Raw genomic sequence first — 62,616 nt, 5'->3', positions numbered from 1 at the left:
GAATGTGCACCCCCAAATTCATATGCTGAAATCCTAATTTCTAATGTGATGGGTTGGGAGATAAGGCCTTTGGGAGGCTTTTGGTGATTAGGTCATGAGGGTAGAGCTATCATTGGTGGGATGAGTGCCCTTATAAAAATGGTCACAGAGAGCTCTGTTGCCCCTTCTGCAATGTGAGGACACAGAAGACTGCCACATTTGTACCTCCCTTACCAGACACCAGATCTGCTGGTGCCTTGATCTTGGATTTCCCAGCCTCCAGAACTATGAGAAATAAATTTCTGTTTTTTATAAGCAACACAGTCAGTGATATAGCAGCTTGAAAGGACTAAGACATTTTCCAAGCACTTTTTCTCAAGAAGAATATGCTTCTGGCCTGTGGGGTGGCTCATGCCTGTAATCCTAGCACTCTCGGGGCGAGGTAGGTGGATTGCCTAAGCTCAGGATTTCAAGACCAGTCTGAGCAAGAGCAAGACCCTGTCTCTAAAAATAGCCGGGTGTTATGGCCTGCGCCTGTAGTCCCAGCTGTTTGGGAGGCCGTGGCAAGAGAATTGCTTGAGCCCAAGAGTTTGAGGGTGCTGTGAGCTGAGACACTATGGCACTCTACTGGGGCAAGAAAGCAAGACTCTGTCTCAAAAAAAAAAAAAAGGATATGCTTCACTAAAACAAAAAAGGAAACTCAGAAGGAGAAAAACACAGATAAAGGAAACAGGAGCCCAGTCCAGAGGACATGGCAAGGGAATATTAGGGAGGAAGGTAAAAAGTGCCCCAGGGTGGTACCATGCTGCAACAGTGCCACCTGGGAGGTAGACTGTCATCCCTAAGACCTCACTTCCATCCAGACATTTTTTTTTAACTGAGGACAGGATGCCCAGGAGAGCTTAGCCCAGGTTCTCAGCAGGACTTGGCTCATCCTGACCACACACTGATGAGGGTCTTTCCCCTCCTGCTCTCTGGAACATGCACATCACTCACAAAAGTGTTTCTAGCTTTCCCTCTGAGAGCTGGAGGGTGGTCATGGCGAGCTTAGGAAGAAGGTACTGGGCAGCCCCTGCCCTCTGACCATATTTCTGCTCCATGTCCAGTGCCTGGCCTGCCACTCAGCCCTGTGTTTTCTGAGACTCGTGACCATTCTCACAGTCTTCCCCAGAAGGGGCCTTACCAACACCCGGAGAAGCAGAAATTAGACTACAACCTAGAGACTGACTGCTCACCTCCTCCCAAAGCCTCTGTCCAGTGGGAGAGTGCCTCTCCTTACGGCTAGTGTATGCTTGCTGCTTTCAAAACTAGGCAGGCTGTTGTTGGGGACAGAGACAAGGAACAAACAGCACAAAGGTCGGGATGGTTATTGCCTCTCTGGTGTAAGGATAAAGACACACTTCCTGGGTCTTGTCCAGGTAAAAAGGGTTCGGCTGATTTGTAAAGAGTCGCCTAATTTCAGAAGTTGCACTGGCCATGGTTTGGTCAGTAAGACAGAAACCAGTCTAGGCCATTTCCAGGACTCACCCCCTCATTAGTTTCTGTGGAGGCCTGGAGGGTGGGGGTCAGGGAAAGCTTGTGGGACTCCTGGCTCCTGCTAGCTCTCCAAAGTTGGGATTTTGGAGGAGCTATAGTAAACTGTTTGTGGCCACCACTGCTGGGAGTATTGAGCTGGACAAGTTTTGGGGAACACCCAAAGGCATAGCAAAACCCCTCTGTTAAACCCCTGCAGGTTCCCATCTGTTTCTGCCCCTCAACTATGTTCCAAATTGCCCTCGAGTTTATGTCCCTGGTAGAATTTAACCTGGAAATGTAGTTTCCAGGTTTCTGAACTCTGTGATACAGGGAAGAGCATAGAAAAGAATGGGAAGGTTGCTGAGTGGCCCACAGGTAATTCAAAACTGAGGCTTAATTCGTTGTCAAGAAGACATCATTCAAGCTGTGTGCAATAGCGCTTATGTAGGGAGCCTAAACTCCAACCTCACAAACCTTCAGAACTCTGTCTCTGGCTTTCTATCTTCCTGCCTAATTTTATTAATAAAATCAGTGACTATAACAGGCTCATTGGGGGGGTGGGAGGGATACAAATTTGGAAGTGTCACTTTATGCAGCCTCCTGGCTTTGGGCAACCATCTGGAGCAGCATGAAGTGGCCCAACCCCCTTCTGGTTCCATGGACCCTCATCCAAGTCTCAAATCTGCCCTTTGTGTATGCTATAGAATAGTTCTTGGTTTTGTAGTAGAAGCCTGAGAGTCACAGGTGTGGAAAATGCCAGTGGTTACTAACAAACAGTTCTGCTCCTCTAAACACTGCTGACCTCCGGCCCAGAGCTCAAAAACCCAAAGTACACAAAAAGAATAAGGTTAACATAATCAAAACACATGAGAAAAAAATTGTATGTTGTTTATTGTCTTAAAATTGCATAGGACTTTGATTGTGCATGCTTTTAAACAGAGAATAAGGTAGCCCACTTGACACTACTCTCTTGCATGGGATATTTCAAGCCATTTTACTATGGGCAGGGAGCAGGAACAAAACACAACCTGGGCTTAGAAAGAACCATGATCAGATTAAACAGAAGTTGGGGGGTTGGAGGGATCTGGGCTATAGAGAGAAGAAAATGCTGAAGGAAGTTGAGATTTCAATTGGACTTATAGGCAGCCTAGGCAGATGGCTGGAGTGGCTTCCTAAAGTCAGGAGATGTGATTCAGGAGCAGCCTGGAAAGGAAAGGAAAGAAGAAAGGAGTCCAGAGGGTCAATCAATGCCTTGTGCTCAAATCTGAGATGAATGCCACCCGCCAGGAGCAAACCCAGAGACAGCATACTGTGGGTGGCTGGGATGCACAGTATGGGCCAGAAAGCCACATAGAAAAATAACTTAAAAACTATACAGTTGTCATTATAAATAATTTGTCTTTTAAAGCTAACTAATATTGGTTAAAAAAAGGTTCACAGTTACTCTGAAGAGAGCTGTATCTCTATTGCACAGTAGTGGAAAAGTCTGCTCTGATCCCTGTGTGTAAACAATGATTCTCTTCTCCTCTGGCGACTGCAGGACACAGAGAAACAGTATTTGCTGTAAGCAAAAGCACTTGGGTACAAGGCACGTCGAAGCTGTCAAGCTCTACTGTGAACACGCAGAACACGTCGCATCCCTGCTGTCAGGACAGGTCTGGAATCAGACTGAAGGTGGTGATGGTCTTGTCCTGGTCTTCTCATTCCACGGTGACAGACTTGGCTAGATTTCTGGGGAAGTCAACCTAAAAGGAAAGAAAGAGGTTGTTCAGGACCCCACAAAACTCAGAAACCTGCTCTATCTAAAAGACTACCATCAGAGGGCTTGAAAACAAGGAGACGGACGTCCAGGTCACCTCCAACCATAAGCTACCCACAGAACTGTGGAGTTCTTATTCCAGAAGCTTCATTTAACTGTATAATGTTTAATTCATTCAATAAACAATTATTGTGTATCTGATGTGTATCATGCTATGTTAACACTATTGGAAGAATACGATCCATGCTTTTAATAACAGCTCAATTTGTAGTACTAAAAATCCGCTTTTCTTGCAGGATACATATGAATCCCATGTAACTTGTTAATTTAGGGTGAGGAGTAGGAAGGAAATGTGATTGGGAATGGCTTAGAAAGTGGGCTTCAACCTTATCTGCATTGTCTTAATACATTTATATGTTTAAAAAGATGAAACAAATATGACAAAATGCTAAGAAATGTCAATTCTGGACGAATTCAGGTGCTTGTCATATTATTCTATCTACTGTTATATATTTTTAAAAGCTTTCTAGCCTGGCACAGTTGCTCATGCCTATAATCCTAGCTCTTTGGGAGGCCAAGGCGGGAGGATCATTTGAGCTCAGGCATTTGAGACCAGCCTGAGCAAGAGCAAGACCCCATCTGTACTAAAAATTGAGAAAATTAGCTGGAAGTAGTGGTGCACACCTATGGTCCTAGCTCCTCAGGAGGCTGAAGCAGGAGGATTGCTTGAACCCAGGAGTATGGGGTTGCATTGAGCTATAACAACACCACTGCACTCTACCCAGAGTGACAGAGTGAGACTTTGTCTCAAAAAATAAATACATAAATATAAATAAATACATAAATATAAATAAATAAAAATAAAAGCTTCTCAAAATAAAATTTTAATAAGACTTCTATTTCTTTGCACAATGAATTGTGTATTCTTAAGACACTTGCTGGTGAGATCACAAATTGGTTCTTCTCTGGAATATAATTTGGCAATGTATGTTAGGAATCCAAAAGGTTAACTCATTTGCTAGACTAAGGGCAAATTTTTTTTTTAACTTTTTTATTTTTTTTAAGGGGAATTTTATTTATTTATTTATTTATTTTTTTGCCGTTTTTGGCTGGGGCCGGGTTTGAACCCACCACCTCTGGCATATGGGGCCAGCGCCCTACTCCTTTGAGCCACAGGTGCCGCCCAAGGGCAAATCTTAAATGTGGGACAAAGTTGTATGTACAAAGATGTTCAGTGTTATTTTATTTGTGAAGGCAAAAACATTAGGAAAGTTTAAATAACAGAAGACTAATTGTTAAGGAAATCATGTCATATGACTGTGATGGAATATCACATAATGTTAGATGTTCCTATAACAAAAATCACAAAAATGGAAGAAATACTTGTACTATAATAAAGGGAAGATGCAAAATTTTAATACTGAGAATGTTAAGTATTCCTAGCACTCTGGGAGGCTCAGGCAGGTGGACTGCCTGAGCTCAGGAGTTTGAGACCAGCCTGAGCAAGAGTGAGACCCCGTCTCTACTAAAAATAGAAAAAAAAAAAATAGCTGAGCATTGTAGTCCCAGCTGCCAGGGAGGCTGAGGCAAGAGAATTGCTTTGCGCATGAGTTTGAGGTTACTGTGAGCTATGACACGAGGGCACTCTACTAAGGGTGACAAAATGAGACTCTGTCTCAAACAACAAAAAAAAAGTTTAAAAAAATACATGGCACAGGAAAAGAAATCTAGAATAAAACATTAAATTTGTCAATTGTCTCTGGCTGATGAGGTTATGGTTTGATGTCTTCCTTTACATATTTTGCAGTTTTCCAGCTTGTTTTCAGGTTTCAGGGGATATAATAAGCTACTTTAAAAAGAAGATTTCTTTAAGTGAAATTATTTCTCCTATCATTGTTTATTCCAAATAAGTATTCCAAATAAGAACACCTGTGGGGTTATATCTGTCCTCTTTGCCAGATCAGGTGCCATTCTTAGACTCACATCATATCCTCGGAGAACAGCCAGGTGGAAGGAAAGAAGCTGTAGAGGGATCACACTCAGGATGCCCTGGAGGCAGTCCACGGTGTGGGGCAGCTCGATTGTTTTATATGCAAACTTGGAACTCTCCGTGTCATCCTTGGAGCACAGTATAATCGGGCGACCCTAAAGCAGAGAAACATGACCACAAAGTAGATACTCTCAGAAAGTAGCAATCTCACACACGCAGAGCATTTGGTCAACATCACTTCTATGATAACAGTAATCTTTTGCTGGAATTATGGGTGGGTGAAGTGATTAGTACAGGACACGAGTGTTTGGTGGTTTGGGGCGTGTTTCTTCCTCTGGTAAGGGGACTGCCATCCTGCTGCGTCATTCAGCACCATTTGCTGGGTGGCTTCAGCGTGCCTTCTGAAGGGCAGGGTAGACCCGCTCCTGAATGTAATGGGGCTCATTGTCATCTAGTACAGATGAATTTCAGAGAAATGCCACAAAGGCAACAAGGTAATGTGACTGGAGAAGCCCTCTCAAGAAAGCAGATGTTTGGATTGAGACCTGAATAGTGACAGACCAACTCTGCAGATTTCTAGGAAGAACTTTCCAGGCAGAGGGAACAGCCACTGCAAAGGAGTTGGGTGTGAGTGGGAAATAGGAAAGTGGGAGTCCCTGGGACTCAGTGAAGTGGGAGGGAGGGGTCAGGCTTAGGGGTTACTATAGTTGGATGGGAAGCTGCAGGAGGGGTTTTAAGTGAAGAGACTATGCAATTGTGTTCATGCCATCTCTCTGGCCTCCGTGCCAAGCCAAGTATGGCAGCAGCTGGATGGAGCCCCTTGTTGGATTTTACCTCCCTGTAACCTCCTGAACTCTCAGGATGGATCTGATGGTCCTCTGCCCTCTTCCCTCAGGGTAGTGGTCTTTTGTATAAAACTTTGTCTGGACTTTGTCACCAATTCCTGGGAGGGAGCCTAACTTTTAGGTTTTTCCAGGTGATAGAAGTGAGTGTCTTTTGTTATTCAGGGAAGGCTGTTGGACTTCAACTTACTTTATGCTAATCAGGTGACTGCATGATGGCCCATAGATGGCTTTAGGATTGGGGCTGACCAGAAAGACCAACCACATGATTAGATGGGTAGGGCTCTAAGCTAGCCTGACCTCCTTGGCCTCCCAACCTCCCAGGACAGAAATGGGGCTGGAGACTGAGTTTAGTCACATGACCAGTGATCTAATCAATCATGCCACTTAATAAGACCCTAATAAAAACTCTGGGCACCAGAGCCAGCAGCTCAGGTGAGCTCTCGGCTGACACACACGAATGTGCTGTGAGAGTGCCACCTTCTGAGGACACTGAAGCTTCACATCTGGGATCCACACACTATGGGGATCTTCTCTGTATGGGGATCTTCTCTGCAGTTGGCCATGATTTGCATCTTTTGTGATAAAACTGTAGTAGCAAGTATGTCACTTTCCTGAGTTCTGTGAGTCATTCTAGAGAATTGCTGAACCTGAGGGGAAAGCAGGAACTCTGAAATTTGTAGCTAACTGGTCGGGGGTGGACAGCGCAGCCCTGAGCTTGCAGCTGATGTCTGAGGTAAGGACTAAGCTGTAAGCCTGTGGGATCTAACCTGACTCTACACCAGAGCTGGGGCAGTGCTGCTCTGCTCTCCAGTGGGAGTACCTCCTCTGCCTCCAGACGGGAGCCAGGGCGGCTCAGGGCAGTCTAGGTCACTGTGGCCCACTGCTGCAGGCTGACCACTTCCTTCCCAAAGGTGTGCACTACTCACAAGGAGGTCCAGGGGAGAGTGTGTTTGCAGCCGGTGCTGGTAGATATGGTGAGGTGGGCAGTGTGGAGAATGGGAGCGGGGTGGCTCTAGCCCTCACCTGGCGGGCGGTGACCTGCTGTAGTGCGTTCTGGCATTTGGCAAAGCAAGGGTCCTTCATGATGACCATGATGACTGGCATCTGCTTGTCGATTAGTGCCAGGGGCCCGTGCTTCAGCTCCCCAGCCAGGATGCCTTCTGAGTGCATATAGGTGATCTCTTTAATTTTCTGGGGAAACAGGAGATGGGATGAGAGGCACACTGGGCACACAGGGGACTGGAGCTGATCAGCCAGAGGGGAGGAAGGGCAGCCGGGGAAGTGTGACTCTGGAAGGCAGAAAGTGGAGGGTCACACGGTAGATAAATGCGTGCCACGGAGTGGTCGGCAGCACTGAGAGCATCGGGCAAGGGACAGGGGAGCAGTCTGTCTGCCACCTAGAGTATGTACAAAGCTTGGCATGCAACCCCTGTGTCCCCAGACCAGTCCCAGCCAATGCAGCTCCATCACCCTTCGGTTCCATGCACAGCCACCCCTTTGGATGGAGAGGTCGCGATCGCAGTCACCTAGCTCACCCTCTTTCCCTCTGTAACCAGCCACGGGCCTGTGCAGTTAGCATCACCATGCCATTGTATTTCACTTGGACATACCCTTAGTCAGTTAAGCATTCCCCTAATTTCAGATCATTAACAACTCCTAAAGGATCATTCACACTGACCTATGGAGCAAAACCACACGTGCTGGGCTATTATTGGAATTTTTCCCTATGTTTAGGTAGATCCATTTCTATTCAGTTACTGTTTAATCAACATCACTGAAATGGTGAGAGTGTCAAAAAAAACATCTCATGACTCCCTTAAGGCTACTTATTTGGGTCAAGGAAATGCTGTATGGAGGCCAACTCCACTCTGCAGGCTGCAGACCACTGGAGCAGCGGCCTCTATGTGATCATAGAGTGGCACTAACTTGTGCCAGCAGCAGCCTGAATGCTTCTCTCCTTCCCTGCGGACTCATTTGGAGGCACAGTTGACTATGTGTCTTTCACCAGCACACTCAGCCACTGTACCTGAGACCCCCACCCAGGCGGCAGAGCTATCTGGGCACTGACAATGCACCCCCAGGCCTTGCTTCTACTGTGTCCCCCGAGGAGCAGCGTGCCAGCTCTGGCTTCTGTTGGCAGGAGTCAGAATCTCCATGGGCTGGATATGGGAGCTGGAGCTCACTGAGGTCAGGTTTGAGCCCTAGACCAAGATAGCCTGAAATAAGCTCTTTGTGGTTCTCCTGAACCACTTGCAGCTGGCATCATATTTCAAGTGGGGTTGGTAGGGAAAGAATGGCCACTTCCTCTTACAGGGAGAGGATGGAGCCAAGCTGGGCAATGGATGATGCCAGGGTCTGCTGTCCAGGGCTACATGGCCTGGAACACTATCTCCCAGCTCCCTGGGTGGAGCATTCTGATCCATAAACTTCGAGCTGACAATGACCCTGAATGGTGTGTGCCCACGCTCTTGGCAGTCCTGTGGCCCTGCCACCTTGCCCCTGCTCCATTAGCTTTCTCTTAGCTGGTCTGGCGGGGGCAAACAGCCCATCACTAATTTTTTTAGAAAGGCAGGGCCTTTGAAGCTCCTTCTGGAGGATCTCAAACTTCTCTGAGGAGCAACAAGGAAACTCTGCAGAGGCTTCCACCCTACAGTTTTGGCCTGGCAAAACCTCCCCACACTTGTGGTAGTGGACAGACACAAAGGCTGCTTTTAGTTATCTTGGTTGACATACTTCACCTCCTGAAGGCTTAGTTTTCTCCTGGGTGAAATGTGTGCAGTAATTGCTAGCCTCTCAGGAGATGCTTGTGACAGGGGTGTGAACTGTTCCAAACAGAGCCTGGCACTGGCTGGACACCTGGGGCTTGCCCAAGGATTCTCTGCCTCTTTCTCCCCAGTAGATTGGGAGCCTTAGGGACAGCCACCTGCCTTACCCATCTCTGTGTCTTGAGAGCTAGACACCTAGTCAAGAACTGATGCTTAGTACACACTTACAGAGGTGGCCAACGAGCCCTCCTTCCCACTGTGCCCGCCTTCATGTTGCTTGGGGAGGGAGACCCGGAGGAGGGGGCTCACCAGGGCTCCTTCCAGGCATGTGGCGTAGTTGTAGCCCCGACCCATCACCAGGAGTGACCTCTGTGTGTAGAGCTCCAGGGCTAGGTCATGAATCTTCTCATCCAGAGACAGCACCTCTTTTATCAGTTCTAAGCCACACAGAGCAGAGGGAGAAAGCCAATCATTTGATTTTAAAACAACATTCATGAAGAAAAACTATGGTGATTCACAGATGTGTGAATACTTTTTCGAGCACCACTGAGGTAGTGAGGGAAGTATTATCTTTAGCTCCATTTTGTAGGTCAGGCATCTGAGGCTTGGAGGGGGAAATCACCAGCTGGCAAGACAAAGCACTGACAATCCAAGTTCACGCCCCCTTCTCTGCCAATGCTGCGTTTGAAGACAAAGCCAGCATGAGGGGGCCCAGAGGTCCTTGAACTTTTTAGTCTTAGACTCCTCTACATTCTTAAAAATTTTTGTGGGTCTCTAAGAACCTTTGTTTTGGGGGGTTATATAATATCAATATTTATCAGACTAGGAAATAGCACGTCAAAATTTAAAAATATTAATTCATTTCAAAATAACAATAATATACACATTACATTACTATATATTTTAAAAGAAATTAGTGAGAAGAGTGGCATTGTTTTACAGTTTTGCAAATCTTTTTAATGTCTAACTTTTTAATGAAAGACCATTGACTGTCATATCTGTTTCTGCATTCAATCTGTTATGGTATGTTCTTTTGGTTGGAGTGCAGGGATAAAATCCAGCCTCATAGAGATTTGCAGTTGGAAAAGGAAGGAGTATTTAAGTAACTTTTCCAAATAATTATGAATATTGTTCTTTGACACTACCATACACCTAATTGGAGAAACAGTAATTTCTTAAGAAGGCAGTTGCAAATGTGAAATCTGAAATCATATCGGTAAAATTTTTCTAGTTTCTTACATTAAAATTTACTAGTCTATTTTGTACTTTTTTTTTTTTTTTGAGCTAGAATCTCACTTTGCCACCCTTGGTAGAGTGCTATGGCCTCATAGCTCACAGCAACCTCAAACTCTTAGGCTCAAGTGATTCTCTCGCCTTAGCCTCCCTAGTAGCTGGGACTACAGGCGCCCAGCTATTTTTAGAGATGGGGTCTCACTCTGGCTCAGGTTGGTCTCAAACGTAAGAGTTTAGGGCAATCCACCCTCCTTTGCCTCCCAGAGTGCTAGGATTACAGGTGTGAGCCACTGTGCCCGGCCTTATCTTGTACTTTTAAATGGATCATTTAATTTGTAACATTATGCATTGGCCACAAAGTTAAGGAAATAACTGTACACATTCCATTATAAAATTTTTTTTATATCACATTTGCTAAGTCACCAGGATCTCATCAGAAAAGTCTCTGAATGCTGAGAAGTAATCAAACTCATGGCGGCAGATAGGAGTTTTCTAAAATTCTAAGTTTTGCTTGAAAGCTCAAAGTTTATCATTGCAACAAATACTGTAGGTTGTTTTCATTGATGTATAGAGATAACTGTTTTGAGAAAATATCTGCCAAATATCTAAATGAGCTTGCTACTCAAACAATCACAAGGGTGCTTTTCTTTGAAACAACCATGATTCTTTAGCACAAGCAGAAGTATTTCCCATTTGATCATGAAGAACGCTAAAAAGGATGGCAGTTTATAGACTAACATTTTTTACCACCTCATCAAGGATGTTCTTCAGTGAAACTGGGTGTATGGTGGTGAAGAACACACTGATCACTAGGTCTTCAAGTGTGTAAAGCCACCACTGGCAAAAAAAAGTCTGATTTATTGTAAATAAGGTACTATCTATGTAAATAATTTTGACTGGAAGGGCTGGTAGACCCCAGATCTTGCAGACCACATCTTGAAAACTGCTGGCTTAGACATCAGAATAGAATCCTATTTTGCATAGTTGTGATCTGGCTTAAAGAAAGAATGCTTTTCCTGTCAATAAACTTTTAGCATATTGTCTGGGCCAGATTTCAGACTCTAGGCTCTGGTATTGATCAAAGGGGAGACAAGCCAGTAAATAGGTGAATGGGTCATTTCAGATCATGAGGTATGCTACAAAGAAAAGAAATGAGGCTCGGCGTCTGTAGCCCAGGGGCGAGGGCGCCGGCCGTGTACACTGGAGCTAGAAGGTTCGAATCCAGCCTGGGCCTGCCAAATAATAATGACAACTACAACCAAAAAATAGCTGGGCATTGTGGCAGGCACCTGTAGTCCCAGCTACTTGGGAGGCTGAGGCAAGAGAATCACTTGAACCCAAGAGTTTGAGGTTGCTGTGAGCTGTGACGCCACGGCACTCTACCTAGAGCGACAGCTTAAGACTCTGTCTCAAAATAAAAAAAAAAAAAAGAAATGAGTTAATGTTTAAGAAAGTGCTAGAGCACGGGGTTAGGAACTCCATTAGTTAGGGCGACATCTGAGCTGAGGCTTGGGCGATAAGAAGTTGGTACCAAGAGCTGCAGGAAGGAAAGCACTTGACACTACTGAGGGTTTGAAGGTCAAAGTGGCAGCCAGCCCAGGGAGGAGGAGGAGCAGGAAGCAGGAGAGGTGGAAGGCTCAGTGTGCAGGGCTCCAGGACCTAGCGAGGGGTGTGGATTTTAATCTTGGCCCAGTGGGAGTTGTTAGGATTCAGTGGTGGCTAGAAAGTTTTAGGAGGAGGGAAAATTAACAGCATCACATACAGGAGAAAGTCCAGGAAGAGAATGGCCTGAAACAGTTTACTGGATTTGAAAATACGGGAAGTTGAGCAGTGGGACATACCAGGTAAAGATCTCAGGCCACGGATGATCTCTTGCCTCCTGTTTTGTAGTGAAATTCGATCTTCAGACATCAGCAAACCAAACATCACCAGAGAGATGAACTGACTGGTGTAAGCCTGTGGACAAAGGAGGCGGCAAGGGCTTGAAATCGAGCATCTCAAAGACGCTCAAGGAGCTAACGGACGACATGGAAAAGGCAGGAAGATGATGAAGAAACAAAATGAAATGATAAATGAAGAGACAGAAATCACCCAAAGAAAAGAAAGACGGCATTGCTGGTGGAGCAGAGCAGGACTACAAGCTCCGTCCTCACCAGAGGGCACCTGGGCCTAGGGTCCACCTGCCCAGGATCTCCCCAAAGGAGACCACATGGTTCCTTCTACCTTGGTGCTGGCCACGCCGATCTCGGGCCCTGCATTGATGTGGACACCGCAGTCAGTCTCTCGGGAGATGGAGCTGCCCACAGTGTTGGTGACTCCCACAGTCAGGGCGCCGCGGTCCTTGCAGTAGCGCAGTGCCAAGAGTGTGTCTGCAGTCTCACCTGCCACACAGGGGTCCTTTCAGCACACTCTGCCAGCCTACGCTGCTCACACCCCCATCTCCACCCCTTTATCCCAACTCTGACATCAGTGCCGAGAGCATAGACGGGGTCGGCGGGAAGGGGGTGTTCAGAAAGGAAAATGCACACTCAAATAATTTTACTTTGTGATTCTTAGATTGGAGATTTTATTACTATTTATGTGACAAGCACTTTTTCATCCACTGTTTCATTTAAATCTCATGACGACTCTAGGGGGGACCATTGTCCCCATTATCCTCTAGAGCAGTGTTTTTAAACCCGTTTTTATCTCAAGGCACACTTGAACCTATAGTTATAAATAGACATTTCGAGGCACACTTAATTTATGTTGATTACAAAAAAGTTAAAAAAAAAGGAAAAGAATATACTTATTGTGCTTTGAACTTCTTTTTTGGGGGGGCACAGAGTCTTACTTTGTCACCCTCGGTAGAGTGCCATGGCGTCACAGCTCACAGCAACCTCCAGCTCTTGGGCTTAGGTGATTCTCTTGCCTCAGCCTCCTGAGTAGCTGGGACTACAGGCGCCCGCCACAACGCCCGGCTATTTTTTTGTTGGTTTGGCCGGGGCTGGGTTCGAACCTGCCACCCTCGGTAATGGGTCCAGTGCCCTACTCACTGAGCCACAGGCACCACCCCTGTGCTTTGAACTTCCTTTGAAAATAATTTAATGATCTTTAAAAAATTATGTGGCACACCAGGTGCAAATCATTAGAAGGTGGGGGCTCAGAGACAGAGGAAAATCAATGGTTCCATCAAAAACATGTGGGTAACAGGTGGGCCTGGCTCCCAGTGCCCCTTCCACAATTCTAAGAGTCCTTATTCAGCAAGTACTGAGATGTAACTGATTTTAAAAGCAGGAATACGCCCAAATGGTGTTTCTCAAATGAAAGGAAGCACTTCTTGCAAATTGTTTCTGGAATAAAGCTAAAGAGATTTATGCATAAACCAGCACAAATTCCATATGTCTGTAGGTTGTAAAGAACTCTAATTAAATTAAATATGAGCCAGACCATAAAATCAAAACCATTTGAATTCATGCGAGTCACTGGAGGCTGTTCTGTCTGCAAGCCCACTGCTCTCAGCTGTGTCTGCCCTAGCATTTCTGCAGGGCAGGCTGGTGCCACTGTGTGCTGCCGCATGGCTCAGTCCTCCTCTCCTTTTTCTCCTCAAATTGCTTAGTTTATGGTATTGAAGTGTCATGTGACGCTGCCTCAGCACCAGCACTGGTGGGGAAGGGGGAGAGGAAAGAGCCTCTGTCTTCAGCAGCCTCACCTCCCAGGTTTTAGTAGTTTTTTTTTTCTTTTTCATCTTTTTTTTTTTAATTTCATTATAGGGCTGAACACTTCTCTACCTATAGAGACTCAGGAGCCGCCACTGCATTATTTTCACATTAAATCCTCCTCTGTTCTTTTGTTAATGGCTTCCACTAATTTATAAAAAGTTTTTAAGCTCTAATGGGATCAAAAACCTAAAGGCAAATGTGGCAGCTCCTGGTGACAAGGGAGTCAGCCCAATGATGAGTATATCTGTGTTGGTTTTTCTTAGCTTGTTATCAAAATGGAAATGGTATTAAAAACTCAACACGGAAAGCAGTATTAAAAGTTCCAGTAGGGATTAGAGCATTACCGTCAATTTTTTAGTCGTGGTAATGACATTGTGGTTATGATTTTCTTTCTATCATTTTAACTATACGCCCTTCTGTATTTACGGATGAAACAACTTGACGTCTGGGTTTGGCTTCAGAATAACTCAGCCGAGGGAAAAGGTTGGTGTGGGTCCTGCTGGCAATTGTTGACCATGTTGATAATTGCTGAGGCTGGACAGTTCATTACCCCAATATCTCTACTTTTATAAAGGTTTGGAATACTCCATAATCAAACATTTCAAAAATCCTCCCAGAGTTCAAGAAGACTTCAAACATATGGCCATGGATCGCCTCCCTGAAGCAAGTGTCCAAGTCCAGCCTTAGGATGGCACCCAATGGGCTTTGCTCATCTCAGGACAGTCCTTAGGGCCTAAACCAAAGCAGGGTCTCCCACACTCCCCCTGCTGGGCAGCATGGACACTGCACACTGAGTCCTCCATAGGATTTTCAACCTAGCAAAATTTTGAAGAATATTTTTTCTCTAGGGAAATTAAGTCCAGAAAACATCTACAAGCATCTTGGTGAGTAGTACTAGAAATCTTTAACTTGGGCTTGCAAGAGGAGGGAGAAGCCACAGGGCAGGGGGAACCAATGGACCTGGATTCCTGCTGATTCCAGCTCTATTAACTCCCTGGCTATGTGGCATTGGATGTGTCTTGCCCTCACTGAACAACAGGTAAGTGAAGGCTCCAAAGGCTAAGTGACCTGACCCCTGAGAGAGCATGGAGCACAGGGGAGGCGAACAGAGGACTCAAGTGCATGAAGGAGGGAGGGAGATATCTGGTATGTCACAGAGAGCAGAGGGCCCAGAGCTGACCTAACACACATCTGGCCACACTGCCTGTATCCCTTACCTGATTGGCTTATGAAAAAGCAAACGTCATCCCTGAACACAGGTGTGTTCCTGTCCAGAAAATCGCTAGCAAGTTCAACCATCACAGGGAGCTCGGTCAGTTCCTCCAACACTTGCCGTGTCTGAAGCCAACAAGAATGGGGACTAAAGTCAGTCAAGGGCTCTATGGGGATGTAGGACAGCTGGGATTCCAGGGACAGTCTATGACATGGCACCTTGCTGTTGCTGTCCAGGTGGTGAGGGGACTTCGGTCCCTCACACCTTGTAGAAGAAAGGGCCCTGCTCTGCTTCCCATGCTGGCTCATGGAAGTGGGTGTGAGGGTGTTTGAAATTCAGAAGGCCAAATGCATGATAAAATCTAAGACCAGCAAGTTGTCCCAGATGACTTATTTCCCTGCACTATCAGGGGTCCAGCCTGTTGCACTTACAGCCACGGCAGCGTGGTAGCTGGTCCCACAGCCAATCACGATGAGCCTCCGGCATCGTCGAATCTCTTTCAAGTGGTCCTTCAAGCCACCCAAGAGTACTGCGGGCACACAGCAGGGCGTTAATGCCGACTCTGAACAGCGGAGACAGAGGCTCCCCACCAAGTATAGGAATTACCTGTGTTGGTCTCAAAATTCACCCGACCTCTCATGGTATTGAAAACTGATTCTGGCTGTTCAAAGATCTCCTTCTGCATAAATGCACTGAAGTTACCTGGTCAAATAAACATCAATGAGACTGGTCAGTTTCAATTTGATTTACATTTCCACTGCTTAACTTTTAATCAGGAGGGAAAGTGGTTATGGGACAGTGGTAGCAACACCTGTGAAGCCTGCTGCAGGGGTGCACTGCTGGACGTTCAGAAGACAAGTCAGAGAGAGGCAGGTTGGTATGAGGACTGTTTCTAATTAGTACATTAGACTCGGAAGCCTGAGGAAGGGAGGGATTTGTCCCATGCAAGTAAATAAACAAAAGGTGTCACTGGTTCTGCAGCAACATCCCCTTAGCAAGGCCAGAAGAAAGTAAAATGCTACACTTCCAAAAGGCCACCCACCTAGGAAAGTACAAAGTGAGCAAGCCCTAAGAAACATTGTCTTTTTTTCAATAAATAACCTCCTGGCTTCTGTAATAAAAACCCAAACCCAAACCAAATCTTTCTAGCCACACACGTATTTCTGGGCTCTGATTTGGATAGGATTGGATGGTAACAAAAGGGTGATCTGGCCGTAGGGTGTTCAAGCTTCTGAGGGAGGTGTTGCATCTGAGGCTTTGGAGGCAACAGCTGACTTGGTGAGCAGTGATCTCTAGGATACAAGCACTTGTGATTCCAAATATTGCCAGTGTTCCCTGTCTGATGCCCATGACCTAGGACTTGTACAAAGAACAAATAAAGCAAGTGAGGAGGTGGCCATGGCAGATACAGGATTAGAGGATGCTCTGATGGGGTGATGTCTCAGGGGAGCTTGAGATGATCAAAAGGAGCCAGTCCTATGAGAAGAACAGTGAATGTGAGGAACCCAGTGTGGGTGAGCAGCCAGCAACCGAGACAGCCAGACCAGGGCCTGTGGGGCATAGCAGGCAAAGGGCTGAGTGTGGTGGGGCCAGGCTTTAGCTCAGATGGGGGTGAGGACTTGTGAACAGTGGTAGAGGGTTTGGATTTTGTTCTACGAATGGCAGGAAGTCATTAGGCAGTGGGAGGATCACAGGATCTGAGTCATGTTCTCAAAAGTTTGCTCACGTTGCCCTGTGGAGTAGTCCTTGTAGGGGGATAGAAAAGGGTGCAGAGATGGACCTCCTGCCCAAAGGTGAAATGACACCTGGGGGTGGGAATGTGTCCCAGACTACAGGAATGCAGTTGATTTGCTGGGGTCAGCTCAAGCAGACAAGAGTCCCCCTTGGAGGCACCAGGCTAGGCTCTCCACATCCCCTCAGCTATGCGAGTCACAGGCCAGGTGCAGCTCTGCCCTGGTAGCTACAGAGGAGAGTGGCCCCACGGAGGGCAGGGCAGAGTGTCCAGAGCTCCACCACAGGCATACAACCTCTCAGAGGACACCTGCCTTTCATGATCTGCTGCAATTCCATCTGCAAGGTCTGGATGGCTCTAGATGGGTCATCACTAGCAGAGCGTTTGATCCGGTGAATGGAGAGCTTCCCATCAGCCACTGCAGCAATGTCATCGTCCTCCAGGAAGATGACGCGGTTAGTGTGCTCTATGATAGCACTGGAGCAGGGAGAACACAGGCGTCACTGTGGGCCTTCTGACCTTAACAGTCATGATGCAGCAGGCGCTAGCTGTTTCCCTAGCATGGGGTCCACATCAGTGGTGTTTTGATGGGGACAGAGATATTGATTTCCAGGTGAATCATTTTCCCTTCTTCACTCCTCCGACCCCCGCCAAAATTATTTTGAAGCCAGTCCCTGACACTGTACCATTTCTTATGTAAACACTTTGGCTTATATCTCTAAAAGATAATGATAGTTTTTTAACCTACTAAATGCCATTATCATATCTAAAATGAATAGTTCTTCCTTCATATCATCAAACGTCCAGGGCAAATTTCCCCAGTAATCCTGTAGATGGCTTTTTATAACTGGTGACTTCAAATCAGGATCTAAGCAATGTCCCTTTGGAAGATGCTTGGGAACCAACACATTGTTCTGAATCATAAAGAGAAAGAATGTAGCATTTGTCTCGCCTTTCCAAACAACCTGTCTTTCAGGATAACCACATAGCTTACAAAGCCAAGTTTCTCTTTATAGAAGTAATGTAGCTAGTAATGACAAAGTGATAGAATTAGAATAAATCAATTTATGAACTCTAATTATTAACAACTCTCAACAACCATCAATGGCTGTTGAAATCAAGAGGTGAAAAGCCAAGAGAAACTTTTTATTGGATGGATAAGGCTGGTGACATAAAGGCTGGTGACATATGAACTCCACCAAAAAAGAGACAATGAGACTTTATGTCTATCCTGATGGAAGGACACACTATCACCTATGTTAGTCTTGCAAAAACAGTGAAATCTGAATAAGATCAAATTTCTAGACACCTATAAACTCCAGGTAACAAATACAGTAGACAGAGCCACCTGGTAAACCTTACCTTGGGATGCGTTCAGCAAAATCCAGACAGTGGGGCACTCAGGACAAAAGACCCAGTTCCTTAATGTGCACACCACACACACACACACACACACACACACACACACACACACACACACACACACACACACACACACACACACACACACCCAGAGGCCTTAAAAGTAACCTGAGTATGTCCACCAATGAAACCTAGGGTCATTGTGTTTATTTTTATAACTTTCTCTATACAGAAAGGGATAATGATTTTTTCCCTTGAGACCACAGTACAAAGTGCCTTTTAAAAATAACTTTAAGTTAGAAAAGTGGGTAAGTGACAAAGAAAGTTAGGTAGTTATTAGCACAGATGAAATAGAAATCTTGCAGGTGAGACTTAAAGGACCACGGGGGGAGGGAGGTTCGGGGGGGACAATGGCTCTTCTTGTCTCCAAGAGGTAAACACATTGGAGCCCTGCCCTCCCAACAATGCTTCTTGATATGTGTGTGTTTATATTTATGTGTGCATGTATGTATGTATATATAAGTATTATTTTAGTTTACAAAATCGATAGTAATGAATAGTAATCTAGTCATTAGGGCCACTGGCAAGAGTTAGACCCCAGGTGGATGCTGTTCCTGTCTCTTATTGGCCCTGTGCCCTCAGGCAACACAAATGACCCTTCTGAGTCCCTAACTCAGGCTCCTCCTCTGTGAACGGAGAGAGGGGCTGTCACTTCACCAGGGGTTTGCTGTGATTGTTAACCAGGTGCAGCTCTCAGCACAGGGCCCCATGTAGGTGCATGGCAGGCCACAGTGGTCCCAGATCTCTACAGTGGTCTGAGATCTGGGAGGTCACCTGGTCATTCTTGTTCAGTATGTACCGGCTTTCTTATCTGTACACTGTACCTGACAGAATCACTTTTTTAAGTTCCAAACTCCTAAACAAACAAAAGAATCTTGAGGATTTTTATTACAGCATTGACTGACTAATGTAGGGGAGAATCAACATTTGAAAAGTAATTTTTAATTATTAAATTAATTTAAAATTTAAGTCCATTAATTTTTGAGAACATCTACTCGGGAGGGTGAAATTGGACGGTCCCTTGAGCACAGGAGTTTGAGGCCAGCGTGGGCAACATTGTGAGACTCTGTCTCTATAAAATAAAGGAAAGAAAAGAAAAGAAATAATAGTAAGCTTTCCTACTGAGGAATGTGCAATCTCCCCCTTCATCCAAATCATGGTTTACATGGTAAACATTCGTAGTTTTCTCCAAACAGGTTCTAGACCTTTTTTTTATCCGACAGAGTCTTACTTTATCACCCTCGGTAGAGTGCTGTGGCATCACAGCTCACAGCAACTTCCAGCTCCTGGGCTTAGCCGATTCTCTTGCTTCAGCCTTCCGAGTAGCTGGGATTACAGGTGCCTGCCACAATGTCCAGCTATTTTTTGTTGCAGTTTGGCCGGGACTGGGTTCAAACCGGCCATCCTCGGTATATGGGGTCAGTGCCCTACTCACGGAGCCACAGGCGCCACCCTCTATATGATTTTTATTGAGATTTATTCTAAGGAAATTAATTAAACATTTCTTTCCAGCTGTGGTGAGTCATATTGCTTTTTTTAATTACCAAATGTTTGCTGAGAGCCTCTGGAGCCCGGTCGTGTGAGGAGTACAAGAGGGAATAAGGCAGATATCAGCTTAGGGGCAGTGACCAGAATAGGGATTTCCATGCCTTTTTTCTCAGCTGCTCATATTATTAGGTCTAATAGCCTTTCAGCTGGACTTAAAAGGCATATAACAGCATTGACTATAAATAATTATTTCATCTCCTTTCAGGCATTCATGCTTTTTTAGAAAAGAAATATTTATCATATTTCATTGAAAATAGGTACTATTGGTTGTAAGATTGCAATTGTTTGCAACACTTCAAAGAAATAAAAATGTCAGCAAATTATAACAGCAAGATGCCAAATTCTATAAAATACTGTGTCTAAGAATCACTGAGATCATCTTCACATCCCACTGAACTGGTGTTGTAAGGATTACAGTTTGGGAAATGCTGCCCTTATCTGTGGCTGTGGCCTTAAACAGACCCTGCATGCCTGTCACTCCCATTTCCCAGGACACCTGGCCTGGAGTACTCCCTGCTGCACAGCAAGGTCCTACTGGCCTACTAGAGGCTGGGTAGGAAAGAGAAAACTCATCTAGAATGGAAAGAAATAGTAAAGATCTGGATGAAAAAGGTAGTGATGGTGTTCATAGTGGTTGTCAATTTCAAATGGCAGGAAAGTGTTTTTCTCTCTCTCAAATATATGTGTGTGTGTATACTATACATGTGTACGAGCATAAAATTTTTGTGGTACAATGGATATGAAGCAGAGTTTCTCAAATTTCAAAATTATTATTTTGTGGATTGATAAGAACATGGACTTTAGAATCAATGGAACAAACCCTGTAAATCTTGGCTCTGTCTTTGACAAATGGTCAGAGCCCAGGCAAAGGTGGTGGGGCGTGGGAAGAACTGAGGTCCAGAGACACATGCCCCATTTGAAGGGGGGCAGCCTTTGAGCAGACAGACACCTGGGGCTTGCAGTAACACAGTAGATTTTCCAGAGAAGCTAGAAATACAGATTTTTACATAAAATCTTCCAATTTTAAAATGTTGGCAAATAATTCGATTATTTTTTGCAGGTTCAAACATCACACCTGTCAGTGGATCTGCCTACCACAGCCCTGTAGGTGCTCCCTAGACAAGGACTCCGGGACGAGGGCCACCAGGGGATGAAACCTGCTTTGGCCCCACACCTTGTTAAGCTATGAGAAAACAGCTCACATGGGGGATAAGTGAGGAATGGAGCTGTTTAGGGAGATACCCTTTGATTATGTAAAGCCAGGAAGGAAAGGTAAGAACATTTAGTTACCTTGCATCAGAAGCAAAAAAGAATTCTACCGCCTTGTCACCTACTGCGTGCAGGCAGGTAGAGCTGTCCAGCCTCTTCATCCTTGTCTTACAGATGTTCTTGACATTCTCGAGAGTGCCTAGCAAAGGAAGGAATGGATGGCAAACCCATTAGACTATTTTGTTTGCACGTCATGCAGCAAGGAACCGATTTTCTCTCTGAATGTGTGTGGGAGAAATTTGCAATTTTTAGCTTTGGCTGCATCAGCTGAATCACGTAAAAGATCCCCAAATAGCACAGTCCCACTGCAAGAGCATTTATACAGCTACCGCGCGAGAGCACTGCAAACAAAACAAACCAAGGAAGCTCTCAAATCCAGGCACACTGCCAATACACGACAGAGCTGAACCTCACGCCATTCTTTCCTCTTTTGTATCTGTTTGAAAATATCTCTCATAAAAAGTTCTTTTAAAAAAATGGAGCCAAGTATCAGCTGAGCTGCTTTTAGACCTGGAGCTGTGTGCCGGCTGGGCCTTGGCCAGGGTGGGACATCCTTGCCTCAGAGGGAAGCTGGCTGCCTCAGAGGGAAGCTGGCTGCCCCATGGCACCACCACCAAGTCCCGAGACATGGGGCAGCAGCTGCACGCTGTCCAGGTCCTCTGGAGAGACTTACACGTCCTATACAAGACTGGGATCTGTTCCGTGGACAACTTGTATTTGCTTCGCACTCCAATGAGCAGAGGGCTGCCTCTCCTGGAGAGAAGAAAGCATCAAGTTACTTATCACCTTAAACAGCCAGGGGCTGGATGTCCTAGCATCTGAGAAGGCATCCCCAAATCTAGCCCTTTCCCCGGGGCAGAGAATTGTGTTTAGGCTCCACAGGATGGATCTCTTGACCATAGGAAGATGCTCTCAGGGTCCAGAACAGAGACCCACAGGCCAGCTCACTGACTTATTATTCCCCACCTACCCAGTGAGCCTGGTGACCTGTCTTACACCCCACCCCCGCCAAGACCAGGGACATTTCCAGTTCAATGAATCTTCACACGGGACTAACCTGCACAGTTAGATCACCAAGGCTGAGCAACAGCATGCAGGGCAACCTAGCCTTCCTTAGCTGTGCACCCCTAGAACAGGAGGGCTCCATGCCCGGATCTGCACAAAGACTCCCTTTTTGTTTTCTGCTGTCTCCCAGCCCCCCTGCTCTCCAGCCTTAGCAGGCATTAAACTGACTGACTTTTGTGTACACACACTCTGTGGGCTACTTAAGACAATTTCCAGGGTAGTTTTGTCTCTGCCTGAGTGACACCTTGTGGACAAAGTTTAGAATCTTTGACCTGTGCTAGGTGGTCCTTCATCATGAAACAGATGATGATTTTCACAAGGCAGACTCATGGGGAATTCCTGCGGCTGGCCAGGGGAGGGCCCTAACCCAGGCCTCCTCTCCCAGAGCTGCTGGCTCAACCACCATACCCTGGCTCTCCCGTATCCCCCAAGGGGATCCTCAGGAAAGTGCTTTATGGTATTTCTTCTTGATTCACAATTTCTAGTGGGTAATGTGTTTAAGGTATTACTCCATGATTTTAAAGACATCTTGCCTCCAAAATCTAATTCTTTGCTCATTCTTATAAATTATGCACGCAAATCAAATCTACAATGGGTGTGCATAGAAATAAGCACCTCATTCTCATAATTCACACACTCTAAGCCCCCCATTCTAGTCAGAACCCAGGCAGGTAAAATTCCAGTAGTTACCACAGGATGCCTCAGCCACCTCCCCACACACACCCAGCAGGTGGCAAAGAGGCAATTTAAGAGAGCTGTTTCAGTACAGTGGTTAATTAGAATACAGTGGTTACCTGGTTACCTCAACTAGCTTCTTGTTAACTTAGATCAGTGAACTAGTGAACTACTGTTAGTCAGCCTGAATCCTGCCCACATATAACCATTAGTTGTTAACTCAGTACAGTTACGAATATTTCTTCAACAACAACAGACTCTGTTTGCCAGTAGTGGTGAATCCTACTTTTGACTTCTCAAAGTGGGGGGCAAAAATCTGTGGCTTTGAAGGAGGTGCTATGAGCACACTGATTATTTTGGTCAATCTTTTATTATGTCTTAAGCAAATCTAAGGCATAGTTCTAGGCCTAGCAGGTAGCAGGGGTCCTCAAACTGCGGCCCGCAGGCCACATGAGGTGGTGTGATTGTATTTGTTCCTGTTTTTTTTTATTTCAAAATAAGATATGTGCAGTGTGCATAGGAATTTGTTCACAGTTTGTTTTTTTTTTAAACTATAGTCCGGCCCTCCAACAGTCTGAGGGACAGTGAATTGGCCCCCTGTTTAAAAAGTTTGAGGATGCCTGAATTAAAGCTTAACTAGTCTTTATAAATGATGGTGAGAAACCGTGTGTTTATCTAATTTTCTTGGCAAATGGCTCCCCCAAATTGTATTGCTGTAGGTGGAGCTCTGTGGTTTCTCCAGAATGAAACATAATACTCCAGGGCATCCCAAAGATTGTCCTGGAGGTTACAGAGCCATAAAACTTTATTGCTTCAGGGGTGGCACCTGTGGCTCAAAGGGGTAGGGTACCGGCACCATATGCTAGAGGTGGCGGGTTCAAACCCAGTCCTGGCCAAAAACTGCAAAAAATAAAAATAAAAAAACTTTATTGCTTCTTCACAGTGCCCTCTTCTGAATAATACACGGAACATTATGATAATATCATATTTTAAAAGGGGCTTCTAAATTTGATGAGAACCAACTGGTATTTTATAATTCTATGATTGGAAAGAATTTAATTCCAAATGGTAAGTTAGTTCCAGTACCAGAAAAAAGTAAATGCCTGTCATGTGTTGCCCAGATACTGTGACCATCTGCCAAGGACAGACTCACCCGTCATGGCCCAGTCTCTCGGGGCCCTGGGTACATCCTCCATGGCTCCCGGGAGCTTCAGAATGGAGCCTACAGCCCACAGGGTGGTCTGCCCACTTCTCTACTCTCACCAGCTTGTGAGGCTTCTGGAGCAGCGTCCACACCCCCTTGCTCAGTGATGTCCCCTATTCCTGGCACACAGCTGATGGCAATAAACACACACTGAGCGTGGAAGAGCCTCAAGTTCCACAGTGCCCCTCCACCCTGCCACCACCTGGCCAGCAGGGATCCTGGGGGCAACTACATTCGCCCTGGGCCCCTTGCCTTTGCTCATGCTGGTCCCTCTGCGGGGAGGGCCTTTCCAGCTGCCTGCCTTCTCCAGGCTGACACCTGTTTCCCCTCCTGCCTCCAGTGCATTGTAGTCCATCACAGAGCATCACCATCCTTTGCCCTTCTCTGACTTCTTGTACAATTGTCCAGCCTTTCAGGGAAGGGACCAGGTTGAATGTCACTAGGTGCCCAAGGCCTGGGCACACAGTAAGTGTTCAATAAATATCAGTTGCATGGACAGATGGATAATCAATGCATCTGAATATAAAATAAAAGATGGCTTAATCCATTTCCGCAAATCCACACAGCTCTGGGAGCAATGCGTGGGCTGAACCAGGCTCTCTGGGCTAATTGCTGCAACACTCCTGCTGTGAAGGTTATAGAGTTTGAGATCTCAGCCTCCAAGGCCTCTTTGGCACTGGATCCAAATCCATGTCCACTCTGGTTCCTACTTGTGTACTCATAATTTTGCATGCCTTTTCTTAAGGAAGGTCTTCCCCAAATTTTACTGGTTTTAACTCCCTTAAAACTTGGATTTGCCTCCCTACACAGCTTTATTTTTAATTTGAATTTGCTGTCAATTTCTAACATGCTGGACTTTCCAAATAAAAATCTAACTTTCTGGTTTCTGTTTTTAAAAACTCAGAAGTTCTAGCACCACTGGCCACAGAGATGGTGGGGCATAGTCACTGGGGTTAAACCATAGCTGCCCTTTACACATAGCCAGCACTTTCCTATGTGCTGGAGACCCTGTTCCTCCTCCATACCTGAAGCTAAGCAATTTTATTTTATTCATTTCTTTCTTATCAGAAGTATCAATGCATTTTGCCTTACCGTGTGGCAACAGCTTCTCCTGGATAATGGATGCTCTTGAAAACCAACGCAAATGCACCTTCCTGAAAATACACAAATGAATAATAAGAGCCAATTTGATCCAACTAGCCCAGCCTCTGTAGCCTGGCTGCTATCCCAGCCAGGTCTCCCTAGACCCCTCTTCCCTGCGAGCAATCCTGGGGTCCTTGGGGAGCTGAATGCAGGAACAGTTAGTGCAGGGTGATGGCAGGAGGGAAAAGGAAACTTGACATATGCTGAAGTACCAGGACCCAGAATTTATTAATTTCCTGGTGAGCAACATAAACCACACCTGCCCAGGCCCACAGGAAGCTCATCAGGGGCGCTAATCTTCAGGATGAGTGGGCAGACGGGTGCACTGAAGAAGCCCAGGAAGTGAGGGCTGCCTGGGGCCCTCCCTGCTCTGGGCCTCGTGCTGAGGGCTGCACACACACACACACACACAGCTCCATCCCTTAACTGGGTGATCCTATTTTAGTTTTCTTTGTGCTGGTTGTCCTCCTCTGCATTCTGCCTTGGGCGCCTTCTGGGAAGATGATACGCTAAAGCCCTGAACTGAGGCCTGGCACTCAGAGAAACCAAGAGAAGCGTGAGCTGCTCTTACTGTTCCTGTTGCTGTCATTTCTGTGGATACTGTCACTTGCCCTCTGTGCCTCAGCTTGCTGGTTGTGCAAAGCCAGAACTAGAATATAACTTTCCCAACTCAAGACTCCAAATGTTTTTGGTACTTAAATTCTCTTTATTTATTTATTTATTTACTGATTTATTTATTTTCGGATTAAAATTTGGTACTTAAATTCTATTCATTTATTTATTTTCAGATTAATATTCGGTTACATGGCTTACATTTCTAAGGTAAAGTTCAAGTTGTAGTTGAGCTCTTCACCCTCGGGCTGTGCTGAATACCCTGGCATTGTGTACATTAGGTGAGATCCCACCACTCACCCTCCCTCCTCGCCCAGTCCCTCTGTACTTAAATACTTGATGCAAAATTCTCCCCTCCAACCTGACCATCCTTACTAATTCACCACAACCCTAGTAGATCTTAGTTAGGTACAACCAGCTGTAAATCCAAATTTCTATTGAACTCTCCTAAGTGTTGGAGCCCTGGGCAGCCCCAGGCACTGTGTGGCCAGTGTGTCAGGTCTAGGTTGCCAGCTTGGTGGCAGAGCCAAAGGGACTAAGTAGGCATCTCCAGGCCCCAAAGCCCCTTGGGGCTTTAGGCATATCTAGAGGCTTTTGTTAATTTAGGACAAGTCCTAAGTTTAAAAGTGGAGGCGGTATTTCCAAAATTTCAAAATAAAAAATGGAAAAGGAAATACCATGGTGAAATACCAAACCGACTTACCGCACATTACCCAGTTGCATTAAGTATGGGATAGGATCGTATGTATACACATGTCCCCTAAATCGTGGACTCCCAAGAAAGGCAGTAACAGAACAAAGGGTTTTGACGGTAGACTTACTTTTTGAAAAAGACTCTGAAAACATTCATCCAAGGATGATACATTTTAAACCACAGCATGGTGCCCACAGCAGCCTATAACCAGGATATTCTGGATTCTCCAGCTGCCATGGCCACAGAGGAGCTATAGGTCAGCACTATTCAGAGGAGGGGCTCTGAAAGGTCTGGGCCACTCTCTGCTTCCCCCATCCCACCCAGGACCGTGGACTCCAACTCCTCCTCCAAGAATGGGCTCCCCTTGGACTATCTCCTCGATGAGTTCCCTTCTCATCCCTTAGGTTCCTTGTGCCCTGTCTTCTGGGATGTCACAAATCTCTAACACAATCCTCCCTCAGAACCACAACCCTCTCTTGTACCCCCCCACCAAGTTCACATGCACATCATGAGAAGTCACAGACTGTAAGGCCAGTCACAATTTCAGAGGTGTTAAAATAGAGCAAGGCACTTTCTATTTGATGTTTATTATAAGGATGTGACATCTTTAGGCCAGATGCTGTAGATGAGCCATCTTTTATCCTCAGGACTTTGTGCAAATTTGCCTAATAAGTGCTTATAAAAGAAATAAAGGAATGATTTAGACAGATGGGATTTGTAACTCACCAACTGTTGAATGACTCTCTCGACCAGTGTTGAAAATGTAATGTCCTCAGTTTCTCTGTTGTCGAACACATATTTAATCAGCTTGGCAATGGTCTCTGTGTCTGTTTCTGACTCAAACTCATAGCCTTTGCTTTCCTGGAATGTGCGGTTGGACACAGTGTCAGAGAGTGGTCATTGTGCAACGCCTGCCCAGCTAACTCCCTCTCCTCCCAGATGACCTGCCCTTGGAGCAACTTAAGCTGAGAACCAGGAAAACTGGGACGGGATGGAGAACGTTTGCCAAAATCACACAGCCAAACACCTCTGAGTCACTCCTGGATTCCCTGAGCTCATTCCTCCTCAGAAGTTTGTCCTTGCCATTAATCCAGACATTGCAAAACAACAGCAGTCACAATGATAAAATATGTGACTCAAATTCCCCCACATCCCGACCAATACCACACAAGCTTTCCAAACTTTAGACACTCACTGCCTGACTCCCACCCCGTTCCATTGTTATATGCATCGATGTGTTATATAGCGCAGACATTTTAATAAAACCGAGTTTGTATTATTTTGATTCTGTGAATCTGTAGTGGCTCTTGAGATAAATGCTAATACCCTGGTATCCTCTTAGGCAAGACCTGGGGAGGCTGGGGCGGAGGTTGTACTTGATGTGGTATGGCTAAGATGGGTCTCACTCAGTTCTTGTGTTTGCTTCTGGAGGCAAGTGAGCTGGTTGGAAGGTTTCTGAGGAAGACAAATACTCTCAACCCAGATGTTACTCAGGGGAAGAATCTTACCAGAAATTTCCTCAGATCTTTATAATTTGTGATGATTCCATTATGAATGACAACGAATTCTGGAAGAAAAGTCAAGAGAGAAATGCTGTGAAGAGATAAAGTACAAGTCATACGTGAAGAAAAATGCTGTGAGAGCTTGAAAACCCTTTGCAAACTCCACTCTTACAAAGACGCTGTCAAGCAGACTTTGTTTACAGTGACTAAAACTGATGTCTCCAATGACTACAATTTATACTCAAGGAAATACACATTTCTATCTCAGAGACAGGCAGCCACCAATCTACCCATGCTGAGAGCTCCATACCTGTGGTCTGCAAAACTATCAAATAGGCTTTGGTGTTTATGTCACATGAGGGGATGATTAACCCTTCTTTCACCAGGAATCAACCCAGGCATCCCAACAGACTTTAGGTCACAAACTAACCGTCTGTGTAAGTGCTTTGTTTGATCTACATTTTGCACTTTAAAGTCCTGGTTTTCTTGGGGGGAAAATCCCCAGAAGTCCTTGCAGCTCTGGCTGCTGCAGCTCCCCCACCTTCCCCAGTACTGCCCCACATCCTGCAAGATGGGACCCCTCAGACCCTGGGGTGGGGGGCAAGTGATGTGTCTGCCTGGTTCCCTCTGCATTTTCTCAATAGCTGATGAATGAGTGAGAACTTAGAGGGAAAGGTCTAAGGCCAGCCTGAGAGTTCTGCTGAGCAAATAACACCCTCTCCCTCTCATCCTGGATGGGGGAAAGGTTTCTTACTGCCTTTGAGATTCCATAATTTCACCAGAATGTTTATATGTTGGATGCCCCTCATAAATAGTGACTATCATGAAGTAATATTTTGAACCTCCAAGTTTTTCTTCAGTTCAGGAAAGATTTCTTCTACTACAACTTTTAAAATACTTTTATTTTCATCGTAATTTCCTCCATACCTAAAAGAAATTATTGTTTAATGTTGTGGCATCATCAAAAACTAGGAGGGTTTGAATAACAAAAGCCCAGCTTCAGCAGGTGTGGGGGCCACAGCTGAGCTCTGCTATGGCATTTCAGATTTTGTTTTGATTTCCTCTCAGGAACCCTAGTAATCCATATGTTGGATCTCTTTGAACTGGTTCCACATTTGTCCCCTCCTCCAATCTTTTTCCTATCTATGACATTATTTCTCTACATTATTTCCTTAACTCGGTCACATATTCTTTTGTCTTAGTCTATTATTTCAAAACTTACTTCTTTCTCTCCTAGAATACATGTTTTCTTTGTAAAAGCTTCTCTGTGCTGTTTTCTTGGGCACTCTGGCTACTAGGAGTGAGAATTCCTTAAAAGTGTGCTCTTCAGCTATCACCACTAGTTGTTGAAGAAAGTTGACGAATCTTTGCTTATCACCCATGTCGTTTTCTTTTCAATTACTCATCCTGAGTCAGGGCAGAAGTATCCAAGTTTGGGTGTGGGTGGGTCTCCTTGGAGCCTCCCTGCTTTGGGGACACAGAATCATTGTCTGCCCTGGAGGAGGGGATTTTCTGGTGAGGTTTGCCTTATCGCTTGGGTGGCTGGGAGGCTGCAGCTGAAGTGGCAACATCAAGGGTACTCTGTCTTGGGGCAGTGTTTTCTCAGCTGACACCGCTGCTCAGGGGATCAGCCTCTGCATTTGACTTGGGGGTTGGTCATACGTACAGTCCAGGTCCCCAGCACTGTGGGGTCTGCCGTCCTCCTCCTGGGTGTAGGGATCTTGTCCCAGTCCTGCAATGCCCTATGGTTCAGGGCATGGACCAGACTCAAGAAACAGTCCCCAACTGAAACCTCACTACCTCACTGCCTAAAGATCTGACCACATGGACATATGAGTGCCCCTGGCCCGTGTGCTACCTGGAGCTGTTCTGCCAAGCAGGGCAGATGGGGCTCTCCTTCCATTCTCTGGAGGATGCCTTCCCTTCCAAATTTGGCAAAGTGAGCTGGTGAGTCCCTGCAGAGTACTTTGGAGAGAAGCCATACCACCCTGCACTTTCTGTTAGGGGTCGTGGTGGTTTCCCTTCTTGTTTAATGTTACCTGGGGGCACCACGGATCTGTAGTGGGTAAAGGACTCCAAGCAGGGAGGTGCTGCTCTCTCTCCCTTGGCCCAACTTCCATGAGGATTAACCACAGTGCGGTTTGTCAAGTGGGGCTAAGTGCCTGCAAATAAGCCCCCAGTAACTGCTCTGACATATTTGACCCTTACTGTAATATAGGGCTGATAAAAACATGCACCATGCTAGGGATGTCTGGGGTGGGGGTCTGGCTGAATCCAGAAATCATTCTCTTTACTTATGCCCACCTCTGTCATGCCCAGGCCTCACTCAGAATGGGGACCTAGTGGCGGCCCAGATTATGTCTTAGACTCTTGCATGCCCTTGGAGGTTTGGAGGTCTGGGAGGAGTGAGGGCTTAAATCCTCTCCCGTCTCCACACCCATCATGTCCTAGTGCAGGAAGCCCTGACACCCCAAGGACTGATCAGCGAGCCCCTGAGAGCTATCACCAGGAACTCCAGGCCTACCAGTCTTTCCACCATGAAAGCAGGAAGGGGGTGCAATTTAAGAGGACTCTGCCATGGAGAACTGTCCTGGGGGCCCAGCCAAGTGGCCTGGATCCATGAGCTGGGGCTGGCCCAGGTATGTGTGTGTATATGTGGGTAGGTATTAGGAGGACCAACCAAAAACAGCCATGAGCAGTCACAGTGACCTTGGCCCTTTGCCCATCAATGGTGCTCCAAGGCATCATGAGTGCAGTGTTTCCAGATCTCCCATTTTTTTCAAAGGATGCCAGATCTAAACTTTTATGAATAACAATTCTCGACTTTTTAAAACACAAAGTGAACTGAGTTGAGGGCTCTCCTGCTGGGAGTATCTCTTGGCTTCTGGCTGCAGCTTCTGCTTCTCTAAGTCCTAATCCCTGGGCTGCTGAGGTCTCCTGCAGGGGCTCAGGGGGTAGAGTAGGCACCTTGGATACCCTAATCAAGATCAGAACAGCCCCTGCCTCACTCTGAACCATTTCTCTGTGGAAGGAGGCAGGTTTAGCTGGATCAAGACAGATCCCATCCTTCCCTTAAAGGTGTAGCCTTTTGGAACACTTTGATCTCTTAGGGAGGAACAGTGCCTGGTTCTGTTAGTCCCTCATGCTGCCACATCCCACTCATGGGCTAGGTTCCAAGGAGCCAGCAGCCCTCTGGCAAGTGCCATCATTTTCCTATGGATGCTCAATAGGTCAGCACCACCCAGGGGACAGGCTGAGTTTGCCTTTTCTTTTTCTTTTTTTCGTTTTTGAGACAGAGTGTTACTCTGTCACCCTGGGTAGAGTGCTTTGGCTCCATAGCTTACAGCAACCTTAAACTCTTGGGCTCAAGAGATCCTTTTGCCTTAGCCTCCCAAGTGGCTGGGACTACAGGTGCCTGCCACAACGCCTGGCTAGTTTTTCTATTTTTAGCAGAGACAGGGTCTCGCACTTGCTCAGGCTGGTCTCAAAATCCCAAGCTCAGGCAATCCACCCACTTCTGCCTCCCAGGGTGCTAGGATTATAGGCGTGAGCCACTGCACCCCACCTGAGTTTGCCTCTTGACACAAGTCCAGAGCCACCAGCAAGGCTTTAAGATGGAGGGGATTTGGGCGAGAAGTCAGCTAGAGGTGAGCACGGATACTGCTGTGACGAAGATCAGCCTAGCCATGTGGCTGAGGGTGGGGCAGAGCCTTCAGGGATGGAAAAGAGGACTACACCGCGCACATACCATTGCCTTTGTCAGAGCGCTGAGGGTGGCTGTTGATGGCATTGGGAATCCCATGGGTGGCCCAGCGAGTGTGGGCAATGCCAAAGTGTGTCTCAAACTCCACCTTTAAGTCCATGTTGTTTTGTTCTAAATGAAAGAAGAATCAATTTCCACACTTCAAAAACAAGCCATGACATGCAACTGTTGAGATGAGCTGTTGTCCCCACACCACGACACACCACTCCTGCCAACAGCACATTGCACCCAGGCCCTACCCTGGGCCCTCCTGCTGGACCCTGTGCCTCTGTGTGCTGAGTTTACTTAGGCCTCATCAGTATCTTGGTTCACTACTTGACTGAAATAAACTTACTTTAAAAAGCAAATTATATAAAATGGAAAAACAGTATCATTTGCTAGAATAATTGAAATAAATATTGCACATAACTATTAAAATTTTTAAAACTCCATGTGCCTCTGCCTAAAATAAGCCATCCTACGCTTTGTGAAACACCGTTTTACAACATGAGGTTCACCCTCTTTCTATTTATCCAAGCTTGGATACATTAATAGTTTTAGTCTTGAATGCTGTTGGAAGAAAATTTTTCTGTTCGAGTGGCCCACGCTGCATGCATTACTTGAACTTGGAGTGTTTTCCACTTACTGTAGAGTTCCTCATCCAAAGCCTTGACTTTTCCTCTTTTCTTGACCAGCTGGATGTGTCTTTCTTTGACGTCATGATTATTTCCATCGATTGCCACACCTGCGGTTTAAGCATGATTTTTTTTCTGTTGGAATTTAGTGCATGAGGTGCTACACAGGTGCAGGGCTGCAAGCTCAGGGTTGGCTGGGTACTGCAGGGCTTGTGCCCCAGAAGAGAGCTGGGCAGTTTGCAGAAACCTACTTGGACACACAAGACGCGGAGAATAACAGCAAGCAGGAAAACTCCATGTCTTCTCTGTGTGGCAGCTGCCTCCATGAGCTTCTGCCCTAGCCTTCTAATAGCAGTGAGCACTTTGGATGAATAAAACCATCTCATTCTCCCTTGGTGGCAGAGGCTCTGCCAGGTCCTCGGCTAAGAGCAATCGGTGCAGTGAAGGGCTTTTGTCCTGTGTGCTCTTCACATTATGATATTTTTGCTGATATCTCCACTGCTTTAGTGTCCCTGAAATCTTTTCTCTGATTTACTTTCACTTAAGAATTGAAGGGGATTGGGCGGTGCCTGTGGCTCCCCCACAGTGGGTAGGGCACCAGACCCATATACTGAGGGTGGTGGGTTCTAACCTGGCCTGGGCAAACTGCAACAAAAAATAGCCGGGCATTGTGGCAGGCACCTGTACTCCCAGCTTACTCGGTAGGCTGAGGCAAGAGAATCACCTAAGCCCAGGAGTTGGAAGTTGCTGTGAGCTGTGATGCCACAGCACTCTACCGAGGGTGATAAAGTAAAACCATCTCTAAAAAAAAAAAAAAAAAAAGAATTGAAGGGGATATAAGATCATCTGGGTCTGCTTTTCCCCTTGGGCTGCTTAATTAAAACTAGGAAGCAGATTAAATATCCACTATTTTGTGGATAGAGTAAACGCTGAGTCAGTCACCAGGTAGAGGATTAATTAGGTAGCCACTTAGAAAGATATCTTGGGAGAGGCTAAGATGACGGGAAGTGCAAAGATAAGTGACAAGAGGAGAATTTAAAATTACAAAATTGCATAATGATATCATAATTAGGTAAAAACAAAAAATATCAAAGTATAACACCTTCACTCCTCACCACCCAGATCATCCCAAACAGACAACAAGGACTGGATGAGGGACGTGAAGATCGATCAAAGATTGATGGAGGGTCCTTTTGTTTTCTGAAGTTGCACATCACAGAGGTAGGACTGACATACACAAAGCGGTGCATGCTTAATATCTACAACTTGATTAGTCTGGAGACATCTGCAGCCATGAAACCACCACTACAATCTATATCACCAATCCATCCACCACCTCCAAAAGTCTCCTCCTATTATTATTTTGTTTGTGTGGTAAGAGCACTTAACCTGAGATCTGCTTAGCAAATCTAAAGCCCTCTTGGCCAATTGCTGAGTACATAATACAGTGTTCTGAACCACAGGCACTCTGCTACAGGGAGACCTCTAGGACCTACTCATTTTGGGTACTGAAGATTTGTAGCATCCTGTTTCTTGATGGGGGAAAACTTTAATGGAGGACTTATTTAAAATTTATTTTTTTACCCTCGTTTCCTCTCTCTTTCTACTTTTCAAATTTCTTTAATGGCTAGTTTTTTTTTTTATATGTTGAAAAGAAACTTCAATAAGAAGTACCAGAAAAAAGCCCAGATGGTCAAACCTCACAAGAGAGAAATGGGCATGAGGAGGGCAGCAGAGCCAAGTCCCATTTCAAAGTGGGAAGGAGGGGGACCCACCTGCAGAGTCATAGCCTCTGTACTCCAGCCGCTGCAGGCCTTTGATGAGGGTCTCAAAGATCTCCTTCCTTGTTCGGGGGACTCTGTAGTTCATGTAGGCGAAGATACCTGTTCAAAGAGAAAAAAGTGGCACTTTCATAAAACACTCAGTTTATGCTTAGAAAAAAACACTTCGGGGATGCAGACCAAGGTGGCAACTCCAAAGGTCTTCTGCTCCTTGCAGAGCAAGGGTGACCTTCCTGGATGTGAAGAAGAGTGGCACTCCCCTCCTTCCTCTGTGACAAAACCACTCATGCACCCTGTGTCATGCCTCTTGGCCTTGCCATTCCACTGCAGGGAATTTGGCCCATGCTGTGCTTGCAGGAGACAGCTTTCCCTGTGGCAACATCTATCATATCAAAGGCCAGCAACATAAGCCAATCACCTTGGGACCCTGAAGTCCCCACCTCCCTGTATTGCTTGATTTGCACAGCGCAGGCCTGGGAGGGGTCATAGGAGGTCACAGCAGCAGCAGGTGGCAGGTGGGGTCTGCTGCTGGGCCTCTGCTTCCACTTCCCCCACATCTGTATGGCTTGGAGCTGGACCACGAGTAAGCACTACTTTGACAACAGCAAGAATAAAACCATCTCATTCTCCCTTGGGCCCCACAGAGCCTTCATCTTCAAAGTAGGCCCACAAACCAAGAAGATGTTGTTTGGCTTTATTTTCTGCCCTCGTATTTCAAAATAATACTTTTCCAAATCGGAAGCGATGGTTGTCAAGCTGGTTCTGCACTTCCAGACCCATCTACTCCTCCATGTGTGACAATGGACTGTTGGCCTGCCTCTCTCTGGCCCTGTGGGTGACCCATCCCATCATCCTCTGTCCTTTCATCCTCTCTTCCTGGCCTTGGGAAAACCTGCCCACCTCAAAGCTCAGCTCACCCCTCTCCCACGGGAGGTGTCCTGGCCCTGGCTCTGGCTACCCCATGCTCTAACATCATGGGACATACACACACCCCTGACAAGGGCATAGGCTGGCATTTCTGTCTTTGTATTCCTCACCATGTCTTCACAATGAATTATGCAGAATAGGATGACCATATAGGTGGGTCATTATGAAAGTTTTGAGATACATGAAAATCAAGAAATGTAAAATCCATGCAGATGGAAATAAATGAAACCATCCCAGCAACACCAATAAGCCAAGCAAATTGCAACTTGCATGGGTGAATCAGAAAGGACACTGCCAACTGTGTTCCTTGGAAATGAAATAATGGACCATAACACAGTCTGTCTTAAAACTTTTGTAGCAACCTACGTATTGATGGAGGAAGCAATAGTATGGTTGATAAAATAGTTATTAAGGCATATTCACATGTTCACAACACCCGTCTTGGTGTGTGTAAGCTGCTGTAACAAAATCCTATGGACCGGGTGGCTTACAAACAACAGGAATTTATTGCTCACAGTTCTGGAAGCTGGAGTCCAAGATCCAGGTGTTGGCAGGTTCAGCATCTGGTGAGGATACACTTCTCATTCTAACTTCACATGGTGGAAGGGGTGAGGGGTCTCCCCAGAGTTTTTTATAAGGGCAATCATTTTATTTATAAAGGCTCCACCCCACAATCTAATCACCTCCTAAAGGCCCTAGCTCCTGATATTATTACCTTGATTGAGGGATAAGGATTTCACCATATGAATTTAGGGGGAACATAAACATTCAGAGCATAGCATTAACTAATCTTGCTGAGAACTTACCACATACCACACACTGGGCCACACAGATGTCAGTTCAAGCTCTCAGCAGTCTTTGAGGTTGGTCCACAACCCTCCTCTTACCTTCTGGAATAAAATATGGGGAGGCTGGGACTCAGCCAGAGCCAGAGTAGAACCAAGGAGACCTGACTTTGTCAGCGCTCCTGACCACTGGGCATGGGATGAATACTGTGAGGGTTAAAAGATTTATTTTCCCAATTACATTTTGCTGGGGTGAGAGAAAGGTCTGACCAGAATCAAAGTTTTTCCAGAGGTGAACCTTAGAGACAGAACCCCACAGACAGCCAAGAGCTAACCATGATTATACAAGAAACCACTTGCAACATCTCTGGTTGTTAAGGAGATTCAATTCACATCAATGCAGAACAAATGATTAAACTTCGATGAAAAGAACATTATATTCCTAAACAGTAAGTAGGTCCCATTGCACAAACACTCAATTCATTTACACACACACACACACACACACACACTCTTGATCAAAAAACTGGTGATAAAATTAAATATGTCACAGGTCTGGGGGTAGAGACAACATGCAGAATGTATTTGCCTGACCTGTGAGCAAAGCCAGCTTGGCCAGCAGGAGGGGAGTTGCAGTGGAGAATCAGACATGGAGCACTCTGGTGTTCAGAGTGTTCTGAATCTAGTGATTCTTTTTTTTTTTTTTGCAGTTTTTGGCCAGGGCTGGGTTTGAATTATAAATTATATTTAGCATTTTAATACACAGTAAGTTACTGCACACGGGATATATTTGCATACACCTATTAAGGTTCAGAGTTTATATAATATATAAAAACACACACACTGTGCTCTTTGAGCATTTCAGACGTTTTCTTCAAAAAATGGCCAAGGGTAATTTGGACGGTAAGCTATTTTTGTCTTCCTTGCTCACTTTAGGTCAGGGGAGAGGTGCTGAATGTGAGGGCTATGTTTGGGTCCTTCCTAAACCCAGCCCCAGGAAGTGCCTGCCACTGCAGCCCTGTGGCCCCGCAGAGCTGTTACCACATGCACTTAATACCCTGCACTTCCCCCAAAAAACATCTGGGTGTGGGATGTACTTTTGTCACCTTATTTAAAAAAAAAAAAAAAAGATAGTTAACATCTTTTAGATAGTTAACATTTGTTAATGTCAACATTAACAAATATTTGCCAGCTTTCTTGAGACATAAGTCATGTATCATAATATCCTCCTATCTAAAGTATACAATTCAGTGGGTTTTAGTACATTCAGAGTTGTGTTATCATCACAATGTGTATTTAGGTGAAACTCTTCATAACACTAACTTTTCCATAAGCAATCAGAAAGTTCCCTGTAGGACATGTTAAATTCTGGCCACTGTAAGGACCATACAGCTATGGGAGACAGTTACCCAAAGGTGACCAAGTACATTGTTGGAATCTTGTAATTTAAACTTTCCTAGCATTCTGATAATGTTCTAGAATTATACCTGTGCTGACAAGGGGAAGATGACAAGCTCAGCCATGTAACCATCCCCAACTGTAAAGAGACCCTGAATCTGAAGTGGCTCAAAGGAGTAGGGCGCTGGCCTCATATGCAGGAGGTGGTGGGTTTAAACCCAGCCCTGGCCAAAAACTGCAAAAAAAAAAAAAAAAAAGAATCACTAGATTCAGAACACTCTGAACACCAGAGTGTTCCATGTCTGATTCTCCACTGCAGCTCCCCTCCTGCTGGCCAAGCTGGCTTTTCTCACAGGTCAGGCAAATACATTCTGCATGTTGTCTCTACCCCCAGACCTGTGACAGCCTCCTGGGGGCACAGCAGGAGGTGCTGCCAGAGACCCTGGTAGGCTGGTTAAAGGGTCCTTGTCCTCAGGACCACCAGCTGTGTCTACACCCAGCTGGGAGGCTCACAGGCCACGTAGGCACAGTCTGGGAGATGGCTGCCGTGGGGGAAACAGCCAAGGAGTGGTTTCTTTGCGCAAGAAAGCGTAAATCTAATTTTCAACATGAAACCTCTGGCTCACTGACATCTATTCAGTAATGTCTTTCATGAACAAAGCTCTCTTTCCTTTTGCAGCTCGTCCTCTTGGCTGGACACTCCCCATACTATACTGCACTGAAGTTAATAAAATGGCATTCACACGGCGTTCGTATTATTTAAAAAATTAGAATAAAATAAAAGGAAGCTGATCTTCCAGGAATTTCTCTTGCCAGTCACATCAGAATTCCTTTTAAATCCCTCCCACCCATAAGTAAAAGTCTTTTTTTAACCCATTTTTCCTATGAGATCAGTAAAGATTGTTTGAGACAATAAGTCAGAGTTTAAATTCAAGCACTCTCTTTGGAAGGCAATTACGTGTTCTCTCAAAATTAAAAATGTACGTATCTGTTGACCAGAGCTGTTGAACTTCCAGGAATGTACCTAATAGGCCTTGATGTTGTGGCACAGGGACCTCTGTCCAGGCCAGACTTCTGTCAGGTTCTGATTTTGCTGTCACCCTTCCATCATGTCTAGAGTCTCAGGACCACCAACAGCCTTTCCTTTGAAGATCCTCGGGTGCCAGCCCCCACTCAGGCCAGTCCCCTCTACCTGTTGAGCCCGGCCAGAGCAATCTGCCTTCACTGAGCTCCGCAGCTCTGCTCGCCTGGAGGAACAATAGCTGAGCACACATACCTCTTGATCCTTAAAAAGGACTGGCTCAGGATCATCCACCTGGGGTAGCTTGCTCCTCCCCCCTGCCATTCAGTAGCTGAGGGACAGCGAAAGAAAGAGGGGGGCAGCTGAAGCCCGCAGCCAGCATCAGGTTCTGATCTCAAATCCCTTTCAAGCCAGCCTCCAACAAATCACTGAACCCCTGTATCTCAGTTTCACTATCAGTGAAATGGGGGTGGAACAGTGCCTGCGAGCATCCATTAAAATAAAACGGGGCAAGGAGCTTGAGAAATTATCCCTTCAGAAATTGTCCTTAAATAAAACCAAGGGGAAAATGGTATCATTTACTATTATTTCTTCTTGGCCTTCTGCCTGGGGAAATAATGGTTAAACCACATGGGTAGTTTGGCTGTAGCCTGATTATCTGGAACCATTTCTCTGGCCCATGAAGGCCTCCTGGCTGTGCCGGGTGCCACGAGGTAGAGGGGTGGACCCATCAGGAGGCCTCATAGAGGGGTCAAGAGAGGATACGGATGCTCTGGGACTTCCCAGAGTCCTCAGGGAAAGTGGAACAGGGGTGGGGTAGACAGCAGCGCTGAGGCTGGCTCCTAGCAAAGAATATTTTGGTCACATGAATTGCTTTTATGCAGTTTGAGTCAAAATTATAAATGTGCCCCTCACTCAGATAGCATGCATTGTACCTGTTAGGTGTGAATTACCCATCTCCTCTCCCCACCACCTGGTTGGTTTCTGCTGAGTTTTACTACATGTGCACATAGGTGTTGATTGATTAGTTCCAATTTAATAGTGAGTATATGTGGTACTATTTGCTTTTCCATGCTTGTGAAACTTCACTTAGGAAAATGGTTGCCGGTTCCACCAAGGTTGTTACAAAACGCATTAGTTCACCTTTTTTTTTTTTTAATGGATACAGCACTGGCTTCCTTGTCTTTTTGTCTGATTCCCTATGGGATTGTAACCTTCATAAGGGTGAAGGCCACATCTGTTTTACCCATCTCTTTATCTCCAGCACCTAGCCTAGGGCCTGGTACACTTTAGGTGCTCAACAAATATTTGTTGAATGAATAAAGGCATGCATGAGTGAATAACTGGAGGGGAAACGCCAGAGAAAGTGGCCTTTGAGCCATAGCCACACTTGGCCATGAACTTGCAGATAAGTTTTCTGGAACCCACAGTGACAGCATGAAGGACACAAAGGCAGGAGGGGAGGGATGCTAAGCATGAGTTCCGGGGTGTCAGCCCCTGTCACAGTGAGAGCATAGCACTTCCAGAGCTCAGGGGTACCCCAAGGCACTCAAACACTTATGGCCCACAGCACACAACCTCTCTGGTTGCAGGACTAGAGTGAGTGCAGCCTTCTAGCCAAATGAGCCTAGGAAGGTCCCCAGGACCTTGCTGGGTGAGCTGCAGAGTAAACCCTAGTACCTTCACTTTACAGAGGCTTCCTACGGATCCTGTGGGCAGAGAGGGTGACCCTGTGGGCAGAGAGGGTGACGGGGGTCCAAGGCCAAAAACTTGAATAATTCACAGCCAGGTTTGCTTAACAGCAATCACTCACTGCTGCCCACCCCCACCCCAGAATCCTATCCCAAGGGGTAAGAAATAGTTCTCAAACAAGGTACCTGGCTTGTGGGGAGATACCCAGCACCAGATGGACAGGCCTCAGAGCCTCCTTGGTTAGGTCCAGAACAGGTGCTGCCCCAAGAGCCCAGCCCCATCTCAAAACTCCTGCTTCCGACTTCATCCTCCTCTTCCTGTCTCACCTCACCCCCAGAGCCTCTGGAACCACCGCCAGGGAGGCTCCAGTCTCCCTGGTTCCTCCCCCAACCCTTGTCCCCAGAGCCCACAGCCCTGCCTCAACCTCTCATCCTGTCCAGCCTGCTCCCCACACCCCCCTGCAGGGTCCAACCTCATGTTCCATGCCCCAGGGGGGCCACCAGTCTGGTGCCTTCCCCTTCCAGTCCCTCACATCCATTCTCACACAATGCCTCCTCAATCCCTCTACTACAGATGAAAATCATCTTTTCATCTCCAAGCTCTCTTTTCCACTTTCCATCCCTTTTCCGTAACATCTGTCACTTTCTTTTATTTATTTGTTTTTTGAGACAGAGCCTCAAGCTGTCACCCTGGGTAGAGTGCTGTGACATCACAGCTCACAGCAACTTCCAACTCCTGGGCTCAAGTGATTCTCCTGTCTTAGCCTCCCAAGTAGCTGGGACTACAGGCAGCTGCCACAACACCCGGTTATTTTTTGATTGTAGCCGTCATTGTTGTTTGGCGGGCCCGGGCTGGATTCGAACCCGCCAGCTTAGGTATATGTGGCTGGTGCCTTAGCCACTTGAGCCACAGGTGCCGAGCCACATCAGTCACTTTCTACCTTCATCTGCTTCTGCCATTTACTGGCCTCCATTCCTGGGGTTACTTGTCCTGTAGGATAGGTGTCCACTTTGACATCCCTCTTTCTACTACCATCCCAGAACTGCAGGAGCTCATCATGAACCTAACACAGATTAGCTACCATCCCAAGTCCTGAATTGGATCACCCAGTCCCGACCACACTGGATTTCTGCCTCAAGGAATGCTCATAAAATTCTTGAGTGTGTACACCTGCAGCCCTGGGACCAGGGGTCAGGGCTACTCTCCTGGGTGAGGCCCATGGGGGTGTGAAGGCCACTGGGGCCATGGTCAGGACTGCTGAGAAGCTGTGGCCTCTCTGTCCAGTTCTTGTTCACCTCAACTGGGGAAAACTACTCTACTGATGGTGTGGGCATGACAACTCCCACCTCCTCCTCGCAGAAACAAGAGCAACGCTGGAGGCATGGCAGAAGTATGTGGTCCCACCTCAGCCTGTGCTTAAAGAAAGGCAGAAAGAACCTGCAGGCTTAGCCAGGTGCCCTGAATGGACCCAGCTGGCTCAAGGTCAGGAGGAGGACTTGGCTCCTCTGCCTCAGGCCTCCTTGAAGCTACCTCATCCCTGGAATCCATGATATAACAGACTCTACTTCCTGCAGTAAACTAGACAAGGCATTTCTATTTTTAATAGAAAATTTCCTAGTGTTCTTATCATTTCAGGATTTTATTTATTTATTTATTTGAAACAGAGTCTCACTACCTCGCCCTCCGTAGAGTGCCCTGGTGTCATAGCTCACAGCAACCTCAAACTCTCTGGCTTAATCAATTCTCTTGCCTCAGCCTCCCAAGTAGCTGGGACTACAAGGGCCCGCCACAACTCCCAGCTATGTTTTGGTTTCAGTTGTCATTGTTGTTCGGCAGGCCCAGGCGGGGCTCGAACCCACCAGCCTTGGTGTATGTGGCCAGTGCCCTACCCACTGAATATGGGTGCTACCTCATTCCAGGATTTTACCAAAAACAAAGTGAGAAGTGACATACACCATAAATATTATTGAAAAAAAAAAAAACTTTAAAACATCTGTCAAATTTTGGCTATGAATGCAAAATTTTGGTGACAAAAAGATTAAAATTTTCAGTGAGAAGTATTTCCTTTGAAAATTAAAAGGAGGAACGTGATCATATTAAATTGCTTAATTGTTTTTGTGTAGAATTCTTCTTCAGATTTTTTTCTCAAAATTGTAACCTCAAGTTAGTCTCTCTTCATAAACTTATTTTGCTATCTACAAAAATAATCCCTCAATATAAAAGCATAGTGTACTAATGCTATCTCACAAAGTTCCCAGGCTTTTCTGAACTTGGATATAACTGTCTGAGGGAGGGAGCACACAGTGGCAGGGATGAAGAGGAGGAGGCAGAGGAGAGGCACTGCCAGTGCAGAAACTGGGGCTGTTAGCGGCTAGGAGAGGCCAGCAAGGATCCTCCCCTGGAGCTTCCAGAGGAAGCACAGCCCTGAAGACCCCTTGCTTTTGGCCCAATAAAATTGATTCTGGACTTTTGGTCTCCAGAACTGTGAGAGAATAAATGTACGTTGTTTTATACGAGTAAGTTTGTGGTCATTTGTTACAGCAGCCAGAGTAACAAATATACCAACCAAGACAAAAGATGGTGAATTCAAAGCAAGGGCTTCTTACAAGAACCTTAGTTCTCCAATTATCCACAGCCAAGTTTTTTTCTTTTTTTTCCCCTCATGGATTACTTGGTGAAGAAAGCACAGGGAAGGTTTAAGAATGTCCCAGCTACTTGGGAGGCTGAGGCAGGAGAATCGCTTGAGCCCAGGAGTTGGAGGTTGCTGTGAGCTGTAATGCCACTGCACTCTACCCAGGGTGACAGCTTGAGGCTCTGTCTCAAAAAAAAAAAAAGAATTCATGGACGGGAAGTGCAAATTCCTTCGTTTTTTTTCTTTTTTTTTTTTTTCCTCACCACTATACTAATGAGGGGGGAGGTGCAAATTCCTTCCACCTTCACTTGCTTCCTAGATGATCCCAGGGGTCACAGGAAGCCCCAGTGAGGGAGGCAGCTGGTAGGGGCAGAGAGAACTGGGGCACTGGTGCCCACTCACGAACCAATTGGAAATATGGATTCAGGGTTGCTTATCTTTGGAGTTTTTCATGAGAAGCCAAAATCCCACCTACTTATGTGAAATCTTCCAATTTTGTAATTTGGCAACTAATTTTAAAAAAATGTTTTGCAGGCTGGGCACAGTGGTTCACACCTGTGATCCTAGTACTCGGGGAGGCTGAGGCCGGTAGATTACTTGAGCTCAGGAGTTCAAGACCAGCCTGAGCAAAAGCAAGACCTTGTCTTTGAAAAATAGCCAGGAGTTGTGGAGGGTACCTGTTGTCCCAGCTATTCAGGAGGCTTGAGGCAAGAGGATCTCTTGAGCTCAAGGGTTTGAGGTTGATGTGAGCTGTGACACCCTAGCACTCTACTGAGAGTGACAAAGTGACACTCTATCACAAAAAAAAAAGAAGAAGAAAAAGTTTTAAACCTGTGCACCAAACAAAAAAATGTCTGCCTGCCTGGTTTGACCCAGGACTGCCTGCTGCAGCCTGTGCTCAAAGTCTTCCCTCTGCACCAGCATTTCCCTGATCAGTTATCCCTGGGCAGTGATCAGCCTCAGCATTGGCCCTCCCCTCACCTGCCCTTTCTTTAGTGGTGGTGGGAACCACACCCAAGAGATCTTCAAAACCCCAAGACCTGGAAAATATAAGCCTCTCCCTGACAGTCATTCACTAGTGGCTGAATGAAGAAGGAAGAAAGAAAGAAGGAAAGGAGGGAGGAAGGAGATATTTTAACTTCTGTCTTGGCAGAAAGTCAGCAAAGTGTCAGAACAAACCCCCACATGTAAATACCGAAGTGCCATTTCAGCTAAGCTCTCAGTCACTGAAAGTCTCAGAGGTCATCTGCTCAGTTTATGGAGGGTCAACTACTGTCAGGTCTTGGCTTTCTGAGGGAGACAGAGCACAGACACAATCTAAGCACAGATTGATAAGTGAGGGCCTTTGATCTCCACCCCTGTGGGAACTCTGAGACCTGAGGCTGCTTCCATGTGACAGCAACAGACACCTCCAGGCCACAATTTCCCCCAAGGCAAAGTGAAGAGGTTGTGTGGTTCTTTCTCGGAGCATCTTCATAATTTTTGCTGTGTGTGCCCACTCATACAAATAGCACAATCATTTCCTTAATATTTTTCAGTAAAATTTCCCTAAATTCAAAAACTTGTAATGAATTCATTATAAGAGGAAATACCCATAAGAGGAAAGCCAGCATCGCTTGCCATACATACATAGACCATAATCCAAAACAAACAGACCCATGCGTTCAATTTTAGCCAGCTGCTGCTGCCTGCTTTGGGCCTGGGACAGCTTCCTCTGTGCAAACGTACTTGCCAACTGTCAGAGAGATGTTAAGGACACCTTAGCACCAAGCTGAGACGTTCCCTTGGTGCAACTTTCCCATGAAGGGACTCCATAGGATTCCACTCTGAGCTGCACCCCCTGCCATCAGCAAGGATAGCCCCTAGGGAAGGAATTCCAAGAAGGCATCTTGCACATTCTCTTTGATTCTGGCTCTGACTGGGGACTCCTATGGGCTATAGCCACTCTCCTGAGCCCTGGGTGTCCTTCAGTGACCCCAACCCCCTTCTCACACTCAACCACCGGTAGGTACCAGAAGATGTGAGGATACAGGGTGTTACAGCTCACAGCTCAACATTTCCAGTGGGGACAATACATGTGCAGCCCTTTAAGAAAGCAGAAAAAAGCACTTGAGATTTTGAGGGTTGGAGGAGGTAGAGCCCCTCAAACCTCAGAAAAACATCAGAGAAAGCCAAATCCAAGTAGGAAGCAGGAGAGCATGTCGGGGTGGGGGTGGGAGGGAATCGCAGAGGAAGGAGGTGAAGCCTTTGGTGCTGGGGGCAAGACCCTTCTAGTTCAAGAGTCTCATGCACAAGTCTGGGGCGAAGGCCACCAGTTGGCCAAGAGTCCTGAATGCCACAGAGAGGTCTGGAATCTGAAAGGCTTTGAGATCTCTAGAAATTGCCACCTTTGCCTGATCTCTGTCCCCAAAGGCAGGCTTACACATTGCAAAACTGATGCCTGCTTAGCCTGAGTAAGGCTGCATCTCAAAGCCAGCTGCCCATGTCCTGCTAGGCTGGCCCCTGCACAGACCTTGGCCCAGGGCTCACCGCGGGCGCACCCCACCCCACAGCCCTGAGCAAAGTCAGAGAGAGGCCTTTCATGGCTTCAAAAGTTCCACCAGGTCCTCCAGCCACAGGAAGCTGGAATGGGTAACTGAATCCTATTCAAGTGAGAAGGGGGAAAAAAAAAAGCACAGTGACCTTTTGTCCCAGCAAAAGTTCCCGGCTCTCTCCAGGCCAGCAGAGGCGGCCCAGCCAGGAGAGTAAAGAATTGCAGATGTGCGCTTAGGGCCACGTCCACCCTCCCCGCGGCCCCGCAGCCACGCGGGACAGCGCGGCTTCGCAGCGGGAATCCCGCCGCCCGGAGCCTGGAGGCGCTCCCAGCCCCGGACTCCCTCTCCTAGCTTGGGGCCGAGGCTCGGCTGCGATTACTGCCTCTGCCCGGAGCCTCCCGGAGAGTTCTTTTCAGCCAAGAAGCGACAACAGGGAACCAACACTTCCAGGGACAAGAGGTTCAACTGGGGTCGCGAGGAGGACGCAGGAGGCCCTTCCCGAGAGCAGCGGGGACTGCGCTCGACGCCGCCGCCGGGGCGAGCCTTGGAGGGATGCACCTCCCTGGAGGGTGCGGTGGGCCGAGAGCAGTGTTGGGCTCACGGGATGCGCCAGTGTTCGCGTGGCTGCCTTTGTGGGGGACTGGGGGAAGTGGAGGAAAGCGCGCTCAGTGGATTTAGAGTGGGAACGCCTCTGTATGGGGGAGGGGGTCCGGGCCCAACTAACACCCGTCTGTGGGGGCCTGGCCTGGGTGCCCCTCACTACGACAGAGACCCGGCTGGGCATTCCCCCACACCTCCCAGAGACACCCACTTGGGGGCCAGGGTCGGGGCCGGGGAGTAGGCAGGCCTGGATACTGAAAGCCCCATGGTCGAGGACTGGGAAAGACAGGCACCCTAGTCAGATCCCCGGCGCCGGCTCGCGGGCGAGGCACTGGGAGGCTGCGGCGCCAGGACCCGCCGGCGCCCCGGAGGAGGGCGGTTCGGGAGAACGCGGCACTCACCGCACATCGTGGCCGCTGCTCGAGTCCCGAGGCTGGTCGGGGATCTGCGTGCTCCGGACGCTCCAGGTACCGCGCGCTCCCTGTGCTCTGCAGGTTCCGGCTCCCGCCGCTTGGCCTCCAGCCCTTTTAGCTCCGAGCCCCGCAAGGGGGCGGGGCTGGGCGGGACCACCTCCCACCTGCTTGCTCCCCATTGGCCCCCGGTTGTCATGGCAACGGTGGGGACTGGGCCCCCGGTAGTCTGCTAAGGACTGAGGGGCGGCTCCCAAGCCGGAGCCTGGACCGTAATGCGAGGGCGTAGCTCACTGGATCTTGGAGGCGGGCTCTGGGCAGCCAAGCGCTGGAGTTTAACACCCCTACTCAACCACTGACTTGGCGCGGAACCTTGGGAAGAGGACTGACGGCTCGGTGCTTCTGTTTCCCTATCTGTAAAATGGGAATAGCAAAGGACCCTTACGTCCCAGGTGGTGGCGAGGATTAAGACAGTCGATGTAAAGCAAAGAGTTCAAAATACCCTGCAGTGAGCCTCTGAACCTGCCATGTCCCTCTGAGTGCGCCCACTCTTCTCAGAGCCCCGGAAACGTGGCAAACGATAGGCCTATAAATCTGGTGCCCGCCTGGCCTTGGAGGACAGGACTCCTGGGCTCTTCGTTGATGGAAAGGGACTTTGCTACGATTGGACAGCCGTAGCGGTGGCAAAGTTTGAACCTGATATTTATTGTGGAGTCTGAGCTTGGAGGTGAAGATTCCCTATATCGCGAACACAGCTGGGGGTGACCCAGGAAAATTCCTCTCTTTGAGCCAAGGGCTCCCATTCGGGCCTGGAGCCCGATCTTACCCCCCTGTGAGTCACGGAGTCTGGTGTTCCCCCGCCCTGGTTCCAGGCTGCTCCTCCCCTCCCCACTGAGCTCCAAGCTCCTCATCGCCAAGGAAGGTCACAAGCATTGGCCTAACGTTGGCGAACTTTGAAGACATCTGGTTGTTTTTTTTTAACTTGAAAAAAAAAATCCTGAAATTCTAAACAGATCCTCTCCAGACGTGTTAAAGAACAAGATGAAGCTTTTCATGTCTTGTCTAGAGCTTTTTTCTGACATGATCTCTCTCTCTAGCTTCACCAGACTTTGGAGGCCCTGGGGGGAGTTGTTTGTCGTAGCCAGTTTTCTGAGACTCAGTGACAGTAAAGGAGGGGGCTTGGCTTAGTCACCATAGCAGAGCTGACTCAGGAGCTGCTACACCAGCTCTTGCCCCTCACCCTCCACCATGCAGAGTCACTTTCATTCATTCATTCCCTCACCCTAAGCACCCACTTCATGCCTGCCCTGATGCTTGGGACTTCATGATGAGTGACAGCAGACCCAGCACCCTCCTGGCACTTACAAAGTGGTAGGGAAGTAGGCCCTAAGCTAGTGGTCACACACACAGCTGGACAATTCCAGGTGGAATACTGGGAGGGCATGGGGCCAGGCTGGGACTAGTGTTGGTGCAGGTCAGTTCAGAGCCAAGGCAGGTGGCCAGAAGTTAACTGACTCACAAGGGGAGGAAGCTGCAGGTATGTGGAAAGGTCCCTTGTGTGAGAGCTAGAACTTGAGTCTGGAGATCAGACTTTTCTTCCCCAAACTAGCCTCTGCTGTCTGTAACTGACTTGGGGACAGGATGAAGTCATCCAGCACCAGGGCACCTGGAACCCTGTGGTCCTAGTAGGATCCAGGTCTGTCCTCCATTCTCCTTGGGGAGCCACAGCTCCATAGCGGGAGTGGCGCGAATGAATGCAATGACCTTTGGGGAGGCATCTGCCTCAGCAGCTGGCCTGGCATCTCCATTGCTTGGGGGACCAGCCTCTTGAGAGTATTTTGGGAGGGTGAGGCCTGGGCCTGGCCACATAGCCACTAGATCCTCAAGTAGGATCAGCATGTGGCCCATGCTGGGCCCTTGACAATCTACTTAGGGACTTGAAGGACACCAGAAGAGAAGATGAGCTTATCCTCTGCTGAATGGATAGCCTGGTGGTGCTAGGGACCTTGTCACCTTTGGAGTAGGGTGAGGCGAGGCCATCTGACAATATAGAGCATAGCAGTTAGCTCTAGGATGGAGAAATGATAGACATGAGATCCCCTAGTTCCAGCCATGTCTGAAGCCATGATCTATCCCTGAACTTCTCTGTATTGGGACTCTATAAATTCCCACCTTTGCTTGAGGCACTCTAAGGTGACTTGACCCCTTCAACCTGGTGAAGTAGGCTCTCAGGTCCATGGGAGCAGTTGGGCAAGCAGCTTGTGGTCCCAGCCTATAAGGTCCTGCTGGCTGGAGACAGTCCCCTTCCTCCTCTCAGCTTTCTCAGGGAACTGTCCTGATGCAGCCCAGGAGGCCCCTGGAGTTTGGAGAGATTAAATGATATGCCCACAGTCATGCAGTCAGGAAAAGGGGGCTGCTCTGGAGGAGGGAGGGGTTCTACCAGCTCTCATATTATCATCAGGGTCCTCACTACCAGTCTATGAGCCCCAGCTTTTCCTGAATGAGGGCTGGTCACCCGTCTAATCTCCCTTTACCCTATTAGATGCAGAAATGCCAGGCAGATCTCTGTGTTGCCCAGAGACCCAGCTCAGACCAGCTCTGTGGAGCACGGGGCTTCCTAGACTTCAGCAGAGGGCCTGGGGAACTTGGGGTGCAGGGTGCTGAGGCCTGCAGCTGGGATCCCTGCACTAGGTCACTCCATGGTGAAGAGGGACATTCTAGGGGGACCTGTGAGTGGTGCCAATGTTGGGTGGGATTTGGGGAGCCCAGGCCAGACATCCCAGGTGTTGTGTCTTGGATGGAGTGTCCCACCTCAAGGCAGCTGGTCCTCAGCTCAAAGTGGGGGCACAGGGAGCAGAAGACCTTGGGGCCAGACCAGGGGATGGGGTAGGAAGACACCTCCACCCCCGCCTCTCTTGTGGGGCTGGGGTAGGGTACAAAAAATGAGGGGGCAGGTAGGGTACAAAAAATCTACTCCTACGGAAAGTCTCAGAGACTGGTTTGGGGCTAGGATCCGAGGATAGCCAGAAGTGGAGAGCTGTGGGCAGGGGACTGAGGCAGGAATTGCAAAGATAAGAAGCTTGGCTGGAGTGGGTCATGTATCTCAGCTTTTGGTCACCAGTGGCTCTGGCTTTTGGTCCACCACTGGCTCTGGGCCCCACCCCAGCACTAAGGCAGGAGCAGACCCTACCCTACCCTCAGCACAGGCAAAGGGGCAGTGTTGACTCCTATCAAGTTCCTCTTAGGAGGAGTTCTCTCACAGGGCTGAGTGTACTCTTTCATGACTAGAGGTTAATTAAAAAAAAAAAAACATACATTTTTGCAACTTTTTTCCTACAGAAGAAACACATGTTTATTTTAGGGAATACAGGATAAAATTTTTTTCAAAGAGCTGACCAGTGTTAACTTTGTTTTTTTTTTTTTTTTTTTTGTAGAGACAGAGTTTCACTTTATTGCCCTCGATAGAGTGCCGTGGCGTCACACAGCTCACAGCAACCTCCAACTCCTGGGCTTAGGTGACGCTCTGCCTCAGCCTCCTGAGTAGCTGGGACTACAGGTGCCCGCCACAACGCCCGGCTATTTTTTTGTTGCAGTTTGGCCGGGGCTGGGTTTGAACCCGCCACCCTCCGGTATATGGGGCTGGCACCCTGCTCACTGAGCCACAGGCGCCGCCCCGGTGTTAACTTCTTATAACCTCCTTAATGTGATTCTCCACCATAAAGCAATATGGTCGCACTGCAAACATTGTTTCACAGTTGGGAAACAAATCACTATGGAAAGCCCAGTTCTGGCCCAGGAATGCCAGTGCTGTCCCTCACACACTTCTGGTACCATTGCACTCTGGAAAAGCTGAGCCTTTGCCCTGCTTAGCTGGGGTTGGGGGGAGTCTGTGTGGGATAGCAGTGATGAAAGAGTGGCAGGCCCACCCTGTCATGCCATCCCTGTCTACTCTCTGGCCCAGACAAAGGGGCTTCTGCTATGGGCTGAATCTTCGTGTCCTTCCCTAAATTCATATGTTGAAATCCTGACTCTCAAGGTGATGCTACCTGGAGGTGGGCCTGGCCTTTTGAGAGGCGTAATGAGGGGAAAGCCCTCCTGAATGGGATCAGTACCCTTACCAAAGAGGCCCCAGAGAGCTGCCTTGTCTCTTCTGCCCTGTGAGGATACAGTGAGAAGGCGCCTTCTATGAGCCAGAAAGTGGGCCCTCACCAGACACAGAATCTGCTAGTGCCTTGATCTTGGACTTCCAGCCTCCAGAGTTGTGAGAAATGAATCCCTGTTGTGTATAGGCTGCTTAGTCTGTGGTATTGTGTTGTAGCATCCCAAACAGAGACAGCTGCCTTTCCGAGCCTGTGTGGCACTGCCCAAGCTCACCCCATGCCAAGGTGCTCCTTAGAGACAAAAAAGCACATAATTGGGGTCCCTGCTAGAGCAGAGAAAAGCTTGAAATAGTCGTGGACTATTTGGTTAAATAAAATGTGGCTGCTCATTTATCTGACAAATGTTCTCAAGTCCAGGTGCCTGCCCTGTGCTGGAGAAGGGAGGGGAAGAGAGGAAACCAACCCACTTTCCATCTTGGACGAGGCCATAGTCTAGTGGGCAAGTATACACACACAGAGAGAAAATAGGGGCTGGGGTTCAGAAGCTACCTGAATGCTATCAGCTGAGAAGGCATTCAACTGCAAAGGAGACAAGCATGTGCAAAGCCCAGGGGCTGGAAAAGCAGGTCAGGCCCAGAAAGTAAGCAGGATGAGAGTCTTGATCTTCCAGACCTTGTCTAGGACCAAAGCAGGTAACCTAAATAAAGAGGGTGAGTGGGAAAGAGGAGGCAACAGAGTAATGGGGATTCAGGGGCTGGGAGCATGTGCCCCATTTAAGGCTCTTCCTGGTACCAAAAAAGGCATGGGGTTGGTCACTGAACAGAGGCCAATTGGGGATGGGTGACTCAAAAATCTGTAAGAGTTTTGTTGTTGTTGTTGTTGTTGTTGTTTTAGACAGTCTCACTTTGTCACCCTGGGTAGAGTGCTGTGGTGTCATAGCTCACAACAACCTCAAACTCCTGGGCTCAAGTGATCCTCTTGCCTCAGCCTCCCAAAGTAACTGGGACTATAGGTGCCCGCCACAATGCCCAGCTAGTTTTAGAGATGTGGTCTCACTCTTGCTCAGGCTGGTCTCAAACTTCTGAGCTCAAGCAATCCGTGTGGCTTCCTAGATTGCTAGGATTACAAGTGTGAGCCACCAGGCCCAACCCTAAAAACTTCTTTTTCATATTTCAAGGTAAGTATTCAAGTTTTATTTGCTGGTTCTATAAGCAGGCCTTTCCCAAGAGGCCACAGCAGGGTGCTCTACATTGCCAGCAATGTTGGGGACCACTGCAGGACAGCCCTGCAGCTCAGAGTCTCTGGGAGCTGGAGAGCGGCTGCTGCAGTCACTTTGGTCTGCCGGCCCACCAGAGCCTCTTCTGTTGTTTGGGGCACTTCCTTGAGTGTGTGTATGGCAGGTGGGCAGTGGGGAGCTGCCCAGACAGTCAGGCCTGTGACTAAGGAGCTCTGGGGGGCTTGAAGGCTGAGCAGTGACCCAGCTGAGAAGGACAGCAGAGAACTCATTAGGCTAGTTTATTTAGGCTTTGTGGGCCACATACAATCTCATCTCTATTGCATTTTCTTTGTGGTACTTTTTGTTTTGATTTTTTTTCACATTTCTTTAAAAATCTGAAACCATTCTTATTTGGGTGGACATACAAAAACAGGCTGGGGTCATGACTTGGCCTGTGGGCCCTGGTTTCCAGATCTTTGCTTTAATGGATGTGCTCAGCCCAGACTGGCCCTGGAACTAAACCCTCAGCAGAGGGTGACTGCCTAATTCCTCTTCATGGCTGCGCTAAGCCAACCAGCTTCTGTTGGTGAAGTGTTCGGGCTCACATGCCCTGTGGGAAGGCCAAGGACGATGGCACCAACAGGACCCTCAGGAGGCCTGGCTTCTGGAGCCCTGCAGAGGACACCCAGAGCAGCTTGGGGTGGGAGGCAGCTACACGAGGGCTGCTCACCCAGCAGAGAAGCAGCTCTGCATACTTTCCCAGGAAGATGCCATGCTCTCTGGGGGCTAGGGTAGCCCTGTCTAGGGGCCCCAGAGGAAGGACCCTGAGTGTGGAGAACTTGAGGCTTCCCTGAGCACATGCTCTAGATGGGGTCACTGGGATACAGGCCAGGGGACCCACCCTCCCCAGAATTGCTTGGGCCTCTCACTTGAGCTACTGTGGTGATCACAGGGGTTAGTGGCTGGGGTGGACCTTGCCTTGGGAAGTTTGCCTCTTTTGTGAGGCCTGCTTTTGGGTCTCTTTAACTGACTTCACCTCTGTACCAGTGTCCCCATGCACCCATGCAGGACCCTCTCCATCCATTCCCCTTGGTCTGTGCCAGAGAGGCTGGCTTCACCAGGGGTCCCAGGCCCCCTGGCTTCTGGTTGGCTTTGGCCTGTGGGCAACAATCAACAGGAGGTCCAGGAAGGGAGGTCAAATCTTTGCCCCACAGAAGTCAGCCAGTCTCCCCAGCAGGCCGTAGGTTCTGTCCAGTTGTCCCTCCACAGCTGCATTCTCCAGGTCCAGCCCCTGCAGGTCTAGAAGTGGAAACTTCCCCTGAAATGCTTCCTTCCCTTCAAGGATTACTCCTCCATTATCCTGTCTTGGGGTTCCAGGATAGTCCTAGTTTGGACACTGAAATTCCCAAGTCCCAAGGAGCTCTTCAGTCTTGGGCAAAATTGTGACAGTTTGTTACGCTAGCTGCCACCTGAATCCTGTACTCAGCCTGCACTGCATTCTTGTCTTCTAAGCTGAGAGTCAGAAGGGCCCAAGGCTGCTCCCTAGGCTTCTAGCTTCTCATGACCAGTTAGAAGAACTGGCAATCCTGTCCCCATCTCCAGGGCAGCAGTGGCCCGGCACTGAGTGTGGCTATGTCTTGGGCTGGCCTTTCCCTTACGTGCTCTCCAGTCTGGATTCCAGTTGTGCTGCCTGCCTGAGCCAGCCACACCACACACTACTGGTGTCCTATAGACTCTGGGGGTGGGAGGAAGAGGGAGTTCCCCAGATGTGGTGGGGGATTTCTCCTCGGAGTTGTCCAGTCTAGTGTTAGCATTTGGCTATAATTCTCAGAGCCCAGACAAGGAAAGAAGGTGAAGGTTTGGGATCTAGGACTCTTCTGGTGCTCCCCCATCAGATGGCAGAGATGAGTTGCTTCTGGGGGCCATGCAGGCAGGGCGATGGAGGATCTCCCAAGCCAAGGCCATCCAGTCACCAGAGGAGGGGGCTGTGGCTCCAAGTATACTTGGAACCATTTTGTCTTCATGTGTGGCCCTATTTCCATGCTCCTTAAGGCAGCTGGGGCATGAGACCTTCTTAGACCCCACTGGTGACAAAAGTAGGCTTTTGTCAGGCCCATCCAGGGAGGGCCACCTGGATGTTCACTGAGCATCCCAGCAATGGCACCTTCTGGAGTAGCTAATGGGCAGATGTCTGCCTATGCCTGCCTTCCTCCCCACTGAAGACAGCACCCTGGACCTCCTCTGTGAAATCTCTCTTTCTCTGCTCTCAGACTGTCTACCTGCTGGCTGCTGGGGGTGGGGGCAAGTAGCCCAGATACAGGCATGAGTGACACACTCTGAATACATAGTGGTTCTGCACTGGGCAAGGGACCTAAATCAGCCTTGTGGGAACCAGCAAATGTCATCCCAGAGGACTCTTGTCTGTCTGCTAGACCCAGCAAGAAAGATGAGTTCTCTTTCCCATAAAGTTGTGAAGGTGTTAGAATGTAAGAGTGGGTTTTTGTTTGTGGGGTTTCAACTTGACCCCAAGCAAAAAAGAATCTGTGAATGGGGACAAAACAGAGGAAAGCAGATTTATGGGACTGGATCCAACTCTATACTTATGCATGCCTGAACTTTTCAGGCTTTTTGTTCCTTGCCCAGATAGGGGCCTTGGCTTATCTGACCTCACCAGTTGCTGGAGAACCTGTGAGTGCTGCCAGGGGTATCTGTCTGTTCTATCCTTAACCTTTTGCTTCAGTGAATGGCACTAGAGTGAGTGTTGGGGATTTTTGCTCTCCAGCCTGAGCTTATAGGAAGAGGAATCTTGATGCCTTTGGGAGGGAAAACACCTCCAGGTATCTGGGGCAACACTTTGCTTATGTTCTGAAATAACTTGTCAACAAAAACCATTTTCCTTTTCCTGTAAATGGAAACCAGAGTGTGCATTTTTTTCCCAGGAATTAAGACATGGATGTATTTTTTTGAGTGATCACCATTCAGCCCATGACAGTAGGAGATTTTGAAAAAGCTATATATATGAAAAGAAGTAAAGATTTTCATCAGGGTAAAAAGTCATACTGAGGAAAGGACACACCACGACATTATAGACAGCAGAAAATCAAAGCCTTTAAAGTATAGGTCTGGAAAAAGGACTTGAGTGTGCATTTCTTTAACTTCCTTTCCTTTACAATATTATCTTTAGAAAGTCTTTTGAGGCCAGGGCCCAGTGGCTCATACCTGTAATCTTAGCACTCTGGGAGGCCAAGGCAGGTCAATTGCTCAAGCTCATCAGTTCAAGACCAACCTGAGCAAGACCAAGACTCCATCTCTACTAAAAAATACAAAAAAACCAGCCAGGTATGGTGGCTTATAGCTGCAGTCCTAGTACTGTAAGGGACCGAGGGAGGAGGATCCCTTGAGCCCAGGAGTTACAGGTTGCAATAAGCTATGATCCAGCCATTGCACTCCAGCCTGGGTAACAGAGGGAGATTCTATTTCAAAAAAAAAGAGAGAGAGAGAAAAAGAAAGAAAAAGAAAAATTGAAACATGCACAAAATGTCTGGGCATGATGACTCATGCCTGTAATCTTAGCACTTTGGGAAGCTGAAGGATCCCTTGAGCTTAGGAGTTCAAGACCAGCCTGCGCAAGAGGGAGACCTTGTCTCTACTAAAGATAGAAAAAATTACCCAGGCGGGGCGGCGCCTGTGGCTCAGTCGGTAAGGAGCCGGCCCCATATACTGAGGGTGGCGGGTTCAAACTCGGCCCCGGCTGAACTGCAACCAAAAAATAGCTGGGCGTTGTGGCGGGCGCCTGTAGTCCCAGCTACTCGGGAGGCTGAGGCAAGAGAATCGCTTAAGCCCAGGAGTTGGAGGTTGCTGTGAGCTGTGTGATGCCATGGCACTCTACTGAGGGCCATAAAGTGAGACTCTGTCTCTGCAAAAAAAAAATTAAAAGAAAAAGAAAAAAGTACCCATGCATCATGGTGAGTGCCTGGCTATTTGGGAGGCTGAGGCAGGAGGATTTCTTGAGCCCAGGAGTCTGAGGTTGTTCTGAAGTACTGCATTCTAGCTGAGGACAGAGTGAAATCAAACCCTCTCCCTAGACTTAATGAAGAAGAAATAGATCTCCTGAACAGACCAATTTCAAGCATTGAGATCAAAGAAACAATAAAAAAAAATCTCCCAACAAAAATTGCCCTGCTCCAGATGGCTTCACACCAGAAATCTATCAAACCTTCAAAGAAGAACTTATACCCACACTGCAGAAATTATTCCAAAAATTTGAGAAGGAAGGAGTCTTCCCCAACATGTTCTACAAAGCAAACATCACCTTGATACCAAAATCAGGAAAAGACCCAACTAAAGATAACTTCAGATCAATTTCACTAATGAATATAGATGCAAAAATTCTCAATAAAATCCTAGCCAATAGATTACAACTTCTCATTAAAAAAATTATACATCACGATGAAGTAGGTTTCATCTCAGGGATGCAAGGCTGGTTTAACATATGCAAGTCCACAAATGTAATTCACCATATCAACAGAAGCAAAAACAGAGCCCTTACGATCTTCTCAATAGATGCAGAAAAGCATTCAATAAGATTCAATATCCTTTTCTAATTAGAACATTTAAGAATATAGGCATAGGGAGCACATTTCTTAGACGGGTTGAAGCCATCTACAACAAACCCACAGCTAATATGATACTGAATGGAATGAAAGTGAAAGTTTTTCCACTTAGAACCAGACAAGGTTGTCCTTTATCGCCACTACTATTCGACATAGTGCTGGAAGTTCTAGCCAACACAATCAGGCAAGAGAAGGAAATAAAGGGCATCCAGATGGGGGTGGAAGAGGTCAAGTTCTCTTTCTTTGCCCACAATAGGATCTTATACTTAGAGAACCTCAAAGACTCAACCACAAGACTCCTGGAAGTCATCAAAAAAAAAAATACATATTATCTCAGGATATAAAATCAATGTCCACAAATCAGTAGCCTTTGTATATGCCAATAACAACAAGTTGAGAAGCTAATCAAGGACATGATTCCCTTACACAATAGCTTCGGATAAAAAAAAAAAAAAAAAAAAAAAGAAATACCTGGGAATATACCTAACAAAAGAGGTGAAGGACCTCTATAAAGAAAATCACAAAACCCTAAGAAAAGAAATAGCAGAAGATATTAACAAATGGAAGAGCACACCATGCTCATGGATAGGAAGAATCAACACTGCCAAAATGTCTATACTTCCCAAAGCAATCTATAGTTCAATGCAATCCCCATTAAAATATCAACATCATACTTTCAGGATTTAGAAAAAAATAATTCTTCGTTTTTTATAGAACCATAAAAAAACCTGTACAGCCAAGGCAATTCTTAGTAATAAAAACAAAGCCAGGGGCATCAGCCTACCAGACTTTAGGCTATACTACAAGGCCATAGTGGTCAAAACAGCATGGTATTGGCACAAAAATAGAGACATAGACATTCAGAAAACCAGGAGATGAAAGTAGCATCTTACAACCACCTGATCTTTGATAAACCAAACAAGAACATACACTGGGGAAAAGAATCCCTATTCAATAAATAGTTCTGGGAGAACTGGATAACTACATGTAATAGACTGAAACTGGACCTGCACCTTTCACCACTCACAAGAATTAATTCAAGATGGATAAAAGATTTAAATATAAAGCATGAAACAATAAAAATCCTCAAAGAAAGTATGGGGAAAACACTTGAAGATATCAGCCTGGGGAAAGATTTTATGAAGAAGACTTCTGTGGCAATTTCAACAATGACAAAAATAAACAAATGGGACTTAATTAAACTAAATAGCTTCTGTTCAGCTAAGGAGACAACAACCAAAGCAAACAGACAACCTTCAGAATGGGAAAAGATATTTACCTATTATGAATCAGACAAGAGCTTGATACGTAGGATCTACAGAGAACTCAAATTAATCAACATAAAAAGAGCCAACAATCCCATACATCACTGGGCAAGAGACATGAATAGAACCTTCTCTAAAGAGGACAGATGGGGTGGCGCCTGTGGCTTAGTGGGCAGGGCACCGGCCCCATATACCGAGGGTGGCGGGTTCAAACCCGCCCCAGCCAAAACTGCAAACAAAAAATAGCTGGGCATTTTGACGGGTGCCTATAGTCCCAGCTACTGGGGAAGCTGAGACAAGAGAATCGCCTAAGCCCAGGAGTTGGAGGTTGCTGTGAGCTGTGACTCCACAGCATTCTACCAAGAGCAACAAAGTGAGACTCTGTCTCTAAAAAAAAAAAAAAAAAGACAGATGGTTAACAAACATATGAAAAAATGCTTATCATCCTTAATCATCAGAGAAATGCAAATTAAAACCACCCTGAGATATCACCTAACCCCAGCGAGAACAACCCACGTCACAAAGTCTCAAAGTCGCAGATGTGGAGAGAAGGGGACACCTGTACACTGATGGTAGGACTGCAAACTAATACAATCTTTTTGGAAGGAAGTATGGCAAATTAGATCTCCCATTTGATCCTGCAATCCCATCACTGGGCATCTATCCAAAAGGAAAAAAAAATAATTTTATCATAAGGACATTTGCACTACACTAATCGCACCTCAATTTACAATCGCCAAAATGTGGAAACAACCTAAACACCCACTGATCCAGGAATGGATTAATAAGCTGGGGTATATGTATACCATGGAATACTATTCAGCCATTAAAAGAGATGGAGAATTCACATCTTTTGTATTAATCTGAATGGAGGTGGAACACATTCTTCTTAGTAAGCTTCACAAGAATGGAGAAGCAAGAATCCAATGTATTCAATTCTAATATGAAGGCAGTAGATGACCTAATACATAGTGGGGAACAAGAGAATAAGGCAGCTGGGGGAGGGGGAGTTCATGGTATATGGCACGCTTCTTGGGGGCAGGACACAATTATAAGAGGGAATTTACCTAACAAAATACAATCAGTGTAACCTAATTCTTTGTACCCTCAATGAATTCCCCCTCCAAAAAAAACAATAAAACTTTCCAGCAGCCTATTTAAAAACAATGGGCAAAAGAGTCTAATGAGCCAGGCGGGGCCTGTGGCCCAAAGGAGTGGGGCGCTGGCTCCATATACTGGAGGTAGTGGGTTCAAACCTGCCGGGCCAAAAACTGCAAAAAAAAGAAGAGTCTAATGAGCCCCCCACATTCTCATCACTCAGAGTCAAGCATTATTACTGTTTAACCAACTTATTTCACCTATCCCTCTAGGTTTTGCTTTGATTTGTTTTTCTAGAACAAATACTACTATGATTAGATTTGCTAGTACGGTAACTTACTATGTTGATTTATAAATAAAGACTCCTAGACCCACAGTAACAGTACGGCACCAAACAACATGAACATCAATACCTCTATGTTATCTAAAACTCACTTCCTATCCAAACTTCCTTAACCATCTCAAAAAAATCTTTTTACACCTTGTTTGTTTGAATCAAGATACAAACAGCATCTACATATTACTGTGGCCAGTGTGTTGTCTAAGATTTATAAAGTATATAATCCATAAAACCATTCACAACTTCCTCCACCCCATTTGCTCTCCCCCACTTGGGTTGCTTTGATAATAGAGAGCATTTGTATAGCCTGCGAAGTCCTGGGTTCTAATCATGGTAGGATTTGTGCGTGCCTGGCCAGTGAGCAGACTCTGAAACTGTGTGGAGACTACATGGTGCTGGGAAAGCAGCAACCCAGGCCTCAGAGCCCATAGTGAGGAGGAGATGGATAGAAATGCCCGGTGTAGGACAGCGGCACCGGCAGCGCAGGGCAGAGACCATGCTGGCCCTGGGGTTGCGCTGGCTAGGGAAGCCTTGACTGCCTGTGTGGCCTGGAGTAGGTCATTCTCCTCTTCCATCAGATGGAGCTAGTGGGCATTCTCATATACTGCTGGGGAAACTGTCCCTGGGTACTAGTCTTTTTTTTTTTTTTTTTGAGACAGAGTCTTACTCTGTTGCCCAGATAGAGTAAAGTATACTCACTGCAACCTTAGACTCTTAGGCTCAAGTGATCCTCCTGTATTAGCCTCCAGAATACTTGGGACTCCAGGTGTGTACCATCACGCCCAGCTAATTTTTGTATTTTTAGTAGAGATGGGCTCTACTCGTTCTTGCTCAGGCTAGTCTCAAACTCCTGAGCTCAAAGGATCCTCCCACTTCATTCTCCCAGAGTGCTAGAATTACAGTCATGGGCCACCTTGTCTGGCTGCTGGGTATTAACTTTCTAGAATGTAATTTAGCAACATATATCAGATGCAACATAATGTGTTTTCTTTTTTTTTTTTTTATTGTTGGGGATTCATTGAGGGTACAATAAGCCAGGTTACACTGATTGCAATCATAATGTGTTTTCTGACACAACATTGTTTTAATGGACAGTTGGAAAAAAAAATATTTACCTAGTGCTGTTTTTACTTAGCAAACATTGAACATAACCAACATCCTTCAACGTGGTCCAGTGAATAAAGAATGGAACATACCCAGAAGGAAATGCCAGGCAGCCCTGTGAATCAGACAATTGCACAGGCCGTATTATTACATAGAAAAAGAGGGCTACAAAGATGTTATCATATTGCATAATATTCCATGTATGGTTTAGATTTAACGGTTGTATTGAGATATGACTCACTTACCAAATGGTTCGCCCATTTAAAGTGTACAAAATGGGAGATGTTGGTCAAAGGGTACAGAGTTTCAGCTGGACAGGAGAATGAGTTCTGGAGATCTGCTGTGTGTAGAGCACAGTGTTTATACTTGAAGTCTGACAGAAGAGTAGTTCTTTAATGTCCCCATAACAATAAAACAGAACATCACAAACCCTGATACAGATCTCAGTATCAGTTGATACTGAGATTACCACAGCAGTTGATTGTGGTAATCAGTTCATAATGTATACCTATATCAGAACATCACTTTGTACATTGTAGGTATGTACAGTTTAAATTTGTCAATCATATCTCAATAAAACAGGGAGAAAAAATAAAATGCACGAATCAATGGTTTCTGGTATTTAACAGAGTGAAACAACCAACACCACTATCAATTTGAGAATATTTTCATCATCCCCCCCAAAAAAGAAATTAAGGATCTCTGAATCTGGAGGACAGGCTTCTGAACCATGTACTCCTGGAAGCAGAGAGGCTGGCCCCTGGCCTGGGAGGAGCAGTGCGGCTCTTTCGATCCTGCTGTAAGGTGGCCAGTGGCAGGTGTGACGAAGCCCTGGTGAGTGCTGCTCCGCCAGGAGGCTGTGGAGCATGTGCTGACCCTAGTCCTGGGCCTTCTCTGCCACTACCGGCTCCTCTCTGGGGGTCTGCCCTGACTGCCCCCCACACCTCCTCTGAGTTGAGGTCGAAGGCTCTGGGCACTAGCCAGTGTGGCTGGTCTGCTCCTCTGCAGAGAAGTCAACTCAGGGAGAAAAAGAAGCTCTTGTCCTGGAGGGGTGCAGACTGTCCCATGTCACGATCTTGGTCTGTGGAGTAAATTGGACCTTCTCCTGGGCCCTCAGATACTGTTGAGCAAAAGTAACTAAAAACACACCAACATCCAGACTCCCAGCCCTTCAGCCTGGCATGTCCAAGTGCATAGAGGGAACCATAGCAGAGATACTGGCATGAGGGGACTGCTTTCCCAGAAGGGACTCACCAACCCTGCCTCAGCTCCCATAGGCCCTAATCACAGAGACAAGCCACAGTGACTGCCATGTGACTCATGCCGGGTGTCTGGATACCTGCTCTTTAAAGACCACCTGGGGTGTGACACTGTGTTCTCATTTACCAAGAAAAAACTCCTTGTAGTCTTGTGATGGGGGCACCTCAATGGTGCATTGTGATGGACCCCAAGTCTCTGCTGAAAACAGGGCTCTGCTTGGCCCCCTCCTGCCTTCTACCAGCTTCCCCCCCACCTCCACCTTCCCACCCCCCCACCCCCGTTCCTGCCATTCTAAATCCAGCCTGGGTGTCTCACAACACGGGCCTCAGGCCTTGGCTCCCTTCATGGGGCAGGAGCTCACCTTGAAATGCTTGAACAAAAAGGAAGGAAATTTACCATTCCTGAAAGTACATTCGGGGCTCCAGACAGTGTCTTCCTGGTGCTGACTATCTCTGGGGTCTCCAGGTGGCTGGGGGCCATACAATGAGCCCCTCTGATGAGATGTGAGTATGAATTCTTTTCCCTAGTCATGGGTTCGCACTAGGAGTTGGGGCCTAGAATTCACCCTGGAACCCCCCAGTATGCAGGGTCCAGGAGCACAGTGATTCTGAGTATTTCTGAGGATCTCAGTTTGGCTCAGATGGGGGAAGGCTGCTGAGGAAGGATGGACATGCCTTCCTCATGTCCCCTCTTCTCCTGACAGTCAGACCATACTAGGAGTGGGGGACGGTACAGCAACAGACTTCCCTCATGGCTTCCCCCCCGCTCCCCGAGATTCCTCAAGCATTTCCTGGACCCGCTGTGCACCCAGACCTGTTGGCACCAAGGGATAATGATAAATCAACCTCTACCTTGCCCATGATGGTTCAGTCAGGCTGGGGGAGGGGGAGGCAGATGTAAACACTTACTGTGCTGTGAAGTACCACAGATAGTAGGGAGCAAGCAGAGGAGCTGCCCACGGGGCCTAGAAGTGGAGGGTCACTGGAGCCAATCCTGGAGGTGTGCAACTGGGAGGAAGAGCTTGAAGTGGTATGATCAAGAGGGGTTCATGTGACTGAAAAATTTGTGAGGTAGGTGCAGGTACAGCTAGATCCAGGCTGTCAGAGGATGAAGATTCCTTCTCTTTAATTCTCTTGGCTCTGCTCTTCCCTGTGTTGTTTTCCTATCTGCTTTCCTTACCTGGTGGCCCCTAGAAGCTCCAGGCTTATATCCTGCTGACTTTGAATCCTCAGTGGGCAGACAGCATCCTACCTCAAAGTTTCCAGCAGAGTTGGGGATTTCCCCAGAGAGTCCAGGGACTTGGGTGTCATAGGGCCAATCCCTGCAGGTGTCATGAAGTTGGGTTTACAGACCCACCGTGCAGGTGGGATGGGCATCTCCAGGCAAAATCTGAGATGCTATTACCAGAGGAAGGATGTGGCTGATGGCTTGTAAAATCCTTTTATCCATCACAAATGGGTAGGAGTGTGCCCAGGGGGTGGGAGGAACATCTCAACAGGCATGTGAGGAGCTAGCCTGCTGGAATTGGAACCTCAGGTGGGGTTGGAGCTGGAGCCTGGGGGTCTGGGGTCTGGGGCCCATAGATAGGGTGCTTGGG

The 62,616-nt window shown here is 47.1% G+C and overlaps 1 protein-coding gene across 1 annotated transcript; it reads right to left on the bottom strand.

Annotated features, from left to right (window-relative positions):
* Positions 1-2,361: 2,361 nt before the first annotated feature.
* On the bottom strand, positions 2,362-46,229 carry GFPT2 (glutamine-fructose-6-phosphate transaminase 2). The gene is made up of 19 exons (XM_053566859.1): positions 46,015-46,229; positions 34,019-34,126; positions 32,255-32,353; positions 31,615-31,740; positions 27,873-27,931; positions 27,091-27,225; positions 25,008-25,069; positions 21,645-21,724; positions 20,993-21,110; positions 17,046-17,209; positions 15,607-15,702; positions 15,432-15,529; positions 15,005-15,125; positions 12,310-12,467; positions 11,928-12,042; positions 9,163-9,290; positions 7,112-7,279; positions 5,237-5,398; positions 2,362-3,239 (listed from the first exon to the last, which is right to left on the bottom strand). Exons 1-19 carry the CDS (start codon positions 46,220-46,222, stop codon positions 3,195-3,197), a joined length of 2,250 nt encoding a protein of 749 aa, XP_053422834.1. The 5' UTR covers positions 46,223-46,229; the 3' UTR covers positions 2,362-3,194.
* Between the last annotated feature and the right edge of the window lie 16,387 nt (positions 46,230-62,616).

The sequence above is a fragment of the Nycticebus coucang genome, chromosome 17 (genome assembly GCF_027406575.1).
Source record: "Nycticebus coucang isolate mNycCou1 chromosome 17, mNycCou1.pri, whole genome shotgun sequence".
Lineage (NCBI taxonomy): Eukaryota > Metazoa > Chordata > Mammalia > Primates > Lorisidae > Nycticebus > Nycticebus coucang.
This window is presented reverse-complemented; position numbering and strand designations above follow the sequence as displayed.

Excerpts from the sequence above, each read along its gene's own strand:
- GFPT2 (XM_053566859.1), bottom strand. The coding sequence starts at position 46,222 with ATGACAACCGGGGGCCAATGGGGAGCAAGCAGGTGGGAGGTGGTCCCG. Across the intron at positions 17,210-20,992 it reads TTTTTTGCTTCTGATGCAAG|TGCTATCATAGAGCACACTA; the intron begins GTAACTAAATGT and ends TCCCTGCTCCAG. Across the intron at positions 15,530-15,606 it reads GAATTTTGAGACCAACACAG|TACTCTTGGGTGGCTTGAAG; the intron begins GTAATTCCTATA and ends GTGTGCCCGCAG.